The 72,089-nt window shown below is 31.2% G+C and overlaps 4 protein-coding genes across 8 annotated transcripts in view; 1 reads left to right on the top strand and 3 right to left on the bottom strand.

Annotated features, from left to right (window-relative positions):
• Positions 1-1,287, top strand: part of LOC123194144 (U-box domain-containing protein 52-like) — a 3,269-nt gene extending 1,982 nt beyond the window's left edge. Inside the window, exons 8-11 of the mRNA XM_044607310.1 lie at positions 1-87; positions 172-924; positions 1,012-1,101; positions 1,180-1,287. The exon at positions 1-87 is cut by the window's left edge and continues 324 nt beyond it. Of these exons, the coding sequence (XP_044463245.1) occupies positions 1-87; positions 172-924; positions 1,012-1,080 (909 nt within the window). The 3' untranslated portion in view covers positions 1,081-1,101; positions 1,180-1,287. The remainder of the gene's footprint in view (positions 88-171; positions 925-1,011; positions 1,102-1,179) is intronic.
• Positions 1,288-2,367: 1,080 nt separating this feature from the next.
• Positions 2,368-14,777, bottom strand: LOC123194700 (DExH-box ATP-dependent RNA helicase DExH10). 2 transcript variants are annotated; one of them, XM_044608061.1, is made up of 18 exons: positions 14,606-14,774; positions 13,256-14,306; positions 12,445-12,759; positions 12,227-12,331; positions 12,062-12,130; positions 11,309-11,476; positions 11,156-11,227; positions 10,969-11,085; positions 9,866-10,075; positions 9,617-9,775; positions 7,973-8,062; positions 7,719-7,811; positions 6,909-7,062; positions 5,462-5,610; positions 5,280-5,375; positions 4,049-4,141; positions 3,193-3,360; positions 2,368-2,725 (listed from the first exon to the last, which is right to left on the bottom strand). In XM_044608061.1, exons 2-17 carry the CDS (start codon positions 14,207-14,209, stop codon positions 3,250-3,252), a joined length of 2,955 nt encoding a protein of 984 aa, XP_044463996.1. In that variant the 5' UTR covers positions 14,210-14,306; positions 14,606-14,774; the 3' UTR covers positions 2,368-2,725; positions 3,193-3,249. The 2 variants fall into 2 exon arrangements, with proteins under 2 accessions (XP_044463996.1, XP_044463997.1); XM_044608062.1 differs by lacking the exon at positions 2,368-2,725 and adding an exon at positions 3,480-3,580 and having other exon boundaries at positions 2,965-3,360; positions 14,606-14,777.
• A 14,337-nt stretch (positions 14,778-29,114) lies between these two features.
• On the bottom strand, positions 29,115-37,243 carry LOC123195125 (methyl-CpG-binding domain-containing protein 2-like). Of its 4 annotated transcripts, none has more exons than XM_044608737.1 (6): positions 37,078-37,235; positions 35,892-36,002; positions 34,460-35,086; positions 31,349-31,402; positions 31,017-31,174; positions 29,115-29,616 (listed from the first exon to the last, which is right to left on the bottom strand). In XM_044608737.1, coding segments are annotated over exons 2-6 (1,074 nt in total). In that variant the 5' UTR covers positions 35,894-36,002; positions 37,078-37,235; the 3' UTR covers positions 29,115-29,383. The 4 variants fall into 4 exon arrangements, with proteins under 4 accessions (XP_044464672.1, XP_044464671.1, XP_044464673.1 ...); XM_044608736.1 differs by having other exon boundaries at positions 29,115-29,622; positions 37,078-37,228; XM_044608739.1 differs by lacking the exon at positions 29,115-29,616 and adding an exon at positions 29,648-29,864 and having other exon boundaries at positions 37,078-37,243.
• A 19,724-nt stretch (positions 37,244-56,967) lies between these two features.
• On the bottom strand, positions 56,968-57,864 carry LOC123193860 (root meristem growth factor 10-like). The gene is made up of 2 exons (XM_044606930.1): positions 57,613-57,864; positions 56,968-57,500 (listed from the first exon to the last, which is right to left on the bottom strand). The coding sequence occupies exons 1-2, from the start codon at positions 57,718-57,720 to the stop codon at positions 57,222-57,224; spliced, it is 387 nt and encodes a 128-aa protein (XP_044462865.1). The 5' UTR covers positions 57,721-57,864; the 3' UTR covers positions 56,968-57,221.
• Positions 57,865-72,089: the final 14,225 nt, after the last annotated feature.

Genomic DNA, 72,089 nt, shown 5'->3' with positions numbered 1-72,089 from the left:
TACAAATGTAATCTTGATCACACACCTGTGGCAATAAAAGTCCTTCGCCCAGATGCTGCACAAGGACGAGCACAATTTCAGCAAGAAGTAAGAAACCAAACTGAATAAGTATTGGTACAATGAACTGATTGATCATGTGATCGTTGAATTAATTTGAGATTTGATCTTCAGGTTGAAGTATTATGCAACATAAGACATCCAAACATGGTTCTTCTTTTAGGAGCTTGCTCGGAATATGGTTGCCTAGTGTATGAATACATGGCTAATGGGAGCTTAGAAGACAGACTATTCTGCAGAGGGGGAACTCCTGTACTTCCATGGCAAGTAAGATTCCGAATAGCTGCAGAAATCGGGACTGCGTTGCTATTTCTGCACCAAAGCAAGCCGGAACCCCTTGTGCACCGTGACTTAAAGCCTGGAAACATTCTAGTTGATCGTAATTACGTTAGCAAGATCAGTGATGTTGGTTTGGCAAGGCTGATTCCTCCATCAGTAACCGACTCTGTAACTCAATACCGAATGACTGCAACCGCTGGAACTTTCTGTTACATTGACCCCGAATATCAGCAGACAGGATTGCTGGGAGTGAAGTCTGATGTTTACTCATTCGGCGTTATGCTTCTGCAGATTATAACCGCGAAGCCACCGATGGGATTGGCACATCAGGTTGAAAGCGCAATTGCAATGGGGAATTTGCGCAAAGTTTTAGACCCTGCAGTTCAAGACTGGCCAATGGAAGACACATTATCATACGCCAAGATGGCGCTTCAATGTGTCGAGCTTAGAAGAAAAGACAGGCCGGATCTCGGCAAAGTGGTGGTGCCTGAGCTTAACAGGCTGAGAGCCCTTGCTGAAGAAACAATGCCAGTCATTAGTCCTATGAGGACACCAGATACTACACCAAATCACAGTCAAGTTTCCACGGTAAATTCATAACTACTACTGCTACTACCACAATCAGCTGTCTTTATAAATCTTCTATCATTTTGATTTCTCTTTTTGTACTGTCAGGATCGTTTAAGTTACCCTCCATCACTGCAATATGGATATGAAAGCTCGAGGAACACTTCCAAAGCATGATTTCTTGCAGGAAGAAGATGGGTAAATTTCTAGTTGCATTTATAAACAAACATTTTTATTAATTACAAGACTGACTTTGGAATTAAATCAATTTGTCAGGGCATGGAAGGCTAAACGGGGCTGAAATTTGGTTGGTTAACATGCAAGTAAAATCTGCATAGCCACCATTTTGGTGCAGATTTTAATATACTCTGTACTGTTGAGAATACACATTAATGTGTAAAAGAAAACAAAATTAAACTAAAAATGTAATTACACTGATGTATTTTCGTTGAAAGAAAATAAATTCGTGTTGTTGATGCATTCGTATCCTTATAATTTCTTTTGGATGGTTTATTTTATTTTTCTCCTTAATAAGATTCGGATAATATTAAAATTGTTGAAGATGAAAATGGCATCATAAGAGATATACACCAAATCATTGAGACTGAGGTGTAAGGATTCGAAGAGTTGACAAATGAGAATAGTTAGATAAATGACTTTTTTAAGTGGTTCAGCGAAACACTCTATTTGAGCTTACATCTATGATGTAGCTATTAATACATATGAAAGAATTATAAAAAAAAATTTCCTTCCTGTTTTCCCTCCAATTCCCTTGTTTATAAGGAGGAAAATACATTTGAATTTATCTAGTAATAATGAATAATGATAAGAAGTGCTTTTCAAAGTATAACGAAGAGTAAATGCACTTCGTCAATTTGTTGCTAAATTCCAAGAAAATAGGCCTGTAAACATAGAAAACTAATGTGTTACATTGAGTTATTATAGAAATCGTAGTCTTAATTATTTCACTCATGACTTTTTAGATCTTTTAATCCTCTAAATTATAAGTCACTTCTTATAGGTCATTCATTGCTAAATAACTATTCGTTGGAATAATTTTCTAAGAGTTGACCTCAAACAGGCAAGTGCCCACCAAATGTAGGAGTGGGAACGACTTCTTTGAAGAGTGGAATGGGATTTCTGAGCAGATTCACTACATATCCTTACATTTTCATTTTTGGTCATGACTTACACTCTCTAACATGTTTGACAAATTTCAACTCCTAGAAGAACAAATTAGGAAACTGAAATTCAAAGTTTTCTCTTTTTTTATTTTAAAAAAAAAATCCGGTTATCATCAATCAACTTAATAGAAGTTGTGCAGTTCCATTGCCATGCAGATAAATGAAAGAAATAAAAGAAGTCAGAAAGTTCTGCGAGTTTAGTTAATGAAATGAAACGGTGCAATTGGGAAAACGACTTCGTTTTAATAAAAACAATCTAGAGCTCTTCCTCCCACTTCGGTAAATCAAACAGCAGAAGGTTTTTTATTTTAATTCATTGTCGTAAATTCATTTAGCGTAACTAAATACAAGACCAAATCAAAGGGTTAGAAATGTGTGAAATGGTGTTTGTTTGAATACAAATAACATCTCAGATTAAATGCGAATAAGATGGCCAATGTGGACGTTTCCTCATGTAAAAGCAGATGAATTTTTCTGCATTTGGATATGGGCAACTGGAACGGGCTAATGCTGAGACGAACCCACAACTTTCCATCTCTGCACGACTCCGAACAAGAAGAATAAGGTAATGGATCATGGATGCCTTGTGAGTAAGAGAAGCGGCAAATTGTGCATGTTCCAGTCTGCTTTCCAAAACACTGCATACAAAGGACACTTCAGAAGCTCTTTGGTAACAGCAATTTCTAAATGGGTGAAAAGATAATATAAAGTCGAATTCTGCCAAGTCCATATTTAGGCCTCAAAGTATCTTCAGCTAAGAGGTATTTACATAGCAACTCTAATTTATTTACAGAAATTTAAACAACTATCCAAGTCATAAACAATGACGAAATAAATCTTCAATAATTGTGCAGTATTCAAATAGGCAATCCCAAAATTTAGAGACAGTTATTTTCTTTCTCAATTTTCACTAAATAATACAAATTAATTTAAAAACTCCACAGCAGTAAAAATTTTCATCCGCAAAAAAAGAGAAACATGATATTTCCTACTGTTAAAACAAGATTGAGAAAAGGTAGAAGAATACAGAAACCTATAACATCAGAAGATGACCCTTCTAACATGTACCAAATGGTCATCAGGACTTTGTAATGTGAAAGAATACCTTTTAAGCGTATGGTTGCTGCAACTCCATGTGTATAACAGCCTACAAAAAAATATTTTACAAATAAAGGGAATTTGCAAACATAATGCCTCTACGAAGGCTTTCACTAGCAGCTGCAAATTTTTTCTCCAAAGTGGCTTCTCCAACTGCCCGAGCAGCAGCAAGCAACTGGAAATTTATTGGAAAAAAAAGAAAAAGCTAATTAGAAACCACTAAAATGTAAAGATTTTGTTATGTGTTCATATTTATTTATATTCAATCTATATATAGTTCAATTCAATTTTAACCAAATCACTGGCTGCTAAGATATGGCCTGGCCTGCATCTGGCTTGTCTATTCAACAGAAACCTTGATACAGGAGAAACCTTCTCTTTATTTCTTTCTTCCCCTAAAAAAAAAAAATGCTATTGGGCATAAAGCCGTAAACGACATAAGGGTAAAAGGGTATGATATGAACCAAACAGTAAAGCTATACTAAGCACTTTAGTCAGGCCAGTACTTCTATAAGATAAATATTCAACATAGCCTTTATCTCATAACATTTCTATATTAACTATCAATCAAATCACATCCCAACAAAATCTACTAAAATTATAGTAAACAGAACCAGTGATAAAATGTTTTCAATGCTACATAGACATCACATAATTGTTTTCTAGTAATGTGAGTTATAATTGCTATAAAATTACTCCCAGTATGATTTTACAAACTAGCAAATTTTTTTTGGGTCCTAGGACTGCTAAGCACAAGGCTTTTGCCTTGGAAAAAAAAAGCTAATAAACTTATACATTTCCATGGCACTCCCTCTGTTAATATATGTGAAAGGGGTTAGCGATTTCAGAAGTTATTGTTTTACCTGGTTCAGAAACTCATCAAGCCTCCTAGCACTCCTAATGATACTGCCCTCAAATATATCAGTCATTTGTATAACCTCAGCAAAGCTAGCACCCTGAAAAAAGTATCACAAACAGAATGGTTCAGACCAGGGAAAGAAATGTATAGGAAACTTGACAACAAAAGGACAATGTGGGATCCTCCTAAATTAACAATGCATCAATCACTGAACCTAGGCAAACTGATCAAAAACATAGTTCAAAACACCTTTCAACCCACAAGTCCTCAATCAAAGATCCAACCAACCAATGGACCTTGTTTCAAACTTAAGAAGTTGGTCAACACTAAATAAATAACAAAATATAAAATCATCATGTCTCATGTTGCTTACAATGGCCAGAGAAACATTGCAGTGGTATGTATGAGAGTGAAGATTGCTGAACCAAAAAATGAATATATACTATTGAACGAGATACTTTGCATTATCAATTACACTGTCACTATTACATGCATAACAAGTAATGACTAAACATACACAATCAGAAAAGTGAGCAAAATCCTAGCAACCATTAAAAGCATAAGTAAACTACAGGATTAACAGTCTTCATAGATCCATTAAGAAACCAGATTGTGCCAGTGCAAACAAGAGCTTTTGGGTAAAGGGAGGGAGAGAGAGAGAAAATCAGTGAAAACAAGAGGGGTCATGAATCCACAATCTTAGTGTATTCACACTTGAGTACCAGGGGTCCTATTGTTTTAGTTCTCAGTGACTTAATTAACTGTCTCGTCAAGGTGGTAAGGAAACATGTCTGCAGTTTCATTACCAAAACTATTAAGGTAAGAAAACTAGGGTCTCAAAATATGAATAAAGAACTAAGTATCTCAATGTGTTATTTATCCCTAGAGATCAGAGAAACCACCAAAGTTGTACCAGTCACTTGGCTCACATTTCACTTTAATAAAATGAAAAACTAAAGGCTTTTCTATTCACATGCCTCCATTCAGTATAGCACATAATAGCAATCTTCTATTTACATGCCTCCTCAATATTACAAATGATAGCCGTTACAGAGCATCCATCATACATAATGCTCACAACATTCCAAACATTAGCCCAAGCTTGCCATGCAATAGTGCACAAGGGCTGTGGGAATGCTGTTGTTTGCACAAATTAGAGAGTCCCATTTTCTCGCTTTATATTATATGGAAGCAGCAATCCTCATTGACAACACCCAAACATATAGAGAACTAACCTTTGACCAACAGTAAATCACGTCCATCAAAAATGGCCTCACAGTTGACTCCACATACTCATCAACATTTACTTCCAATTTGCATTCGTGTTGTATCTGTTACCATGTAAAGAAAACATCAAGTTTTCTTGTAAATCAATGAATCAAATACTTGAGCATGATAACTAACAAAGACAACATACCTCTGCAATTTTTCTAGCACTCTCTTGAAGTTGCTGTAATGGTTTGGCAAGCTCCGTTCTTAAATTTATTTGCTCACTTGATTTGTCAACTGGAATGAAACAACTAGCCAGGGCTGCAACTTGGTGATGATCAAGATCATTGAATGTACCTGATTAATTTTTTTTCAAACTTCAGATAGCCAGAGGATAGAGCTCAAAATAGTAATATGCTACATGTACCAGCCATACTAATTGTGAAATTTTCAAACAATAAACCACACTCGTCTTTAAGGGAGCTTGGCAGAAAGGAAGGGATTTGTAGTTCAGATGAAAGATATAGATGATCAAAACTAGGGGAAATGGACAGTAATTGGACCCAAAAGGATAACTGTGAGAAAGATGGATTGCATCCACTACATTTGACAAGCACAGAGTAAATCTTGTGCAAGAATCACTGTATAGAAATAAGCGAGAGTGTCTGTACCCCTCAGAAGAACTAATAGGGACTTTTCCTTTAGATACAGAAGACAAAATTTAGGAGAGAAGCATCGGCCCCAGCAAGATGAGATGTGATTGCTAGGAAGGCTATTATGCTAGGAAAAAAGATCATAGTTACCATCCCTTCCGGTTTGAACCTGAAATAGAATACTTACACATACAGATACAATTTCTGAGATTTGCACTTCAAGGATTTTGAAGTCATTGAGGAGCTGCTATCTATAAATTTATATTTTGTTAAAGCTAAAAGAAAAGCTTAATGTACAAGAATTAGGATCAACAACCTCTTTATTTTTTTTTTTTAAAAAAAATATTGCACAACTTGTAGACCATATAACAAGTGTTTACCCCAGATCTCTGATAAGCATTAAGTTGGAATATCAGATTTTTACTGCAACTACAGAAAGTGACTAAACTTGATGATCTAAAACAGTCATAAGTCGTGAAAAACCAGAGGCTTTTAATCCATGATCCTGTATATCTATTTCAAACCAGAACAGTAGCATCGATCTTCCATCACGTTTTAAATTATATTATGTTGGCCCAGCCTCAGTGACATAGGAGAAAATAAATAGATTTTAGGATTAGTATTTTTACGGCTTAAATTTACTTATAATTTGTTCTAGTCTATTACTTCTTAGCTTTTTGTTTAATTAAGATTAGAATATCTTATATTTCATTGTTTATTATGATTTCATTTCATGAGCCCATATATAAAGGCTTCTTTCACCATTGGTTCTATGTCATCTAGATTTTCTCCCCTTTCTTGCTGTTCTCCCAGGTCCATTTTTCTCTTATTTTTTCTATTTCTTTAACTAATTTTCCTTCTACACCTCTATCACTCAGTCTAACCTTGTCAGAAAACAAACAAGCCTGAACAAAAATAAATTCTGTAATACTCTGAAGCCTGAACCAAAAAAGGTTCTGCAATAATCAAACAAAAGCGAGGAAAATGTAGTCAGTGATTAACCATTAAACATCAGTTCAGTGACAAGGAGTTCATCTCCTGTGTCAATCAAGCAAGCTGCTCGTCCCTTCAACTGTACAACTCCATCTGCATCAATATGGCCAAGCTTTTTCAAGACCCGTGAACGGTTTTTGAGTTCATCACGGAATTTTTGAATCTGCAAAAATATATATATATTTATTAAGTAAAAGTAGCATACATATGAATCAGCAGTATGCGATTTTAAATGGGTCTAATAGCGTCTAAAGCAAAAAAAAAAAAAAAAACACACAATTTCAGCTTCTGCGGTACTAGATTTAGCATTTTAAGAGAAACAAGGAATTATGGCATCTTTCAAGAGACAATTAATAGGAACAATACAACAAGGTAAGAGAAAACGACCATAATAAGCAAACTTAGATAATCCTTGCGCATGTACTGAAAGAAACACATTCAAATTTGTTTTAAAAAATTAAGATGAGCTGATTATAGCCTCTCAAACAAAACCTTAAGTGAAGTTGTATATTTTGGCATACAAGATCATCTTCTTTAGGTGGTTTCCCAGCACCAAATGTAAGTTCAAGCAGTAGTTTCACCCAAATCAAATAAATGGCCTGATTCTTGAACACTGGTGAAAAAGATATGCCTATGAAGAGAAGTGAATCATGCGGTAAACTTATCACCTTCTATTCTTACTTCCACATATGACATGCAAATCATGAAACATTGATGCAAAATGCAGAATGATACTGTCCTTTGCAAGAGTAAAGTTATCCAGCCTCCGTTATGCACTTGTATCAGATCTACTGAAGGAGCAACTGGCATGGCAAATACCTGGGAATCACGCATTTTTGACTTAAGTTGCTGAATCTCATGATTCACTTCTGCTTTCCTTTGGAAACATCTAATTTGATTCACATCCTCAGACTACAGTACAGCAAAACAGAGTCAGCAAATGACACAACAATTACAAACTTCTTCAAGCAACTGCTGGTGATTTATTTGCTGAGAGTGTTATAACATTGCAACATCATTAAATTCTTGATTACTTAAAAAGCATACAGCTGATTCAGAATAATATTCCAAACCTTGTTCATCGGATGAACAAACAACTTGTGTTCAAGTTCTTCAATTTGATTGACCAATTCAACAATTTCAGGATCTTCAATCTTCATGTCCTGAAAGTCCATTAGAAATTTTAATCAATTAAGAGCAGAATCTTAAGTAATCAATTCAAAACATTATTAATAGAAACATGATTGGAACCTCAAAGTTGCTTCAAGATAGGACTATCAATTGGGCTGGGAAGGCCGAGGCATAATTGTTCGGCAAGAAAAAACAGTTTTGGGCCAAACAGAATTCTGGCCTTTGATGGGCCTAGACAAAAAAAATTACCCATTAAGTTATCAGACTCAGACCCAAGGCCTGATAAGTGTAATGTTTGTTAATTAATGTTATATTTCGTTAGTGTTTGTTTATTTGTTTGATGTTTAAAACAAAATGAATTTGGAATAAGTTTAAAATGTTACATATATAAGTGTAACTTAAAACTAAAGTTTTTTATTTTCCAAATTAAACCATTTTTATATATATCCGATGGTATTACAAGACTTCCCTAATTATAATTTTTCTAAATTGTTTATATTCCCAGATTCAATTGTTTTACAAATTAATTTGACATTTGAAACTATTGTTTTTTATTTTTGTTTCCTGGTGGGCCTCAAAGAAGATAAGATATAATAGTATTTTATGGTTATTTGAGTTGGTTATTTTTAATTCAGTCACTTCAAGTGTGTTTTTATAGATTTTTAAAATTACAAGGGTACTTTTTCAGTTTTTTAAAGTTAAAACAGGCTCAAGAATCAGGCCTGAACCAAAATGTCAAGGCCCAAATGGGCAGGCCTAAAGCCCAAGCCTGAATTTTTTTTCTGGGTTTAGGCTTGAACAAGCTAGGCCCGATTGACACGCCAACTCGAGGCATAATGTTCATGATATATCAATTGGCAACTAAACAGAAAATGAGAAGCAAAAGAAACAGATAATTACTGAATATACAGTGAAAAGGTTTTATCAACATGGTTTATGGGACAAGAGGGTAGATCATGAGCAAAATTAACACAATTAGGTTTCGAGAGACACTGCACATTTTCTAAATAGCAATAGTTTGAATATAGATCAATGATAGCAATGGTGCATTTGAAAATCCAGGTATTATAAGGTAAACTCAAGCCCATACTCTAATTTCTAGTTGGGATTGCCGATTAAACCATTCTGAATTTCCTTTTTCAAAGTTAACAAAATGAGAAGCAAATTTCCTTTTTCAACTGGGAACTAAACAAAAAATGAGAAGCAAAAGAAACAGATAATGACTGAATATACAGTGAAAAAGTTTTATCAACATGGTTTATGGGACAAGAAGGTAGATCATGAGCAAAATTAACATAATTAGGTTTTGAGAGACACTGCACATTTTCTAAATAGCAATAGTTTGAATATAGATCAATGATAGCAATGGTGCATTTGAAAATCCAGGTATTATAAGGTAAACTCAAGCCCATACTCTAATTTCTAGTTAGGATTGCCAATTAAACCATTCCGAATTTCCTTTTTCAAAGTTAACAAAATCCCACATCATTACAGGTTTTCCCATGAAGACCCATCCTAAAAAAATAAAACCATAAATGAACAAGAATCCTAATAAACTCATGATATCTTATTTAAAGGATAGGTACCTTTACAGGATTAAGCTTTGGAAGCCCTTGAGGGAACCGAGACTCTAGTTCCTGAACAGCAAGAAGTATGCTTTGCCTTGCTTCCAATGGCCGTAGGTCAGGAGGAACAGATATTCTGATTTTGCTTAGAGCAGAAATTAAGGGCAACTGAACAGGGACCTGAAAACACATGAAAATGAATATCAGAATCTCCACAACATTTATTCAGATGCTCAAAGAAGGTTTGCTGCTTTATAAGCATCAACGCACCACATGCATTTCACCCTTTTCTCCAGGACGAGGTGGACATGGTTTTGGCCGTGAACCATTCTCACTTGAACCAGGTGAGCAATGAAGTAGAGTATCCACTATATAGCCACCACCACGAGAGGGCAATGTACCTATGCCTGCCGAGGGCTTTTTAACAACATTAACTACAACTCCCCAGCCCCAATCGGTTCCACCTTCTCTTACCTTGACCTGCAATAAGTAAGACTCTGAGAGCAAGAACAAGATACACATGTATGTAGGTATATATGTCTGTATATGTAAATGTACATCCAAGAGAAAGACCAATGCACACATTAAAAATTCATATCATATAACCATCAACATTAAGTAAATAGTATTGTTACTTAAAAGCACAACCAAACATTGAACGAAAAACTTAAAGCAAGAAATAAACAGAAGATAAACGTTTCCATGATATCTCTCAATTAATTCCTCAACCCAATGAGGGGAAATCAAAGATTAATAAGATAGTTGTCCACAGATAAAATCCCGCGGAGATAACAGTATCCAAGATAACAAACTCTTGAATTTCACTTACACAATTTGCTAAGAGGTTGTAAGGACTGTTTCTCAGTTTGAATTTAGGGCCATCATATGCTGTGATAATCCTAATTATGAACAAACCCTATTCTGAAAAGAACTAGGATTAAGAAGAGTCTCAAGTCTCAACATTCACATATTCCTTTTCTCAATACTCTTTTTTGCTCTGTGCTTCAATGACTTAAAGGAAATTTAAATTAACCCCATAAATTCATGCATTTTAGCAAACAATCTCTTTAACTAGCAGAGGACCAACAAATGGTGATCAGTAATTGTCAAAGAAAACACTAGTTTACCTGATTAGAGTTCATAGTTTGTAAAGAAGATATAGTATAGTTAGTAAAATGACCTATTCAAACTAAAAATATTAATTCATTAAATATTCAGTCGAAAATTTCTCAAATTGTTTTTAGAAAGAGAAAAAAAAAATCTATCCCCTTGGTCATTTCTACTTAATGATACCAAAAAAAAAAAAAAAAAAAACCAAAACAAAACAAAAGCAACCATTTAGCTAAACTAGAATGAACATCTTTAGCACATACCAGCCGACCAGAACCAAGATAATAAAGAACTCTTTCAGGCCTAGTTATCTCTGACATCAGCTTCTTCTCGTGTTGGGCTATCTCAAGTTTCAGCTTATGAAACTCAGCAACTTCAGCCTGTAAGGGGGGAAAAATGTTTCTACAGAATGTATATGAACATATTGAAGAACCAAGGTACAGCTATTACCTCTCCAGAAGCTTCAAGCAATGCAGCTTCTTCTTCCAGCTTTGAAACTTTATTGCCCATATCAGGCAAAGCCTGCAATGAAAAGAATTATACATAACTAATCAGCATACACTTAAAGGCTGAGGAAAATAAGAAAAAGAGATAAAAAAGAACCTTCTCATACTGGAATTGATGAAATGAATTTCTTATCACATGTTCAGCAGTGAACTGGCCTTCAGCACGGCTCATTAAATTTAAAATCGAATAGTAGCTCAATCTGAAAGTACTAACTAAAGGAGCTGGTTTACCCAAAACCATGTCCCTGAGCGTATTCATCTCCATCTGCAGAAGGCAATGACACAGACATTTCTTCAATGAGATATAACAAATACTATTTTCAGACTTATGGTAATTACATTTTTCTCCTAATCGATACGACAAGAACTAAGGTGATGTTTAATTCATTAGAATGGGTGAAGGGACCAAAAAAAACAAAAAAAAGGAATCCTTATCACCATGTTTGATTTACTGGTTTGATAAGGAATGAGCAGTTCTAGCTTTCCATATCCAAGGGCCATGAATCCATGTTAAATTCCTGCTTTGATTATAAAATATTCATTTTACCCTTGATATACTTAAGTTTTGATTGTCTTATTAAATGAAAAAAATAATTTATTATGCAATCATATAAAAAATTGAAAAACTATGAAAAATATTTATAAATTCATCAATTATTTATTAATTTAAAAAGAGAATTATTTAATGTATAATAATTATTAAAAAAAATTTATAACATCTGTTTAGATTTAATGTACTCTCACTATTATGTTAAAGTAGAATAACCTTCATACTGAAAATATGTCCTAGCTTTTGATGAAGAGAATGTATTGTAAATTTTGACTGCATACTGATAGAAGCAATCATTACCTGCTCATCAATCATTATAATACAAATACCACGCTCATCTTTGCCACGGCGCCCAGCCCTTCCACTCATCTGCATCATTCACATAATGTTAACTAAGCATCAAAAAGAGAAATTTGCAATATAATTCAAAATTTATATGGAGAGAATAATAATTTCTTCACTCACCTGTATATACTCACCTGAGCCAATGAAACGATGACTATCACCATCCCACTTCTTAACAGCTGTGAAGACAACAGTTTTGGCAGGCATGTTTAAACCCATGGCAAACTGTCAAATAGAGCAATTACTATAAGAAGGCTATTTTTATATATGAAATCAAGCTAAAGCATAATTATAAAGGTTATATTATGAAACAAAAAGGGGTGACAATCAAATCTTACTGTCTCAGTGGCAAAGAGGGCCTTTACAAGACCTTCCTGGAAGAGAAGCTCAACCAATTCTTTGATTACTGGAAGTAGGCCAGAATGATGAACAGCAATGCCTCGCTTAAGTAGAGGCAACATCAACTCGATAGCTGGTAAATTTCTGTCCTCCTCATTCAAGCAGAGCACTGCATTTTGAAAAACTTGTTCAACATCATCCTTCTCCTCTGGTGTATTAAAATCAAGTTTAGACATAGACATTGCATGTTGTTCACATTCTCTTCTACTGAAGCTGAAAACAATAACTGGCTGAAATTTCCGTTCCATAATCATCTGATAATAGAAAAGGATCTAAGTCAAGCACTAATATGTGATATACAGGATATACTGCAATGATAGATAAAAGTAGCAAATAAAAAGTAATAAATAAAACAAGTTCTGTGATCTAGAAACACACAAAAATCTTATTAAAAAGAAAGAATCATCACAGTGATTAAAATTTGGTGGCATAACTTTTTGCTTCAAAAGCAATAGCAATTTTTCAAAGAATCAAACTTGTAAACAACAGAACTAAAAATCACAAGTTGCATCTTAAGAATGAACATTCCAATGCCTATAAATTTTCAAGTCCTACAAATTTCTGATTGCATACATCTTAAAAAGTAAGGTTGGGATTTAATATGTGGCACTAAATACTGTTATCAGTTAGATTGCTAGCAAAAAGAAATTCATCTGAGAATGAAGTAAATGGAGAACAAGTCATGGCTAACATTATGGAAAAACAGAGTATCTAAAAACATGGTATTCCAATTAGAGACAAAAGCAGCACCTTCACAATTTTGTATATGTCAGAACCTCCAGAACCACTGCCACCTTTAGCCATTCTTCCACTTGCTTTTCCACTTTCACTCCTGCTTCCATCACCCACTTTCTGCTTTGAGAAAGTATCCTGAAGCTTGAAAAAATTATCCTCCCTAAATTGTTCGTTCTCATCCACCACAAGATACAACCCACTACCACCTATTGGAAAAACATAATGCTGTAAAGGAGTCGGTCGGAAATCTGTGTAAACCACATGACAAGGCTGTTTGTGCAGATGACAAATCCACTCTGCAAACTCTGTGGCATTGGACATTGTTGCTGAAAGGAAAACCATCTTGATAGCTGGTGGCAAAAATATTATACTCTCTTCCCAAACAACTCCTCTTTCCCTATCTTTCATGTAATGAATTTCATCAAAAATTACCCAAGCAACCTCTTTCAAAACCTCAGATCCCCTATAAAGCATTCCCCTAAGGATTTCTGTAGTCATGACTAAACAACTAGCATTAGGTGACAGGGTAACATCGCCTGTCATCAACCCAACATCTGTAAACTCCTGATGTAACTCCCTATACTTCTGGTTACTCAAAGCCTTCAAGGGTGAAGTATATATAACCCTCTGCTTATCTCTAAATGCCATTGCTATTGCATACTCAGCAACTGCAGTCTTACCAGCAGACGTATGTGCTGAGACAAGAACAGACTCATGTCTTTCCAAGCACGCAACAGACACTCGCTGAAAAGGATCAAGCTCGAACTTGTAAGTTTTTGCCATCTCACCAGTGAAAACTGGATTGGAGAGTGTCCCAAAAATCAACTCATCTTTACTTGAAGCATACCCACTAGGGACAGCCACCTCATGTACACATGAGCGTATCAAATTCCGCCGCTTAGGGGTTTCAGTGACACCTGAATCTTCTTTGGCTGTTTTCCTTTTCCCAAGAGTAGGCGATTCTTCCATTTTAAATGTCACTATCTACTAGATTAGATACCTAATACTTTTTTTTTAGTTCAGTTCAACAAATTTCCCGAAGTATTGCTATGTACAACCTTTGTTTCTGCTCAAGCACACAACACGAAAAATAAAAGTTAAGGAAATGTCGGCAACTTTGAATAGCTACACTCTAATTCAGCCGAAAAGAAAAAAGCTATTTAAACAATACGCACAACCTATAGAAACCTCAAATCCTCCCTTTTTACTCCTGTTTTCCTATCGAGCAAAAACAAGAAAATGAAGGCGAAATGGCAATCGGTGCCACATTGCAATTTCTCATGGCTATTAATTACGGGTATGTTAACTCATGTTTTTAAGGCAACCAAACAGAAATGGGAAATTAGGGTTCTAGCAATATCGTACCTTTGTTTGGCAGAAGAAAGTGGAGGTTTTCTCTGCAAAATGACTGGACTTTGAAAGAATTAAAAGTTTCGAAACCAAAAGCCCTATTTTAACTGGGCCTCCGTAACCTTGTACTCTTTTTGTAAGCCGGCGGTTTTAGTTTCCCCAATATCATAGTAGCCATTGCCCGAGACTCAAGAGGAGAGATCTTTAAAAGCAAAATAAAAACAAAAACATTTTAAAACTTTAAATATTTTCTTTAATTATTTATCTACAATAACCTAAATAGCATTATAATTAAATGGAATCCAAAATAAAAAAAATTTCAAATATTTGTTTTCAGAGTAATTTACTTCAATTAGGAATCCAAGGTATGTTAATTAGGTGTTAATTGCTTGAAATTAAACCAATTAAGTGAATATCTACAAACCCTAATTAAGGGATTCGGGGATTTTGATGTATTTGAAGGTTTTTGTTTAACTTGGGTGAAATTTGAGCGTTCTAGAAGGTTAAGGTGAGTTTTATAACTCCATAGAAACTTAATTTTAGTCATTCGAATACAATTTGATAAGACTCTTAGTTTTTGTTTGATTAGAGTTTTGATTTTGATTTGATGATTATGCAATTGCATGTAAAATTTGGACTAAAGTGAAGATTAATTAAAAATGAGAATGTTTATGATATATCATATATTAGGATTAATAAATTGAGGTACCATTCATTGCTCATAGACTAATTTGAGGAGGTTAGATCGATTAGTAAGTTTAGAGTATGTGTTGAATGATATTTCAAGTGCCCTCGAAGTTGAATTTTATAATTTTTTCTTGTAATTATAAGCCTGCGTTGCAATATAGTTTTCCGCTGCCACTATACAATACGTCTAGAAAAGTCCATGATATGATATAGAATTCTTTTACAATGACACGACACCAATAGAAGAATTGAAAATTCCAAAAGATTAATACTATGATATAAATTTTATGTTGTCGCAACACAACATGGACAAAAAAGTCCATATTGTGACACACAAAAAGATATGTCGTGGCACAAAGTAGTTTGTCCCATATGTGTTTCAAAGTTAGGTTCTAACAAATTATAAGACTTCTATTATAACACCTTCTTCAGATACTAATCCCTATTCGAAATATATATCTGAAGAGACATGTTTACTTAAACTTTCACAAACTAATAACAGATAATAAATGCATGGCACCATAATAAATTTCCACAAGCCCAAAAAATATATCAATTAAAACGACACTAAATAATCTCAATCCAAAATAGTGTGTTTAAAATCAATTACATAATGTTAAATACATACATAATCCCAACATATAAACATAACAAGAAAATCCATGACACAATGATGAAATTGCCCTTCACCTCATACAACATCACAAGTTGACCCGTTGGCTCTCTTGTCGTCTCAGTGATTCATAAATCTACCTATAAAACCACAAAAAGAACACAGAGACTAAAACACGCTCAGTAAGTATGTAACCTTTTGATACTTTGTACACAACATAAATAATACATATAAAAACATAATAGTGTTCTACATCCAATCTTGTTATGGTATTTCAGATGTTTCACTAACATCCTAGATGTGCATCCAAATATCTCAATACCCTATGCCTAATCTCCAATATCTATGTCATTCTGAATGACTAATGTCAAACGATTTATATCGATATTTGCTTGGAAAAAGTATGAGACATCTCATATGTCAATCATATAATGTACCTAGTACACTTGTCGATTGAGTTTTAGGCATTTTGGTCACATAGATTAGCCTTGATGTTTTCACGACCACACTATACATAGCTTAATGACAAAAAAAATACATCGTTTTGTGTTTTCAACTCATAATTGCTTTGGTTTGAGTCTGTGTCATCGTCCACACAAATGAACACCCCAAAATTCCCATTGCGTAGTCATACACATAGTCGAGCACTCTTACAACAATTCCTTTCTACATTGCCTTCGTTAGAGCTAATACATCCTTAATAGACTTCATTAGGGCCTTATTATCTATTTCCCTCATATTCATCCCTCATAAAGGTAAAATCATCATTACCATAACTATACCTAAGCATTATTAACTTCATACACATTCTTTTCCAAATTCCCTAATTACACACAAAGGTGTGTCTTTCATACATGGCGGTATACCTTATTCCTCATACATGACCATGCGTTTATCTAACACGAGCATGCAAACTAGGGTGGCAGACACAAACATGTATCCATCCATAAACAAATACACTTGTGGTTAAACCTGACATGAGAACTAATTTCGCCTAAAGGTATATGACCATGTTACTCACTATACACAAACGTGTATTGAGATTTCCAGAATTTTGTTCTTACCTTTTTCACCGATTTTTGGCCACAAAACTCAAGTATCTAAGCTTCCAACTATACACAAATCAAACTATGTATTAAATCTAACATACATCAACATATTTCCATAACATAATCATGTATTATCATGATTTATCAGTCATATAAATCCAAAAACTCAATTTAACATGCTTCATGCCCTCAATCTTCAAACCATAATATTCAATCACATTCTACTAATCAAAGCTCTATAACCACACATTACAATCCTTCAATCAAACTAATATTTATCAATAGGTCATTACAGTTGCATAATCTACCCATATGGATTCTCATTATTAAATCATTCAAGAGGATACAATATCATTCATATGTGCAAATATAAACATATATTTTTAACATAAAACTCATAAGCCATATAAAACATCATGATTATAGCAAATAAAAAATTGATCCAAGTTAAGAGTCATGCTACTTACCTCTCTTTTAACAGAGCACTTGATCTTCTCATGGCAAAGATTGACCTCTAACGATTCCCTTCACAGCCTAGGCTCCCAAAAATCATGAAATCCTTCACAACTCTCTCTGTTTGGCTTTGAAAAATATGATAAAAAGTTTTAGCCAAATGCGTATGAAACCTTTTATTTTTTTATCTGTAACGCACGATACGTGGCATGTGTCTTCCACACATGGGCGTGTACACTATTACCCAATAATGACAATTTTCAAAATTATTACAAAATTAATCTTTATCTAAAATTCAAACGCATTAACCACACACGGGTGTGTACTACAATATACACGAGTGTGTAGCCTTCCCACATGGTCGTGTAACCCAAAAATCACATACACATAACATAATCAACATAAATTAAGAAACAAAAAATAGAATTACCCTTGAACGTATTTATAGGTGTTACAAGATCAAAACTTGTTGTACATCATATCAAGATGGATATTAAGTAATTTATGTTTATTTTTTTCAATAAAATTCATCACGATATTCTTCAATATTGTCTAGTAGCCACCACATATAACCAAGACAACCTTATGTGGCATTATAATCAATTCTACAATAGTTAAAAAATAAAAATTTGTAAAAATAAATGAATTAGTATGATTTTGTTAAGGTTGGTGTATGATTTTGTACTTTTGTACACCAATGTAAGAATAATTTTCAAGTTGGTGCGAATGATCATGCCCATGGAAGAATTTAGAGCCCATTTTCAAATTTTTTTGTAATAAATTTTGCTTTTCATATCAATACATCTCCAAATATAATTTATTAACATTACATAACATAGATTACACTTTTATACATCGTTAAATATTGAAACAGTATGTATATTAATTATAATTTACAATTATTCCATTTTAATATCATAAAAATTATTAAATGCACAAATTTAAATTGACTTGTTTGATATGTCACGTTTTAAGTGCAGGATATTTTAATAAAAGTTCAAATTTTGTAGGGTTATAATATAATAGAATATAATTAAAATAATTGAAAGGAGATATTTCAATGCAACAGAACTTGAATATTTGAAGAGTGCAACAATGAAGAGTAAAACGAGCACTCAAATTCGTCTGATGTAATCTCAACACATACAACGGGTGCGATAAATATGAGGGATGAGAGAGTATTTATACACAGTTTCCACCTCACATGCTTTAAGATATTTCCCACCTTTGTCTTAATCTCATCAAGAGCATTAAATGCTCTCCAAACTTTCTCCTATTCTTAGCCAAACTTTCTCCCATTCTTAGCCAAAATTTAATACTATTTTATCTTATATTAAAGGTGTTCACATGATGAAAAGACACCTGTTACAAAACATTCTTCCTGGATTTTTAAAACTTATAAATAATTATATTAACTTTGCTTAAAAAAAACTTAGTGAGATAAAAAACCAAAGTAGATGAACATAACTATTTAATGTTCTATAAAACAGATTTAAATGTGTTTAAATTACCTCATCAAAAACCTTACTAGAAAAACCTAAGAAGACAAAACTTAGTGAGTGAACAAAGAGTACAGTGCACATTTTGTTTAATATATAATAAATTTAAAAAATTTACTCCCCCTGATGAATGCTCTTTCTCTTTGTGTTGTTTGCTAAGCCGTTGCATACCAATATTATATACTGACTTTTCAATTGTTAATGATAGTAATATCTTTGATTGATATCAATCTTTCGGCTCTACTAGAGCTTATGAGTGTAAAAAAACTTCGGTGATATATGTTTGGTTCTATCTCCTTTAATGTATCCACCTCTAATTTGGACAATACATGTTGTATTGTCTTCTTATAATATGGAAGCATCGTTTATTATAAAAGGAAGACTCTATATATTCCAGATATGATGGATGATAAACCGTAACCATTTGCATTCTCGGTTGGGTTCATGGAGATTTTAAATCTCTAATGTTTGAAGATGTTGTAGCCAAGTTTGTTTGGTGGAGCGTCATGATATTATCGTGTCATTGTAAGTAAAAACATATCTCATCTGCTAGCGGGTCTTATGATAGTTAGAAAGTTAATCAACATTTACATATCTAACCAAATTATGATTTTTAAAGGATTTGACATAATAAAATAATTTCAAATCTCTAGTTTCATATAAGTAACAAAATATATGTTTGATTCTGTTCTAGTGGTGATGAGTTAGTGTAGAGCTAAATCTACCTAATAAATTAATTGTGAAGTATATATATTTGGTCTAATGCATTAGGGTAAATATAATATAACTTTAATGACATTAAATTACAGTACTTCAAAACCAAGTATATTTTTATCTTTTTCTTTAGGATGAACTAAGTCTTTTTTCAGATCGAGAGATTGAACAACTATTGGGGTGCTCAAAGGATAAGTTTTATTCATATTAAAGCATTTTAACAATTTTTCAATATACAATGATTGATAGATAAGTATTCCATTTGAATTATATTCGATCTGCAAGTTGAAACAATATTTTGTTTTTCATAAATCATTCACTTCAAATTCTTTTTTCAAATATTTTGTAGTTTTTGAGAGTTTTTCTAGAGTCCTCATCAAATTCACGTCATCAATATAAATTGCTACAATAGTAAATCTCGATTATCACATTTTGATAAAGACACATGGATATAAAAGGTCATTCACATAACCCTCTTTTTTTAAATATTCACTAAGTGATTGTACCACATTCTTTTGAATTGTTTTAATCTATAAAATGATCTTTGTAATTTAATTGAGTACATGTCTCTTCGATTGACCCATTTTGTTTTAGACAATTTACATCCTTTAGGGATTTTTATATAAATTTGGGTATCCAAGTTTCTATACAAATATGTAGTAATTGTGTCTAGTCTTTCAAAGAGTGTTAAGTTGATCAAATATCTGAATGTGATTATACCCATCATAGATGCATATGTTTCGTTAAAGTCTATGTTTGACCTTTGGGAAAACCCTTGGGTTACAAGTCTTACTTTATATCTAGCAATCTCATTTTTTTTCTCACAAATATCTATTTATATCCAACGGGTTGTACGTCTTTAAGTGTTGAGACTACAAACCCAAACACTTGACATTTTGTATGTAAAGTGGCAATGTTGTCATCTATGCTCAAATTAAAACCCTAAATTCCTACAACAAAAATGTAGTAAAGAAAAGTAGAGGTCGTTCTCTCGAAGAATTTCAATTAGCAGGCTGTTACATATTTCACAAAACAATGAAATTATGGGGATTTTTGAATTAACTACGAATTGTAATTAAAAGTAGTAAATAAAATTCGACAAAATAATTTAGAATAAATAATCAATTAAACAAATCTTGGTCTACGGTCACATCCACCATTGAAACTATGATTGATCATCGACATCTAGGAGTATCAAATTAATTATTCGAATATTTGTTATGACTTTAATTACTAGTATTTATTTATGGTTAGTTAACTAAAAACATGTATTCCAGTTAACCTTTATTGATTAACAACTCGAATACGATCTCGAATTTAATCAAACAATAGCATTAAGATTTAGAAAGACCAACAAAACAAGACAACATAAGCGTATAACATTACATTTAATCTAGTTGAATATTTTTCTTAAGAATTACAGTTCTTGACGCAACAAACAATAAATCTCAATTGCCACTTCGATTAGATGGATTGAACAATTATGAATTCAACACCTAAACTAGCAGTAGATTATATTAATCGATAAACTAATCACGCGCCTTAGCAATCAACCAATACATTCATAATAAAAATAATTGATATTTGAATAATTAAGAAGATGCATTAAAGAACGAAAATCACACAATCCTTGTAGTTCAAAGGGTTTAGATCCCTTCAACCAAGATAAAAGAATTTAGCCACTGTAAGCTAGGGATGGCAACGAGGAGGGGCGGGGAGGGGATATCAATCCCCGTCCCCGTTACGGGGATAACAAAGAATCCCCGTCCCCTCCCTGCAAAGGAAAATCCCCTCCCCATCCCTGCCTAGTCCCCGTAGGGAAAAATCCCCTCCCCATACACGTAAATATAAATTTTAATTCCTTTATGTATTTCAATAAATAAAATAAATCATATTTTTCCAAAATATCACTTGCTATAAGAGCTATAAAATATTCATTGTTATTTTAGTTCAAATACAAAGTTTTCACAAAATCTAACAATATGCAATAATTAATCTATTCATTAGTAGCTCTTCATATATGTGATTTAGGGTAATTTTGTAATAACAGTAAATTTAACACTTTTTATTCACTTCAATCGATTTTATCAAGTTTATAATTTGTTTTTTTTTTGTAAAACCTGGTGGATTGATTGACTAAGTTTTGAAGTTGAAATAGAATTAATTTGGTGCATTTGTATTTTATGATAATGAGATTCTGAGGTTTTTTTAATATATTAGATTAATAGTTCAGAAATTAGTAAAAACTGATAATTGATAATTCAAAAATTAGTAAAATTAAAGTTATAGTTTTAATAAATCATAATGTAAAAGTTTCTAAAACTTAATAGTTCAGAAATTATTATATTAATATATTAAATTTAAGGGGAGGGGTGGGGTGGGGAGGGGCGGGGTGGGGAGGGGCAGGGACATATGTATCACCGTCTATGGCCTATCTCCGATTACGGAGATTTTTTTTGTCCCCATCTCTATCCCTTTTTCCCATTTTTATTGGAAAATCCCCTCCCCGTTAGGGTCGGGGAGAGTCGATGCCCTTAAAATCGAGTCCAAATTGCCATCTCTACTGTAAGCCATGCTCAAATCTCTAATCCTCCAGATAAGATAAAACCAAAAATTCCCCCTCCAAAAAGAAAATATCTATATATATTTCCCTTCATCTAGACAAGCTCAAAAATAAAAATAAGAATTAAAAAAATCCCTTCCTAAAGAGAAAAATGTATATACATACATATCTTTTCCAAATTCCCCTTTGTCTCTTCCTTGTATATTCCTTATCTTATCAAAAAGTGTTTCCCTGTTTTAACTTAAGCATCACAGGTTTTGTTGACTAGTAAGTTTGATCTGCTTTTAGTCTTTTTGGCCCAAATTTAGCTCCAGAAATGTTCAAAGTTTTCTAAGTGCAAAAGACACATAATTTCATTAGATTAAATTCAATTTTCACGCAATATAAGAGAATTAGAAATCAACATAACGACAATTAACAATGTTATCATAAAGCTAATTATGCTCAAATTATTTCTTCCCATTTAGCCAATCATATCTTTATCTACACTCATCCACAATACGTGATTCAAAACCATTATCATTCATAATTTCAGTAGCTACTACAAATGAGAATATATCATCATTGTTAACAATTTCATGGTTTCATATCTCTCATGTATAAACATAATTTAAAGATATTTCATTATTTTCATTTTTCTATTCTTCATAGATTCGTGCCTCTTTAGGGGTTTATGCCACTTCAGGGGCTTGAGTTAGAGGTGTGCATAATTTGGTTCAAACTGTAAAACAAAACCAACCTACTTAAAAATTATGGTTTAGTTTGTAAAATGGTTTGGTTTAAGTTGAAAATTTTCAAACTATTTTTTTAAGTTTGGGTTGCGGTTTGAATGATTTTCAAACCAAACCAAATCGTAAATTGTGTTTTTATAAAATTACATTTGACAGAATATTCTAATAAACAATTAAGTATACAACTTGTTTTTCATATTTCTTTTTTCATTTTCTGTACATGTATATTATATTTATATATTTTATATGTATATATATATATATATATATATATATATATATATATATATATATATATATATATATAATAATAATAATAATTTTAAAAGATTCAAACTATAGTAGTTTAATCGTAACTCAATTTATCATATCGTATTTTATATTGTATGATACACCTTCTAAAAATTACAATAATAAATTACTAATAAAATATTATAATTGAGACATCATCATTTTGAAAAATATCACAAACACCCTTAATATTTTAAAAATTTTCATATCACCCCTAATGCATGATCATTTTCTCTAAAAAAGGTATCATTTCATATAGGTAAAATGTATTGTATCATAGGATACATAGTGTATTGTATGATACGTTTATCGTATCATATTAATTCAATACACTTTATGATACGTATCGTTTTTTATCTATATCATATTATATCGTAAGATATGATACGTATCGTATATCGTAGGATACTGATAACTATGACTCAAACTATAATCTAAATTGTATTTTTTCAGTTTAGTTTGGTTTGATTTGAAAAATTTTAAAACCGTTTTTTCAATTTGGTTTGAAAAATCTCTCAAATCGCACTAAATCGGACTGTGTACACCTTAGCTCAAGTCTCTTTAGGGATCATAGACTCTTCTAGAGGAATATTAGAGAGTGGATCTTTCAATCATTTTAGGATTATCATGATTGATATCTATCTTGATTTTTTGCCTTTCTTTTTCGAGGAATAGTGTCATTCGATCTAACAAGTCTATCACGTTTAAACTTGCAATAGATTGATCAGTCACAATCGAATAGACTGTTCAACAGTTACATTAATTCTTGTTGGTGTGTTGGCAGCTAGTATGTGTGATCCTGTCATTTTTGTCATATCTACAAATGCATCAAACATTTGATTGACAATAATGGTAAATGCATTATCTTCTATACTTTAGTTTCACTTTGCAATGTGTGAAGATCTAGATAAAACATGATAGGTACATACTAAGTAAGTTCATGTCTAACTTCAAGAGACATTTTATTTTTCCCTAAAGGTGGGAATGTTATCTCATCAAAGTGAAAATTTGTAAATCGAATGTTATCTTATCAAAGTGACAATCTGTAAATCGTACAATAAAAAAGATCACTTGTTAATGGTTTTAAATACCTGATAATGGATGGTAAATTATGTCCAATATAAATTTTCAAACGATGTTAGGGTCTCATTTTTATGTATTAAAGAGATACTATAGAGACATATACAATACAACCAAATATCCTCAAATGAGATATGTCAGGTTGGTGATAAAAATCAATTGTAGAGGAGAATATTATTGATAAAGAAAAGGTCACAAACAAATTAATGCCACAACATGTAATATAATATGTCCCTAATTAGAAGTTGGTAATTGAGTTCTTAATAGTAAAATATGTGCAATTACCTAGAGTCATTTAATAAGAAACTCAACTAATTTATTCTAAGTGTAGACATGCGGGACTGAATGTTCAACATCAATTTTCATAGACATGCAATAATTATCAAATGTCTTGGATGTAAATTCATCAGTATTATCTAGTCATATTAACTTGATCAGATAATTTGATAAATGTGCCTTTAATTTAATAATTTGAGTTAATAGTTTATGAAAGATAACATTTTTAGTTAACGCTAAACTAACATAGGACTATCGTGCATATGCATCAATTATAACTATAAAATAATGAAATAGCCCACTTGGTGGATGAATAAATCAATATATACCTCCTCGAATCCTTTGTAAGAATGATGAAGATTTAACTCCAACTTCGGAAGGAAATTGTTTGATTACTAATTTGTCTTGTGAATAGGTGATGTATAATTTTTCACTGGACAATAAAATCTTCTAATTCTTTAGTGCATGTCCATGTGAATTTTTAACAATTTTACGCATCATTGTAGACCTTAGATGACCTAGACGGTTATGCCAAAACATAAATACTTTTGAATTAAAGAACTTTTAGTTCGATACTACTTATGTTTCAGTTGTCTTTATAATTGTGTAATATAAATTTGATGGTAAAACGGATAATTTTTAAAGTACAAACCTTTGTCAAGAGATATTACCAATTATACAAAGGATCTACTTGAATATAATGCATTATTGATGTTTAATTTAGTCCTATTTTTGACGTCTAGATAACACACACACTTGTCCAAAGGATCAAATAATGTCACATCATAGATAGACTAGTGCCAGGTCATTAAAGACCATTCTTAAATCAATGTTTATAGTTGATTGCATCTATCAATCAAAGGAAATTATTTTCGACATGACAAATAGGTACAAAATTAACATTTCATACACACAAGTGTGGCATTGCTGCATCTTGTATTACATCTTCCCGGCTTGTTATTAAAGAGTTATTGTATCTTACCTTGCATCATCCTAACCTGTTGGTCAAGGTGTTGCTACATCTGACAGCTAATAATGGAGACATGCTACAAAAAGAGCTGTTAGAGAGAGTCTTCTGAGACATTGCTATAAGCAATACCATGAAATGATTGCCTTGTAGGGGAGGGCCTCTGAGACTCCTAAAGGTTTGATGTGTGCAGGTAGACTTGTGTGGAAAGGACATCCATATATATGGGGAGGCGCTAGGGATAATTGGTTGAAATCCTTATGATGTAGACCTCCATACATAGAAATAGATGTTAGAGAGTTGAGGTTGGCTACCCATGCAGAAGATACCTAAGCTAAATGGATGGCATATAGAGATGTGAGCTCTGAACCCCAATGGTAAAAGACCAAGAAGACCCTCTTGAAGGTGCTTGGAAAACAGGATGTTGTGTTGATTGAGCATGCTCATTATCATCAGATTCTATCGACTCATCATTTGATGACATAGCTAGTGTCTCTTCTCCCATGAACTTCAAAGCCCTAATGTACCACTCAATCTCCTAGTCAAACTGTATTAGACGTAAGACCAGTGTAATGAGTTCTTTCAACAAAATAGAACTTTAGTAAAAGTAAACAAATGTAATATAAAATAATACACTAGAAAAATATAATGATCTACTTATTAAAAGAGTGTCCATAATTGCTCCAACATCATCCCATGTTGGCAGGAAAACGATCCTCCACTCAAGCATGTGAGGGACACAATCAATTGTTTGGAGTCTTACAAAAAGCGCTAGGTTTCCCATTATCTCATATATCTAATACTACAAAAAGAACAACATTAATGGTTAGTATTTATGATAGCATGTCTATAAATTTTAATTTGATTGATTAAATGATGTTTACTTAGAATGCAATAGGGAATCCTATAACCAAATAGTTAACCACAAAAGGGTGGCCTCTTATAAGGCAAGTGAGTTTTGTAAATAATACTCATATCTTCCTTGTATGCCTCATCACATAGGCTCTATTGTTTTATTTAGGGGCATTCAAAACCAATTAACTAAACCAATTTGCTAATTTTTTTAATCAAACTGAATTTTCAGTTTGAAAAAAAATTATGATCCAAAACCAAATTGATTTAAAGATTAACCAATTTTAAATCAAATCAAAAATACCAATTAATTGAACTGAATTCTCGATTAACTGATTTTTTAATCAAATTTTAAAGAATTATCATATTTTATTATTTTTCTAATTTTTTTTGAAAATATGTTTAATATTTTATCAATATTTTATTAATTCTTAATTTAACTTTTTAAAAATCAATTTGATTCTGTTAACTTGTTTTAAAAATTAGACAAACTAATAACTAAACTAAAAAACTGGTTTTTCTATATTTTTTAATTGGTATCCGAAACGATTTTTCAAATAATCTATTTTTCAATTCGGTTTTTGGTTTAAAAATCCATTTGGTTCGGTTGTCGAATAATTTTAAACATCCCTAATCCTATTCTATGACAACAAACCCCAAGGTTAACGATTGAATATATTAAGATCGTTGGCTAGATGTAAGAAGTGATCATTGATTACATTCCTATTGTTCGCCCCTAACAGTAAGACATGCGATAAATACAATACTACAAATTTGACAACATCATTATCATTGTCTCCCCATATCTGTTCTTCTATCGTCTTCTAGATGTCAATCTATTGTAATAATCTGTTAACACTTGGAAAGTATTCTTCCTTCAATCTAGGCCTTCTTGAACAATGACGTAATGTGACACTTTTGAATAATGCTTGAATACAAGACAAGTAATAAGAAATCGGATCTCCTTAAATCCCAAGAATTAGCCCAAACAGGTAGTCCAAAACATTTCTCGTTACATCATCATCAGTTTCTCGTTTATGACACTCACTACATCCATCTTCATGTGGAGCATCATTTGCACATGAAATGTGAAAGCTTTATGAAACTTGTACACCTCATCTTGGTTATTGATTACATGTTCCTAACAAATTGGCAAAACCAGTATTTACTTTTTTTTAAACAAATCCTGTAAACAGTCAAGAAGAACAAGTAGGTGACATCGCCTAAGGTTGGCAAGGTCCAAATCACCTATGTGTTCTTCTTGCAAAACCCATACCACAAATTGAATTCCAAGAATCCAACCACATCACAACCACCAAATCAACCATAAAAGCTCCCGCATCACAATTGATTCATCAACCATATTAATCCTTTATTTAAAAAAAAAATTCATAATTTTGTTATACCCAAACTCTAAATCTTTGAATCTAACAAATAAATACACTCTAATAATCAATAATCATTCCAAAATGGATATTACTCACTTGGCCTACCATTAGAACATCGTCAAAGTCGTCGACTCTGTTAAAGATTGTGTTAGCTATGTGAGAGATTGTTGATCGTCCTTGATGTCATGGTTGTCGACTGGTTTGTCATCTTTGATGACGCTGTCCACGGTGGTTGTGTTCGATCACATTGTTGTTGGCTACAAGAGTTCCAATTCAGATAAGTTGGTCCACTTTTAAATTTTGTTGGTGGGTATCACCTACTTTTATTGCATCTCGCTTGCCAATTTTGCAGATTCATGTGTGAACAATATTGCTTAGAAAGTTCACGCATGAATAGTTGGTATGTATGAATTTTGATTCTTGGTCAAATGAGTGGTGTTTTAGGGATTCTACTCAACTTATGGTAAAATTATTTAAGGGTTTTTATGAGTGATAAATTTGTATAGACAAGTCCAAAAGGTGATAAATTTTTCAATATCCTATAAAAACATATTGTCCTATCAAACTCTATATCACAAATAGAATTTGATCGTTAAATTGAAAAGCGATTCCATACTTTGCTACTATTATGCACATCACAATTCACCAAAAGAGTATCTCATTTGATTTAAAAATTTGCTATATTACCATCTCCTTGTCTCATTTAAAGATATAAAAAAACATCCATATCTTTACCAAAACACTCTTGAAATTAATTTTTTGTCTGCATCGACAATTATATTAATTGATGTGATCCTTGACTTTGCCAACGATAAATATTGTTGATAATAGTTTATTTTCATATTTATTTAAGGTAAAATAAAAATGACAAGAAAGAAATAGAAACATTTGTGTAAAAAGTACAATAATTTTACATAATTAAAAATGTAAGTGATTAAATTTTATCTTAATATTTTAATAAAATAACATAAGTAATCTATAAATAATCTATATAACTATTGGCTGGCCATATGAATCCTTAGATGGAAAAAGCGATTTAGCCGCCAAAGTAAAAAGCAATGCCTTACTCTGCTGCCGCTATGCACATCACAACTCACCAAACGAATATTTTATTTGATTTTAAAAAATTCTACATTCCTAACTACTTGTCTCCTTTAAAGGTATAAAAACACCTATATCTTAACATATTCAACATCCCTTTATAAAATTATACTAATTCAAGCTCACAATCATACTCAATTGAATTCAAGTTTACATCTCTGAATTTCTGCCATTCATCAACCCTTACAAACATGAACCCCCAACATATGAACATTAAATTTTAGCAAAACAGAATCCAGTAATATATTCTTCCAAGAATATGAATGAATTCCGTAGGACCAGAAACTGGATAAATCAGAACATACAGTCGTATTTTCACAACAGATTTTCTAAATGTGACAAGAGTATTGGATCTGGTATAAACTATTGTTTTATAAACAGAATGAAGCTTATACCAATCCATCCTCTCAACTCTCCCTTCTCTCAAAACGATAACTGGTACTACAGAGTTAGATATGTAGAATACAAGTATTCTTCGTCACTTCACCCAAAAAAAAAAAAAAAACCAAAAGGAAGAACATTACACCACTTACAGATCACTACTACTGTTTCTAGATTGACCAGGCTCTTCTACTGTCACCTGCTGCTGATTACACATCAGATTATTACTGTACAACTGCTTTGATGGGGTTGTCTTCACTTTCTTTGCTGGCCGAGGAACAGGATCTAATACAGGCGTCTCAAATGGTAGAGGTGGAAGTGCTGGCCTTCCAAGCTGCAAGTTTGTATCGCTATCTGGCCCTGCCCAACCTAGAGGATTCACTGCAGCTATTGATAGACACTTCAATTAGTTAGACATATAGGCTACTATAAGCAGAAAAACAAACCATCACTAGAATATAAGTGGCCTAAAATCAAAGGCCTTCATACCATTGAGGCCGTGCAAGAATGAATTATGTCATGTAAGAATGCTGGGCAACTCCACTATTCATACAGTTGAGGTCAACCAAAAAAGAAAAAATTGTTGCGAACTGCCACGGATAATGAAAGCACCAAATAGTTCTGGATGTCTAACAAGGAATTGAACATATAGAAGTAGGTAAGCTTTAAATAAAGGAGTTTGTCTTAAAACACCAACTCCAATTTTTACAATATTTGAAATGTACAAAAGCTGTCTACCCTGAACCAATGGAAATCTCTAGTACAAGATTTTCAAGCATAAGGCATCAAGAAGAAAGTAGAAGTGATGATGATAGTGCAAAAGCATGTTACAAAAACTGATACTAGAAAACATTTATATGATGCAGAAGAGCCAACAAAGCCTACTGAGAGAATGACTCAAACAAGTGGTCTGACATAAAGAAACATTAAAAGGATAAACTTGAACAAAATGAGTAAAAGGAATTAGAGTCTCGTTGCAAGATCCTTGTAAAGAGCTCCAAGATAACTACCTAGTTTCACATTCCAACAAATAAGAAAAATAACGCAAATTTCCTGAAACCTCTAGAGACAGTTTACCATTCATAAAGCCAAATGCTCTCTAAAACAATATTTTCAAAACCATACCAAACATCGACGTGGTGGAAAGAATGGTCTGATCCAACCAGCAATCGAACCGGTAAACTATTTAAAAATAATATTTAAAGCAATTTTGTATAATTTATTATCAAATATAGAATCTGAACGATTTTCAAATAAAAATAAACTTAGTTTGATAATATATATGCTCATAATTGATAGATTCAATCTTTAGATTCAAGTCCCAATAACGATTTTTTCTAAATTGATTTTTCATGTTAATAGGTCAAACACAGTTTTTTACCAAGTCCAACCATTCGAACTATCTGGTCTAACTCCAAAAACAATTTTCAATTGAATCAAAACTGGTTTAGCTAGTGGTTGACAGTTCAACTGATCAGACCAACCAATCAGATTTGATTTTTAAAACCATGCTCTAGAAGTTGAATTTCAAACAGGAAAAACACCTCTTATAAAAAAATAATGATCTCAAAAGAAATAAAAAGAATTTCAAATTTTATCATGCATTGAAAAGAGAAAAAACCCATCTCTCAGAAAGACTGTCAACAACAGGAAGAAATGGACCAGTTTATAAGTCAAATGATAGATTCCAATTCTATAAATACAGCATCAGGTCAAGAATAGAAGACATGTAAATGCCATGTTTAGTTTGTGTCAAAAAGTAAGTAGCATCCTCACAGTACCTTCATTAGGATCAAGAGATTTAATAGTATCTTGAGCAACAGTCACTTTAGCAGGACGCCTTCTCACATAGTTTTCCTGCAAGGGCTTGGGGATTTGAAATGAAAATTGTGAGAGAGTTATGCCATCTCTGGTATACTCTGGATGTTCTATCAAGTACCTACAAAAGCAAATCAATACAGATCAAATAAATATTTAACACCTACAAGCCCATGCTACAAGCTATCTTACTTAAACAAATATGAAATAATAACACATGACAGATATTATATATATATATATACACATATAAAATCTCATAATAGAAAACAAGTTAATTAAAGGAAAAATATACTTTTGAATCTCGACCATCGAACGAAGTTTCTTTCCAGATGGTGCTTCATAATACCTGAAAACATTTTAGAAAAATTAAAACAAAGTTGAAAGCTGGAAGGAAAACCTTTACAAGAAATTCCAAGCTAAGAAAATAAAAGTGCATAATCAGGTGTAATATGAAAGCTACAATGATATAAACTACACTAAATTATACTGAAACCTGTCAGTTTCATAAAATAACTTAAAAGCTGCTTATATTCTCAAACAAAATAGCTCCTCAAGTTATGTTGCTTACAAATCTTGGTTTTTTGGATTATTCAGCTAATAAGGTTATATCATAATTGGTGGAAAAGTATTTAATCTAAGTTTACAGAAGGAAATACCTTTCACTGTTTATTGTTAGTGGGGACTTTTGTCATCCCTGCATGCTAGTGGAGGGTTCATTGTAATCTACGCTAGCAGGATTGATCCTGCTATAACAGAATTAGATAGAATACTTGCTTACAATGATCATCATGTTACTCAGACTCTTGATAACTACCAGGAGGAAATGTTAACCGATTCTTGTGGAGTCCATAGATGTATAAAAAAACAAAGATCTACCATTCCAATTTCATATATGAACATTTGAAAAAAGTTCTGAAGTGCACAATGTTGCCTAATATTCTAATAGTAACCTGCTAATATGCCCATTACTCAATTTCAAAGTTAGGCAGATATACTAAAAATTACAAAATTACCATCCCAGAAAGTTTGTATTTCTCAAAAGATGGCATGTTCCTTCGACAAATTAAAGTAACTTAGTACATCCAGAGCAGTTACATAGAAAGAGACGGCATCTAAATTAATACTTTTATATGCATTCATGGCAATGAGAACATGTTAATAGAAGATGGAATTACCCTTGAAGATGGTAGTTTTACCTCATTTCTGTAGAAGAAAAAGAAACTAAATTGTATAGCAATCCTAATTACAATAAACCAGGGAAAAGATAAATTATAACTTCAGGCATCTACTTAGGTATGGTAAGTCAAGCTAGACGTTAAGTCAATTCTCCATAATAACATGAAAGAAACCTCCATTAACCATTAGCTTTATCTCATAATCTATTTTGGAGAAGTTCATGCAGGCATCTTCCAAAAAAACTCTCAACAATCACCACAATCTCCTGACATCATTGCAGCAGACCCCAAGAGAACAATTTTCATTAGGAATATCAAAAAAAAGGGCAAAAAATACAAGTTGTCTGAAGAAAATGGAGCATCTTCCAAAACAACAAGATTTAAAAAAGAATTAGTTTTACTAATAAAAAAGGTTGTAAGAAAGTGAGCAAAGAATCAACTAAAACAAGCTTGAGAAAACAAGATAAGCTCTACATAAAGCATACCAGAAAGCCCAAAAATGAAAACCAGCTAAAAAAGAAAAAAAAAACACTAGTCAAATTTGAAACTAAATGTAGCCCAAAACTCAAAACTCAAAACTCAAAACTCCATTCCAATTAAATGATGAAGAACAAAATAAGAATCTCAATACTCTACTAACTGATGCCCAAAGGTAGCTAAAAGTCAGACTCTATCACACAAAGAATTTATGTCTTCCTAGGTATTAATGCCAAAAATCCTTCTATCCCTTTTGATCTAATATAACAAAACAAACTGCCAAAAACAACATATTTCCTAAAAGTCCGATAATTTTGAAAAGGATTTGCAGAAGGCTTGAACGATCCATGAAAATTTTGGGTATTTCAATCAATATGAACCACAAGCCAATAGCTATTGGGCAATGGAGGAATCACTGACCTAAACTTTTCTCATTTCTTTTACACATTGTTACCAAAAAGGGAGTTAAGCACATAGGAAAAAAATTTCTTTAATAACTTTGCTGTATAGATACTATTTTGAGCTCAGCTAAAGCAAAAATATGAACCTTAAAAAGAATTTTGGACTTCCACATCACTCTAGCTAGCAGAAAAAATGAATAAGAGGCGTCACCAATTAACCATGATAGAAAGGATTTACTTGTGATAAAACCTGACTAACCCAACTTCCAATCTATTCTCTTTAAGCTCATTAATGAAAACATTATCCATCATAACTAAAAAGTGTGGAGAGGCCATGGATCTCTATTTCCTTCAATTTTCTAAAATGGTCATTCCAACTCTAGTTGTGGAGGGAAACCCATAAATGAAATCACTCTAGTTTGATAGAGACAATGAAATCTCAGCAATCTAAAAAAATGAGAATGTCTAATAACGGATAATTTTGAAGCCAAGGGATCTTCCCAACGAAAATATGTATTTCACCAACCATACCTCCAGCTTGACATAAGAAAGAAATTCAGGATAGCCTTTGGAGATAGATTTTCAAGGGCTTTTTTTAGAAGATCCACCAGTGATCCTCATGGAATCTTAGAATCCCTACCTTCATTGTGAAAGCCATATTTGCTCTCCATTAACACAAACCTCCAAGCCATTTATCAAGAAAAGCTTGATTTCTTTTTCCACATTACTGATATCGAACCTCCTTATTAGAAGATCTAATAACCACCCCCGTTTCAGAAGATGAAAGCTTCCTTTTTCACAGAAAACTTACCATCATAAAAACAAAGGTTGAAACTATAATCTCCAAGTTTGCCATAATTACAATACTGGGCCACTTAAACCTATGTCAATATACTCTTTGGCATCAGACGAGCAAATAAGATCTTAATAGGATAGACAAACTTAACAGCACAAATTTTTATCATAATAGGTTGTTAGTTATCAATGATCTAGGAAACTCATAGAAGAACACATGAAACTACCATTAGCTCCTTAATCAACACTATAATTGACTTAATTCTAAGATTAAAGCATTGTTAAGAAAAAATAGAAATAAATGAAAGAATCATAACAAATGCTTTGATCCAAGAGGATGCTAACCATTTATTTCTCAATGTAGAATGGAACAACTGAGGATGCTAATCATTTATTTCTTTACAAGAAACAAAAGTTATCATACCAAATGATAAGTAAACAAGAGCCAAAAGGAATATATATTAGGCAGCAAGAAGGAAGTCATGTAATCAACACATACTATTAAAAATGAAAGAATATAAATTTATAAATAAACAAATAAGAAATGACACATACACATCAGCAAATCTTGTACTCCCTTCACCTCTGATCCTTAATAGTCGTTGCCACCCACGAGGGGGTTGAGCAATATTGGGCTTATCAATAGCCCAAAGTCGGCTTCCATCTTGAGAGATGTCGGTTGGATCATCACATGATATATCAGGCCGCCATTCACGAGCTTTTTCACATATAAATGGATTTTCTAGAACATGTTCACGTATTTCTTCATATTTCTCCTTTGTTGGGGTGAGTCTCCATTTAAAACAGTTGGCACACTGAACCGTGAAGGCCCCAACAGATGGCAAAACCCTAGATTGCATATTTGGGCCCAAGCATCTCCCAAATGGTAGATGCTGAGACTGAACAGGTTCAGGAGCAGGTACAATTTCACCTGTCCCATTAGCTTTTGGATCATAAAGCACCAATTGTTTGGAAGCATTCCCATTAGTCAGATACTGTGTCTCAATAGACTCATCATCAGAAGATGATGATGAAGAGGTTGAAGAAGACAAATCTATAGGTTCTCGATGAGAATTATCCTGGTTACTTGCCAAATTCAAACCAATCAAGTTATTTTCATCCTTTTCCACCAGAGCAGAAGCTTTTCCAGGATCTGACTGCATTTGAACAGATCTTAGCCACCTGTCATAAAAAATGCAATTGAACAAAGTACTAAATAGCACTCAACATAAAACTTCTCTATATGTCAAAGATGAAGTTTAAATTAGAACCACATTAAATAATCGAATCAACATCCAAATTTTCTAAAGACCTTGCTTTTACATATACAAGAACATGCACGCTTGCCTGCACACACACATAAAATATTTATGATGTCCATCTATTTAAAACTGAATCCACAGTCTCATAGGTAAAAGACTGCAGATAACATGGCTATAAAATTGTAAGCAAATCACATACATCTTAAATAGAAGAATTCAAGAAGTGAAATAGAGATGATCCAATATTTCTTGACAACGTTTAATAAGTGCCTGAAAACATTATAAATAAATCCAAATTCCTTTACACAAAATATGGGTAAATCTACTTGAGCAACGATGAGGAAAAAATGTAGAGGGAAAGAACGGAAAAGGAAGACTTAATCAAACAAAATTCACAAAATATAGTTTACTATGCTTACTTCATTGCTTCTAGACTTGAAAGTTCTAAAAAATCCCAGTAGAGAAAGTAGTTGTAGCTTGCAAGAACATTTGTATTATGAAATGTATTTAGGACTGACATTTGACGAGAACTGTGGGTTTCATTCCTTTAGTTAGAAAAAGTATTCAATTTTAATCCAGCTGACACCAGGGTTTCAAGGAGGATTATACAAATTAACAAAAGTGGTAAAAAAACCACCTTCATTTATGAAGCAACAAGCATCTGGAGGAAGGATGACTAATGGTTCTTAAGTAAAAGTAGTAGCAGATTAAATTGCAAACTTTACATTTTTCAATTGTTGGTAAGAGACGGAGAGACAATGTCAACTCTGCCAAGAGCTATGTTGTGACCCAGACTGAATTGTTAAGTCCACAAATGTTGACTGCATAATCAGTGACTACAGCAGCAAATAAGCGGGTGAGGATACATTATCACCTCGCAAATGGCAGGTATAATAAAGACACAGCCCTTCGACCACACAAGATGGAGAATCAAGACCAGCAAATATGTGCGTTTTTTCCTCTGCTCCATACACAGCATTCCCCTCTCTTATGCACTATAGCATTCATATAAGAGAATACTTTCTAGTGCTCTCCTCTCTCAAACAGGTACACAAGAATATCAAATAACACAGTAATAACAATAAAAATCACAATCCTGATTCCAATCAAAATAATAGTAAGCTACATCCAGAAGGATAGATGAGCCTAATGCAATCACACCGTGGACTATGCAATACACAAAAGAAAAAAAAAAAAGGTGAAGTCTACTTTTTGTTGAGTTGGAGACATTAAAACGTTATAATTTCCTAAGAGAGACTCCATTAAAGAATTAATGAATGATAAAACTAAATTGTTAGATAAGGCATATTCTAACCAACCAGAAACAACTTTCTTTTGCTGAAAATATTTTAGCCTCTAAATAATTTCATATATTAACAGTCATTCCAATAATGTGCCTCTACCCACAGAAGTTCATGGACTTGCCCTCCCGAAAAAATCATGCCTAGATATTAAGCCTGAAATTGGTGGCAAATTAAAGCAGCTCATATTTATGTCAAATTGACAGAATTTTCTGGAATTTTTGTAATAGAATTTTGAACAGCTATCTAAGAACCATTAACCAATGGCAATAAACAAAAAAGCAGAAAATTTTGTCACTTCAGATTTTGAGCATGTAAATACACAATAAATCTACTAAAAAAATCCGTTCAAGCATTAGCTGAAAATTTGACAATATAGTAATCAGAATTGCTAATACATACACGTCTATCAAGATTTAACATTTACACAAAAATTACAGCGTGAAAAAAAGGACAATCAAATTTTAAAAAAAGAAGCATAAAATAAACGCAGAAATTAAAAAAAAAAAACACATTTAGAACGAGGATCCAATCCGGGAAAGAAAAAGAAACCAAGACGGACGAGAGAAAAGTAAAAGGATAATAAGTGAGAGAGATTAGTTGTGCTTACAAATATTGGATGATTTCTTTACAGGTTTCTACAGCTTCTTCTACGGGTTCGTCGTAGGTGAGAGTGAGAGAAAAATGAGACACAGACGGAGAGGGAGACGGAGACAGGGAGGAAGATAACACAAGCTAACGTGATAATAATATTTTATCATTTTTAAAGTTTTTTAGTAAAATATATTTCTGAAAAGGTCGATTCAACAACAACTCCTCCCGTCAGTTTATAATTAAATTACAAAATGTTTTTAAACTTGTATTAATTAGGGGTGCGCACGGTCTGATTAAGTAAAGTTTAAAACTTTCCAAATCAAACTAAAGTAAAAAATACTATTTTGATTAGTTTAAATTATAGTTTGAATTATAGTTATTAGTATTTTATAATATATGAGATTCTATGATATAATATGATATAGATAAAAAATTATATATATTATAAAGTGTATTAAATCAATATGATATAATAAACATATTATATGTACGATACGATAGATATTATCGTTACAACTTGATATACTTTTTTTGGGTGTATATGAAAAATTTTAAAATGTTAAGAATATTTATGATATTTTTTAAAATGATAATATATCAATTATAATATTTTATTATTTTAATTTTTAAAAGGTGTGTCATACAACATAATATATAATATGATAAATTAGGTTTTTGATATATTATTCAGTACACGATTCAATTACTATCGTTTAAATTTTTTAAAATAATTCATTTTTAAATATATATATATATAATTTAATAAAATTAATTAAATTATAGTTTTTTAAAACATAATATGCACATATAAAATATATGTACAATATATATATAAGAAAAATAATAAAATAAATATGAAAAAATAAGTTATGTATTTAATTATTTATTGAAAAATTTTGTTAAACATAGTATTATATATATATATATTTTTTAAAAAAATTGCTCAAACCATAATCGATTTGAAAAAGTAGTTTGAAAAATTTTAATTTAAACTAAATAATTTGATTTAATTTTATGATTTAAATTAAATTATATAAAACTGTAATATTAATAATAAAAATTCAATAAATTAAAAAAAAAAAACATAGGTCTATAAAATTAAATTAATATATTATTCTCGACTATTTCGCTTATAAAATGTAACACTTCATTTCCAAAATTAATGTCATAGCACTGTAGTAACTTAATGAATAATGCGGAATTTAAAGATAGTAGAAAAAAGGACTACAATGTCTTTCTTATTAATATCCAACGAAATCTTCAAAAGTTGTTAAATACCGACAAAATGGTGTGTAGTAAATTCACGCATAAAGTAGTTTGTCACCGAGTAGACATATCAAATAGAACTCATGGTTGTCATCCTCATTTATTACTTGTAAACTATAGAAGAAAGTGGATAAGTAAGAAAACTTAATTTCATGTATTTATATCTTATCTTTTTTTATATTTATACTCTTATTCTACTCGGATTTAGTCATTTAGAGTACAGCTTCAAACTCTTATCTATAATTACATGTAATTTTTATTAAGCGTTGTCATCTAGAGATCACCTTTGGTCTTAAAACTTTGATGACATAATTTCGATAATTTAAGATACACCTCTAGATCCATATTATGATGACACTCCATATACAATGCATGTAATACTGGAAGTGAAAGTTTTTTTTTTTTTAAAAACATTTTTATGAAAACATTTTCTTTATATTAATCCATCTGGGTTGAGATAATGTTTAGGCACCTTGCCCATGTGAGTTATATAGTCGTGTAGTCCAATTACCTTACACATATTTATTAGACTACAATGCCAACGCTATGTCCTACTACAAGTGTGTGCAAAAGAAATCTCATAGGCATCACCTTGTAACAACCCTCATAAAAACATATCCAAAAAAAAAATTGTCATATGATATATGTTTTTCATGTGTTATGAAAAATAAAACTATGGAACATGTCCCACACATGTGCTGCAAGTATCTTAGGTCCTCATATCACTACAACAAATATTAAATTTACAGACAAAATATTTAGAGACGATTTTAATTTTGTTTAAGAATGTTACTTTTAGAGATGAAATTTTAATTTCGTCCAAAATGACTATTTTAGGGGACGAAATTTTAATTTCGTCCCTAATAAGTTAGATTTATTTTTAATGACATTTTTAATGTCGTCTCAAAATTATAATTTTAGAGACAAATTAATATTGTCTCAGAATGATAATTTTAGGGGACGAAATCTTAATTTCATCCTTAAAAACGTAGGATTTATTTTTAGAGACGATTTTAATTTCATCCTATAATGTCATTTTTAGGAACAATTTTATTTTTGTCCCAGAATGATAACTTTAAGAGACGAAATTAAAATTTTGTCTCAAAAAACGTAAGATTTATTTTTAGGGACGGTTTTAATTTCGTCCTAGAAAGTTACTTTTAGGGACAAAATCTTAATTCCGTTTCTAAAAACATAGGATTTATATTTAGGGACAATTTTAATTTTGTTTTATAATATCTTTTTTAAAGACGGTTTTATTTTTGTCTTACAATAATAATTTTAGGGGATGAAATTAAAATTTTGTCCCAAAAAACGTAGGATTTATTTTTAGGGACAATTTTAATTTCATCTTAAAATATTATTTTTAAGTACAAAGTCTTAATTTCATTCCAAAAAACATAGGATTTATTTTTATGGATAATTTTAATTTCGTCATAGAATGTCATTTTTAGGGACGATTTTACTTTTGTCCCAAAATGATAATTTTATGGGACGAAATTATAATTTCATCCCAAAAAACGTATGATTTATTTTTAGAGATAATTTTAATCTCATCCTAGAATATTATTTTAAGGAAAAATTTAATTTTTGTCCCAAAATGATAGTTTTAGGGAACGAAATATTAATTTTGTCCCAAAAAAACATAGGATTTATTTTTAAGAGTAGTTTAAATTTCATCTTAAAAAGTTACTTTTAAGGACAAAATCTTAATTTCGTCCTGAAAAACGTAGAATTTATTTTTTGGGACGATTTTAATTTTTATCTTTAAATTGAATATTTGTTGTAATGTTATGAGATCAAGTCTCACACATGTATTATGGATTCCTAGTTCCCATATGTCATACAATATTAGTTCCAAAACATAGCTACACCCTTAAAACTAGGAAAACATGCATAAGAATCTAATCTCATGAAAAGTTGTGTTGTTATATGCTTTCATGTATCTATGTGCATGCACTCGAGCCATTAAAGCATGTGATTTAGGCTTGTGTCTAGCTTTTGATGTATTTTGGTAACAAAATAAAATAATTTAAAGCATGTTCACATCATATGCAATAATGGTAATATAAAATTTACATATTGTTTCAAGAAATAAAATATAGAAATATGACAAATACCTTGCACCTTGTAATTTAATTTGAAGTTATGAAGCTTGAATCACTAAAATAAGTGATCTCTTGACTTACACCTTTCAAGAAAAAACCATGGTGTTCTCGGCTAAAAGAAGAAGAAAAGGGAAAAACCTTTTTTTTTCTGTTGTTTTCTCCCATTTTTATACATAAACTTGATATTTATCAAGTGAAAACATGTATTATTTTTCTATTGGTTTGTAATTAAGAGTAAATAATAATGTTAACACATGTTGAATAATTTGTGCCCAAAATTATGCTTTCAACTTTCTAAACATTTAAAATTTGTAAAATGACAACTTTGCCTCTTTTCTGAATCTTATTCAAAAAGCACTATTTTTACCCTCTGAAAGTGCTCGCCAAGCTTAGATAAATATTTTCATCTTCATAACACCATTTTCTTCCTTGAAATATGGGTGTGACCATCAAGGTTTATAGTGACATAGTCGTAGGCCTTATATCAGATAATACGTTTCGTTATATCACTGTATAATCCAAAACTATCGTTAACCAAATATACTTCATTTTCCGCTCCAAAACGAAGCTCCCACTGATCATGTATTGACATCTAGCAATGTCCCATTATCTCTACATCACAATAAAGTATAAGCTTCACATAATGTCAAATGAACCGTTCTTGCTCATACTTATCATGTAGTCTAATCCCTTCGTTGTTACATCTCGATTAAACTTGAATTTATGGAATGTCAAAATCTAATATTTAATCTCTTTGAATATCAAGTAATACATCAGAACATGTCACATCGAAACTCTTTTCATATGGATTTTTATATGCACTAGCTAGCATATTAAATTTCCATACTTCTCGATATTCACATGGGAACTCAAGAGCAATCGAGCTAACAAATCCTTATATGATAATCATTTGTCCTCTCGCTCAAGTAACATATGATTAAATCAGCTTCTGAATGAGACATAATTAGCCCCGTGGTATACATCATATGAATCATACGTCTCAAAACGAAATATAATTATGATATCTAGGGTTAAAGGATTTATACACTAGTATGATTTAGGATGCATCATTGACTGCATATTAATACCCATGTGATCATCATTTAACGGTCATAGTTAATAAATAATATAATATAGTAACCTTTGATCAGTTCTCCAACCATCAAACGATTATATTGTTTACCTATGTGTACATTCATCATACCTAATATCGTTTAATGATATACTATAGTGATATAACACACGCTCACTATGCAATACTATTGCCCAAATAGATTGTCTATATAGAGAACGATTTGATGATGTTTATTAAAACTCATTGGAACCTCTCACATGTCATATGTATATAGCTAAGATAGATGTAATATACAACTATAATATATATATATATATATATATATATATATATATATATATATATATATATATATATATATATATATATATATATATATATATATATATATATATATATATATATATATATATATATATATATATATATATATATATATATATATATATATATATAAAAGTGACGTAGCAAACATGTGAAGTATGACAGAACTCTTCTTTTATTAACAAATGTACATGCAAGATATATAGTCCTAAAACAGACAAAGTGATTGGTTTCCAGGGCATACTCTAACAAGAACTCTTACTTGCACTAAAGCCAATCATTATAGTACCTAATGCCCATCCTTTCTAGATACTAGTCTAATAGTCTTTGTATCAGTGTTTTAGTTAGTGGGTCTACAAGATTGTCCACAGATGTAATCTTCTAAATGACAATGTCTCTAGCTCCAACAAATTTTCTCAAAATATGATATTTTCGTTAAACATGTTTTGACCTTTGATTCGTTCTTGGTTCTTTTGCCTATGCAATGACACTAGTATTATCACAAAATATAAGTATTGGTTGACTCATTTGAGCAACCATGCCTAACTCTATTATGAATTTACGTATCTAAAAGGCCCCTTTCATAACTTTTGAAGTAGCAATATATTTAGCTTCTGTAGTAGAGTTGTAATAGTCAATTGTTTGAAATTTTTCCAATTAACTGTATCTCTATTATAGAATATGGCAAACACAGACATAGACTTTTTATCATCTGCATCTAACTGAAAAATTAGAATATGAGTATCTTTTGAGCGTTAACTCTGAACCCCCAAAATCTAGTATCAACTCTTTGGTCCTCCATAGATACTTAAGTATAGTTTTTACTATTATCCAATGTCTTTCTCCAAGATTTGACTAATATATGCTTACTGAACTGACTGCAAAAACAATGTCTAGTCATGTACATAACATGACATACATAAGACTACCCACTACCGAAACATATGATACCTCATGCATTCGTTATGACTCCTCATCAGTCTTTGGACATATACTTTCGATAGATGTGCTCTATGAGGAAATGATATAAGACCTCTCTTAAAGTCTTGCATGTGAAAGCGTTTTAACACTTTCTCTATGTATAACTTTTGAGATAAACCTATTAATCATTTTGCTTTATTGCTATAGATGCGAATACCTATAATATAGGTTGCTTCTACTAGATCCTTCATGGAAAAAGATTTCGATAACCATAGCTTAACCTCAGTCATAATACTAATGTCGCTTCCAAGTAATAATATGTCATCTACATATAATACTAGGAAAACGACAATTTTATCCCTATCTAATTTATAGACACACGACTCATATGGATTTTTAATGAAATTGAATACTCGGATCATTTAATCAAACCAGATGTTCCAGTTTCTTGAAACTTGTTTTAATCCATATATAGATCGATACAATTTACACACTTTATGCCTTTCAATAGCGGATAGAAAAACCGATTGGCTGTTTCTTATGTATCCATTAAGAAAAGCAATTTTAACATTTATCTGTCATATCTTATAATCATAGTGTGCTACGATGGCTAGCAGGATTTTGATGGATTTAAGCATCACGACTAGTGAAAAGGTTTCCTTATAATCCAACCCTTGTTTTTTAGTATAACCTTTAGCTACTAGTCAAGCTTTATAGGTTTCAACCTTTCCATCCTTGTCAATTTTCCTCTTGAAGATTTATTTACATCCGGTCAGAACTATTCCATCAGGTGGATCAACGAAAGCCATACTTGATTGGCATACATAGATTCAATTTCCAAATTCATTGCCTCTAGCCATCTGCTAGAGTTAATATCCAATATTGCCTTTTGGTAAGTTTTTGGATCCTCTAGATGCTTAGTTTCTCTTATTAGAAGTGATTCAAAATCCTCCTCTAACAGAAATCCATATCTCTTGGGAGGTCAAGACACTTTAGTAAACATTCTTACTTGAGCCATTATAGTTGATACAGATGATTGTATACTAGGAGGATTTACCAGAATAGGCTCAGTTACTGGCTCTTTAGACTCTTCCTTGAACACAATTTTCCTTCCTGTACCACCTTCCTCCAAGAACTCTTTCTCAAGAAAATGTGCATTTTTACTCACCATAATTCTTTGATCAAAGTGAAAGTAGAAATAATATCTTGAACGTTCTTTTGGATATCTAATAAAACGACCCTTTTCTGCTTGGGACTCTAATTTATCTGTTTTAACCACTTCGACAAATGTTGGACATTTTTACATTTTCAAATAGTTTACACTTGGAAGTCTGTCATACCACAATTTGTATAACATTTTTTGGATAGACTTTGATGATGCTTTATTTAGCATATGTAGTGTTGTCTGAAGGGTATATCCCTATAAGTAAACTAGCAAGTCTGTAAAATGCATCATGAATTATACCATGTCTAACAAAGTACGATTTTTTTGTTCAGATATACTATTATGTTGTGGTGTGAATGACGGAATTAACTGAGATAGTATTCCTTTGTCTCTTAAGAACTCTTAGAATTCTATACTCAAGTATTCACCTCTATGATTTAAACGAAAAACTTTAATACTCCTTCCAGTCTAGTTTTCTACTTCATTCTGGAACTCTCTAAACTTTTCAAAAGCTTTATCGATAAAGGTAATGAAGTACAAAAAACCTTCTCTAGCTATTTCATTAAAAGGACTGCACACATCAACATGTATCAATTCCAATATATCTTTGGCTTGCTTCGCTTTATTCTTAAATGGAAGCTTGATCATTTTTCTTTAAAGACAAGATTCACAAGTATGATATGGTTCTGAACCCAATAAACCTAAAAATCTACTTTCTCCTAATTGTTGAATCAGATCCTCTCCAATATGACCAAATATATGATATAATAGAACTATTAGATTTATGTGTTCTCTAGTTCTTTTAGACGATATGAAATACATGGCATTATGTAAATCAAGTTCTACCACATACAAACCATTTGTATTAATAGTATTTCCTATTAATCTATTTCCAAAATAAATTAGATATTCATTTATTTTAAATATAAACTGATAACCATTTTTACACAAAACTGGAATAGAGATAATATTCCTGGTGGCATTAGCAAAATACAAAGTTTTATATAAAGTTATTACTTGCCTAGTAGGTAACTATACACTACATTCACCTACAGTCTCTGTAGAAACTTGTGTCCCATTGACCATTCTCAGTATGATCTCATCACATCTCAATGTAGAACTATTCTATAGATTCTATAAACAAGCACAAATATGTGAAGTTGTAGTAAAATCCAATATCTAGGAATCAATATTTGAATTAACATTTAATTCAAATTCAATTACATAACATTGATTTGTACCTGTTTTGCCTTTTCTTAGATCATCAAGGTATAGAGGGCAATTCCTCTTCCAATGCCCCTGTTGGTTACAATAAAAGCAATTGTTCATCTCTTACTTATTTTCTTTCTTTGGAACAAAAGGTTGTAGAGGCTAAGAACGTGGTATCCTGATGCTAGAACCCTTCAACCTAGAAGGTCTGGTAGTGGATTTCTTAAAACCTTTCCTTTGTACTTTTGGTCCACCTTATTTGATTTATGAACCTTTCCTCCAAGGCTTTTGAGCTTGCTTCTTTGTGCCTTTCGTGGTAGAGGTAGCTAGCACCTCAGTTGATGTTTTCCCTTTCTTGTTCTTATTATAAAATTCTTTAATATTATTGAGAAGCTTAGGAAGAGTGTACTCAATCCTATTGAGATTATAATTTATAATGAACAACTTAAAATTTGGAGGGAGTGAATAGAGAATCAAATTCACCCAAACATTATGTGGTAAATTTGTGCCCATAATTTATAACTCCTCAATCTTGTTAATTATTTTAATAACATGATCATCTAGGGCAACACCCTCCTTGAGCTGCATAGTTCCTTCACTTGAACATTTTCACTATATAACTCTCTTAAAGTAGTGATAATTTCATATGCACTCTATACGTTGTCAAACTGAGTTTGGAGCTCAGAGTTCATTGATACTAGCATATATCTATGAACTTGTAAGTTGACATCTGCCCATTCAGCAAAAACCCTTTGCTCTTCGTTAGGGGTGTCAAGGTCCACTACTACTAGTAAAGAAGCCTCCAATACATATGCTGACTTTTCAAGATTAAGAACAATCGTCAAATTTCTCAGTCAGTCTTTAAAATTGGGACCAACAAGCATATACAAGTCTATCAATTTTAAGAGTATATTGTTTGTCGTTGACATTTTGAAATTTTGTATCACAAGAGAGAATGTTGCAAGAAATAACAAATTCAACATTAATTACCAAGAAACTTAATCTTATTAGCTCCCACTATTTTATTCAAATCTCATACTTCCTTAACTAAAGATTCAGAAAGTTCATTGGATCACTTTCTAGTGAGGAATCAAGTTTTTATCAAACTTGACAAACTGTACATAATATATCTAAGTCCATCAAGCTCAATAAATAGGAAACTATTTCTTTTTGCATTCCAAATTGCAAGCTATGATTCATGTGAGCCTTTAGCTTTGAGCACCGCACATAATAGATCTAAGCACTCTAGATGTAACACTCAGATTTAGGTATGTCAGTAAACTCCACTTCCAAAATTACCCCTAGAGTTGATTTTATAACTTATTGTTTAAAGAAATTGCAAAAGAATTATAGAAAACTACTAAATGAGCAATAATTTTCAAAAGGGGTAAAATGGTCATTTTAGAAGGATTTAAGAGACAAAGTGGAAATGAAAATTGAATGGCACACTTGAAAGTATATGGTGGTGCTAAGGGTTTTTGGTGATTGGCTAAGGATAAAATAGTCATTTTTGGAAAAGGTTAAGGGTAAATTAGTCTAAAAAGCTTATAAAGTCAACCAACTATTCATTTTCTTCTTTCTTAGTCGAGAATCTCCATAATTTTTAGCTAAAGTTTTGCTTTAAACAAAATTCAATAAAAAACCTAGATAAACCACCTAATTTCCAGAGCCTTCAGTTATAAAAAGTGTAAATTTATCAATTTTGGTAAGTTTTAAGGTAAAAAGTTTAATTCTTAAGAGATGTTAAGTTTAGGATTTTGATGGATGATTATATTTTTGGTTGATTAAGGTTGCTAGGAAGAAGAAAAGAATGAGGATAAGCTTAAATCACCTAATTAGCAAAGAAAATATAAAAATTTCATACTTTACATACTTGAAGTAAATTGAGTTAGGTTATTTAAATAACCTTTACTTGTATAAGTGTGTAAGGTATTAGAATTAAGGTGATTTATGCTTAAAAGGATAAAGAAATTCCTTAGGATTAATGATGTAATTTTTTTGCCATAAGGGTATTTTAGACATTTTATATTCTTAGTGTTAGTTTAGTGGATTTTGTGTGTTGAATATATGAGAAATGATGAATTGATGAAAAAATTTGCACTAAAGGTAAGCATGTAATTTTGACCATAAGGATAAAAGTGTCATTTTATGGGATATAGCTTAATTTTGCTTAATTATGTGCATGATATGTGTAAAAACCATTATAATAAATATGTATATTCATATGAAATGTATGAGAAAATAATCTGATGCTCGATGAGGCTTGAAAAGAATAAAGAAAAACAATGAATAGGCATATTTCATGTTATGGTTATACATGTATACATGAGGAATCATAATATATGCATAATTTCAAAAAAAATAAAGAAAGAGGAAAAACATTTTCTAAGTTATGCATATTTTCAGAAAATAGAAAACAAGTGTTTTTGGTTTTATAATAACTCATATGATACAGGAAAACATAAAACATACTTAAAATCTTTACACGCGAGCTGTATTATATGGGCAACAAAGAAAGATATTAGTTATACTATATGGACATCAAATAAAGATATTAGCTATATTGTGTGGACAACAGAAAAAAATGTCAGTTGTACTATGTGGACAACAAGAAAAAAATAGAGAAATATGCGTGTAAGAAAGGATTGTATCTTGTATGGTGACTGCGAGTGCTATCTTATGTAGTCTAGATCGATCAATGAAAATATTTGAAAAAAAAAAAGAGAAAGAATTAGCAAATATTTTACGAAAATCATTTGCATTAGAATTATGCATGCAAGCCTATATGGCTGATAAAGAGTTGAGAAAGATGTATGATTAGAAAATAGAAAAGTCATGACACTCATACATGCATAAATCATAACGAATGAATCATATTTATATAGTAAGGAAATGAATAAATGGGTGAAAAAAGAGAATTATGATATATGTTTAATGCGTGTTCCGTGTCAATTATTTTGTTTGTAAATAGCCCAGACACGCTAAGTATGGAAGAGATTAGTATTGGTATGAAATGCTTTGAGTATTGAGTATGATTTTCTTACTGAGCCATGATCGCTCACTCCGTTTAATTTAATATTTTACATGTAAAAAGTTACAGCAAAGGTTCCCAGGGAGCACTAGTGAGACATAAGGCTAAAGGAGAAAGACACCATAATTTTGTTGATTTATATGTCTTGATGTATATGTGAATATATACATATATATATATATATATATATATACATATATACATATACATATACATATACATATACATATACATATATACATATACATATATATATGTATATACATATATAGATATACATATACATATATACATATACATATCTATATACATATACATATATACATATACATATACATATATATATATATACATATACATATACATATATACATATACATATACATATATATACATATATATATATATATATATATATATATATATATATATATATATATATATATATATATATATATATATATATATATATATATATATATACATACATACTTGATATAAATATTGGTGGATATATAAATATTTTGTTTCCTATAGGTATATATATGATTGTATATATATATACCTATATATGTACATATATATAGCTAGTCATTGAAATTGGTTATAAAATTTCTGTGGGTGGTAATTTTTATAATGGTTACTATTAAATATTTATTTTGTTAATTGTGATTAAGTTGATGAAAATCCAGTCAGTTGGTAGGACTAGTTTGTGTGAATTGCTAATTAGGAGTGTTACAGGACATAGTTAAAAAAAAAAATTCCCCGAGCCTTTTGAAATAGGGGAACTTTTGCCTTTTTTTTATAACACACCTATTAGCTAGGAGAGGTTATACTAGACTAGTCAAATTCAACCCATCGTGCTTTCTAGACATTATACTCCATCACTCCCGTACATAATAGAATCTAGGGAATAACATAAATATTACTCTAGACACCAATCGACTAATTTTACATTGTATTGCATGGTGTAACCTTAATCTAGAAATCTAATAACCGTCACATAATAGAAATATAGGATTTCTAGCCGTATGATGTAACCCTAATCAACCCACAACGGAAGGCTCGAGTTTGATATTTAAGATTGAGAGAAGGTTTTATTATTATTAATTAGATTCAGTTCATATCTCGAGTAGTCTAATGCATATCTTAGGATACGTATTTGTCACTTAAGATATATTACTAAGTCATATTCTTGCAACTTATATTATTTAAAACTTATCTAATAACCTAAATGGTATTGTAAGAATATTTCATGCCTAAAAGTTTTAGTTCCTTAAAGCACAAAACGATACATTATATGTCATAAATAAATTACATGGTAATAGAAAACAAAAAACAACTTAGACATATTATTGAACACATATCAATTATATTATTCAATAATCAAAAGAATTCATATTTTTGTATAACTTAATATATCACATATCTAAAATGTGCATATAGTGTACATTAGGTTGATCTTAAACATAAAACATTCAATATCTTATAACTTAAATCTATAATAGCAAACTTGATTTCTTATTTATGCATCTAAGACAATAAACATATCCAATATGTTATGTCTATTTCAATACTCATATCATCATGCATAATGTTAAACATTTAGATGCATGATGTTTAGCATGTCATAATGTCTCATATATAACATACACATGTCACACATTAATGTTATCACATTTACATTATAATAACATGACATTGTGGACACCATATTAAATATTTGTAACACTTAGATGATTTGAAGGCAATGCTCTTTTTCTTCTTTTCCACTTCTTCAATTTGTCGTTGGTTCATAATAAGCTCATGAGTGAGAAGTGAACCTAAAACCTCATCAAGAGGTAAAGTCTTGACATCTTTTGCTTCTTCAATTACCTTTACTTTGTGATCCCAAGAAAAAGGCAAACACCTAAGAAGTTTCTTGACATTTTCTTTGTTAGTATAAACTTTACCAAGATTTTTCAATTTATTCACAATAGTAATAAATCTATCAAACATGTCACTAATAGTTTAATCTTTATTCATTTTAAATAACTCATATGAGTGTGTGAGCATGCTAATTTTAGTCTCTTTGACTTATGAAGTTCCCTCATTTGACAACATCAATAATTCCCAAATTTCTTTAGCTGAGGTACAAGCTTGTACCTTGTTAAAGTTATATTCATTTAATGCACAATATAATACATTCATAGCTCTAGTATTAATGGCAATATTTTTCTTATCTTGAAGGGTCATTTCTTCCCTAGTTTTGGGCACTTGTTTTCCAACTACTTCTTTCATAGGAACAAAAGGTCCATCTTGCATTACATCCCATAATTCATAATCACTTTGAAGGAAAAACAATATTCGATTTTTTCAATGGGCATATTCGGTGCCATCTAACAATGGTGGTCTATTAGGGGTAAACCTTTCACTAATAGTATAGGATTTTCTTAGGTTCATGGCTATTGCTCTAAACGGTTAAGTTTCAAAAATGAGCAACCTTGCCCTAATACAAATTGAAGGATTGAATGACCTAAGAAGGGTTGAATTAGACAATCTAAAACAATTTTTATCAAATTAGAGAATTAAACTAATTTATTCAAATAAATGAATGTTGCCTATTTTTAATGCAATTTATAAGAATAACAAGAATATTTCAAATAATTAATACAATCAAAAGAACATAACATAAAGTATAAGTTTAAGGGAAGAGAAAATCAAACATGCGATATATAATGGTTCGACATAACCCGGCCTACGTCCACTCCTCCAAGCTATCTCCCTGGGAGTATTCCACTAATTCTTGGTTGACAAAACTCAACTAAGCTTTTCTTCACAACAAAATAACTTCCAAGGTGCTATTAACCTTTACAAATGCTAGAACTCAATTTCTTTCACTCAAAAATTTTCTAATCTCTCTAAGAGTGAACCTCACTCTTTTACAGTGTGAATTTTAATATGGATTTGAAATATGATCTCTCTTAAAGAGTGTATATAAAAGTTTAAGCTTAGTACAACCTAATGTAAAGGAAATTATAAAGTATATGAGCAAGGGTTTTAAATAAATAAGAGAATTTGCAAGTGAATAGCCCAAAATTAATTTGCTCTCAAATGTATGAAAGTTCTTTGTGGCAAAAGTCCTTTACAAATGAATTTAATTGGATTTATATAGGGGAAAATGAGAAAAGTTATCATTGTGCAAAAAAACTAGCCATTTTAATTTTCCAAAAAGCACAAAATTTGGTCAACCAGATGTAATTCAGTCAACTAAATGTGACGTGACACTCCTATGGTGCCTACGTGACATTAGCTATTAGAAAATTCAAAGCAAAATTTGGTCGATCGGATTTAATTCGGTCAACCCAATTTTTGAAAGCTAAAAAACATAGCTTCTGGATGATTCGAAAGTTGCCATCGAAAAATTCAACTGGTCAAATTTGGTTAACTAAATTTTATTAGTTTTACCCCTTAAATTTTTAAAAATTGTAATTTAACCCCTAAACCTTTGAAAAGTGATAATTTAACCCATTTTTGAAAATTTTTTCAAAACCAACTTTGAGATATGAAAATGTACTTCACAAAACTTCATCATTTTAAATGAGTTAATAAACTTTGGTAAAAATTTGGTTTAACCCAATAAGTTTGAAAAACAACATTTTAACTTAAAATGTGGAAGATACGAGAATGGGTTTTTAAGTGAGCTATCACATGCAAATAAATATTCTAATCAAAACAAATGCTTCAAGATTTTACATATATCTACCTAAACTTGAGTTTTTCTTCAAATCTTCAAGAATTCTTCACTTGTGTCATGTCTTTCATCTTCATCTTGTAACTCCTTCAAGTGCATAAGTTAAATTTTTGCAATCTAAACTCACACTCAAGTAAAGTTATTAGTCAATATACTTAAGGACATATTAGTTTGTTATCATCAAAATAAGAGCATAATGACTCTTTGAGTTAACAACATAAACTACTGTTCCAATATAATGAAAATTCATGACTGTGCAAGCCATTAATGCATAAAGTTCTCTATTTAAAGAGACATAATTTCAGAATTCAAAAGCATTTGACGCAAACCTTAGCTATCACGCATGATTCTCAATACACACATACATTATCCATAGAGCTATAACTACCTCTATTATATAGTAAAGCCTTTCCAAGTTCATTCTTCATGTGAATATCAAGACATTGCCTCGTTTGTGTGCTTGATAGGGATCTTAAGCGCCATGTAAAGATTTGGAGGAGTCATCAAACACAAATATCAATCTTAAAATACCTTATGGACGTTTTATTGGCATGTTCATGTAAATTACTCCCTGTAATGTAATCATGGTTAAGGCTTTCAAGTTTCTCTGATTGTTTTATATTCCACTGCTCTATTGGTATTTGACAACCCAAAACTCAATAGTGGTATTTAAGCTATCATTTAAGGGATAATATCATGAAATTAATAACTATTTGGCTTGATTAATTATATTTTAATATGTTGATACATGTCATGATATTAAAATCAATCATGGCTTTTAGAAATTGTAAAGACAATTTGTAATTGTGTTGTTACACAATCATTGAGTCTCTTGTGACAACGTAAAGATGTAAGAAATTATTGAGTTTTGATTTTTATTTTTTGCTTAAGTTTTGTTAAAATTATGTTAGTTGAAATTTTTGGTTGAATGTTGCATAAGTTTCATGTTGTTGCATGAAATCACCCTTGATATACATTGTTATGAGCCTTGAGGGTTGCTATTGGTGTAAGGATGGCATTCATGCCATATTACCTTATACCAGTGAAAGTGAGCCAAATTTGGGGAAATTTTCTCATGATCGCATCACTCTATGATTTGGAAAACATACCTTGAATAATCGTGCATACGATAGCACATGATTGTTTGTCAACATTTTCAACTGCACGAATATGCACAAACATTCCTTGTAACTGAAGTTATGATGGCGATACTAAATGTGCATCTTACATGCATGATTGTTTCTTATTGAAATTTCAATTGTGCAGCCAATGATTTATTACTCATTCGTCTATTCGTTCACAATTTTGGAATTTTCACAAATTCCATATGCAAGTCAATGAATGGATGTGCACATGCCCCACATGCTTGTTCTTAGCTAAATTTGTAGTTTTAACCTTGTTGTGACGAATGAGGACTAAATTGTAATATTTTGAGGCTTTGGAATTGAATTACAATTTGGTAAAACTTTAGGAATCAATTGTAATTTGACACTTGGCAAAGTTATTCAAATTAATTAATTTTAATTTTGATTTTGTATGTATTATTTGTTCAAGCATGGTGCTTGGTATACAACCTAAAGACTTATGTGAATGTTTAATTTTAGGAATGTATTTTATTTTAGAAAATAAAGCTTGTATGCTTTGCCTTCTCTCTATTTTTCTTAATGTACTTCTCTTCTCATTTAAATCTCCTCAAATGTAACTTGAGATTTCTGATTTTCTATATAAAATCAGACTAGGTTATTAATTTTCTTTTCTTATAGAATATGTAACTAGGAAACAAAATGATGAACTCTTGAAGAATGAAGACAAAGGAGTAATCATGAAGAACCCGAAAAGCGAGACCTAGGTTGACCAGTAAAACCCTTTATGACTTAAGAGGCTTGATATTAGAATAAAGTTGTATACCAACACATTTTATATTTTATGTTGTAGAATGCAAGCTAGGTTTTATTTTATAATACCTCATATGCAAACTAAAATTGGTGAGACTAATAATTTAAAACCCTCAACTGAGATATTAAGTCTAAGATTTTATTGGTGTTTTTTAATATGACACTCTATTAAGCCTCTATTCATCAGAATCTTATTCGTTAAAGCAAATAGTATACTTCTAATAGGCAAAAAATTACGTGTTACTAATATTGGATCCAACTAAACTAATGTACTTTGCTTGTTCACCAAAGTCTAGGTAAAGTATGTTAGAGGTATGAGTAAGGAATGCATTTGTTAATATAAGAAGATACGTAATATCTACTCTAATGATATCAAGAGTTATAATTAAGGTCACATCATTTGTTAGGATAACATATAAATCAAGATCGTGGGCTATTGTGATTAATTTGAACATTGACCTAATCAAATGATTTGAACTTGTTCGCTAAGTGAAGGGAAGAATTACGCGATGGGATCTTAGTCCACTAAAAAGTCCACTAGAACTTCTCATGTCCAATAGTGGGGGTTGTAGACTTAAGGAAAATAATGAGAGTATGTAATTTAAAATCTTTAATTAAATGTATTAATAAATTAAATAAATTACTAATGCTCTTTAAATTTGTAATTGTAAAAAGACAAATCACCATGACATCACCAACTTATTGATCAATTATAAAAAAAAAAAATAGGTTCATTAGAAGTAACTTTATTGACTAGTATGAAATCTTCGGATTACACTATATTAGAAGAATAGGTTGAATATTCTCAAAGGGTCATCACCCTGTGAGGTTGGTCCCAATGCCACCCAGAAGTAGAAGGATATCTTTAACAAGTATCTAGATAATTTCGTAGAGGTTTAGTGTCTTATGTTATCCTTCATGTCATTGAGTTGTAAAAGCAACATGAGGAGAAGAGAAATGCTTAATTTATTCAAAGTTTTACTTGGTTTTCTCATTGTTTATTGTTTATTATAATAAACAATAAAAGCAACATGAAGGATGTGCTAGTCAAAAAGGAATTTATGCGAATGATTTATTGAAGCCTGCACATGGATGGGTTGGTAGGTCTAACCCAGCCCACTATAGTACAAATGGGCCTGGGTAAATCTCTATTGTTAGGGCTAGATTTGATACTGATTAAATCCAAATAAGGTCTAGTTTGAAATCAGTTCAAATATGAAAGAATCAGTTTGAGATCGAGAAATTGGGGTCTGAACTCGGTTAAAAAACAATGTAACTTTAAATTTGATCTAAACTGACTTGGACTTGATTTGTTTGATCCAAACTTAAATTCAAAATTAAATTATTTTTTCAGTAGAGTTCGAGCCTCAATTTATTGATATCAAATTAATTCTTTTAGATTAAATCCCTCCCGTGTTTGAGTTTTGTTTGAGCTCTACTTTGAAATCCAACTCTAATTTGGAATGGCTTTCTGGTGGCAACTAGTTTGTACGACAATCAAAACAAACTCATAGATTGAGTTTAATGTATATTATTTCTTTAAATTTGCTACTATGATGTTTTATAGATTGAGAATACTCTGATAAACTCATAGGTAAAATGTGCAGTTGCGTGAACCATAAAGACAGGTAGGGAGCCTCTTTAGTCCTTTGTAATTAATTTAAAAGCAGTACCAAATTAATATTTGACCAATTCAGAAACAAAATTCATTGAATGTGCAGTACCTTAACATTTAAATCTTGGAGTAAAATGTCAATGTCCATGGAGAAATTTTTACCATTTCATGTCTTCAAACTTTTGGTCCTTATCAAGCAATAAGTCTTTGCCTACCCACTACTATTACTGTGTTAGTAGGTAGAAACAGTGCTAGATTCAATCTTATGCTTCAGTTTGATAACTTGGATCAAATTCAAAATTAAACTGTCTTTTAACCAAGTTCAAACCTTGGTTCATTGAGTTCGAATTAATTTTAAATTAACTCTTATTTTAGCTTGGCATGAATCAAATCAAACCCTAATCTACAGATTGCCTGGAAGAATTTTTATATATGAAGAAAACCATGGTTATAAGAACATTAATCTAGGCTATAATTAAGTTAATACAGTCAAAAGTACTTTTTTTCCGCAAGCCAATTAAGTTATAGAGAGCCTGAAAAATTAGGTTCTAAAGAGATAAATAAATCACCAAGATATCGAGGCAGCCTCATTAAAGTTTCTTTATGAGGGGGAAGAGGTGAAGTCCCTGCAGACAAAAAGACCAAATACCATGTGACAGAAGATTCAATCAAGGATCAACTGAAAGTGGGGAAAAAACTGACTTATAACTGCCGCCCTCATTTAAGAAAAAACCAAACACCATATCTCACGTGTATGTCCGCCCATCCATAGATATCATACCTTTCATTTACAACCACAACAAGACTTATATTTTTCAAATGCACTATGACTGCAACTTTTCCCACAGATAGAATAAATATCCATATCAATGGTATGGCAAGAACAATATATCTATACATGCATAATAAATAAATAATATATATATATATATATATATATATATATATATATATATATATATATATATATCTGTTTTTGTGTGTGTGTGTGTGATGTAAATGCATGATTAAGGCACGTGCATGCACCATGCATGCACACGTAGCATGAAATTCTTACGTGGATACTTTCTGTGTCCTAATTGGGGCATGCATGTATGGTGAAGAAGAAGAAGAAGAAGAAGAAGATAACATATGCATAAACCTTTGTACATGAATATTTTGATAAGTAGTGAATTGGAATTTTATGATCAATTCCGCCAACTGCTGCATCAAAAAGCAAGATAAAAGTTGCCAGTTATGGTGTGAATATTTTAAGTTGCCTTTATTTTTATGGTAGTGGCTTAGGCAGAGGGACGATATCATCCATATCATTTCTGGTAATCCATCTGGAAGAACCATTAATGATGAATCACTTTGGTACTTGTCTACGAGTCCTAAACATTTAGCCTTCTGATATAGAAATGAACCATGTATATATGTAGCTAGTTTCCTGCATTTCACACCAAGGGTAATTATCGAGATATTAATAACATAATTAATGAAATAATCTTGAAGCTGATAATGACCAGAATGTAAGGAAGAAAAGGAGGAAATTAAGATCAGATAGAAAAATTAATGCCATAAGTAGTCAACAAGCTAAGAAAAGAGTCCATTGAGCTGAGAAACAATTTATATGATATACATAGAATAGGAAATAAAAAGCCTTCGTAGCTATATCATAAGCCTATGTAATATAGTACGTGTTATGTCCTAGGATATTGATGCTCGCATTACTAGCTTGCTACTGGGATTTCTACACCGGTTTACACGATGAAAGACAAAATAGATACCTCAAGTCTTAGATAAAAAACAACACAACATAGAGTTCTAAATATCTAGTTAATTATGAGAAGGAGGATGTGTCTTTGGAGGTGAGTAGTCCGAGTTAAAACCAGGGTTTGTTTCGGGACGTTGACCGTGAGGCACACGCCAAGAAACTGAACTTAGAGACTCATCAGTTTGAGCAGCACCTGTTGTTTTTCCCATTTCATAATTTGATATCTTCATCTTGGCATCTTTTGTGTCGGACTCAGCTTTCATTGCCACAAGCTCATCGGACAACGATGAATTTACCTTTGGTGCAACTGGTACAGTGTCTAGACCCTTCTTCTCATCATTCTGCAACAAAGCCAGAAAGGTTACAACAGTAATGTAGTGGCCGTGGGATGATGTTACAGGCAGTAAAGAATAATAACAGTGGTAAATTTATAACATGCAAACTCAAACCGACCTTATTAGAAGTGTGAAATTTCTTTTCAAGAGCGTCACCAAGAGGCCGAGCATTGCATGCGTGCAAACAAAGGCATAAAAGGAAAACAAGAAGATACGAGATCGACATATTAAAAGACAGGAGGCAAACGATTTTAAGATTGCAAGGGGTGGTTTAGGAGAGTGTTGGAGTTATAGTAGTGATAGTGGCAATATTTGTAGTGCAAACATTAAATGCAGGTTCTCAAAGAGATTTAAGAGGTTCTACTGTAGAACATGCATATGTACGGTGAGGAGAAGTAAGAAAGGAAGATGAAGATATGGCTGCCCTCCCTTTTTGTCTCTTCTCTTTCACAATTTAAATCAATTGGGTCCCAAGAAACAGACCCGCCCACCAGGGAAAGAGAACCAACATAAAGCCTTCTTGTAGATATATGGAGAGTGGAAGAGAGAGAGAGAGATATAACATAGTCGAGAGATTTTCCTAAGAGATAATATTATAATAAACAATAAACAATGAAAAAGTTTTATAGAAAACCAAGTAAAAAGTTTCCTAAGAGAAATGCAAAAGCAACACTAAGGATGTGCTAGTCATGTTATCCTTCATGTGAAAGTCGAATGCTATGAAGTGTCAAGTGCATTGTATGATTACAAACTCTCTTAGGAAAGCTAAGTTGGCCTTCATGTGGTTAAGATGATTAGCTATATTGAGTGATTGATGAGCTTAACTTTCATCATAGACAATGAGCTTACTATAGACCTAGTGTTAAAATCTTTTTCCAAATCTTAAGCTAATTTCATTATAAAACGTGGTTCTCGTATTTTTCGCCAGACGAGAGGTTGATATACATGTAAGAAATAAAGCAAAGATTGTTGCATTAATCGTAAAAACTTATTATCTTAGATTGCCCATTAGGCTAATCTTAGAATTGAAAAATTACTATTATTTTCTGTCTATTTTTAAAAATTTAATTTTTGTGTTTATTTTAGACAAAAAAGAATTTTTTTCTATTGTTGGTAATATTATAATCATTAACTTAAATAATATTCTCTCTGGAATAACTGAACTATGCAATGGTTTATATATTTTAAGACTTGATAAAAAGATTCTTAAAATACAAAGAAAACATTTAAAAACAAATAATTTGAATACCATATATTTGTGGCATTTCATGCTACACCACATAGGATCAAAACGCATAAAAAAATTCCCTAAAAAGGAGTTTTGCAATTATTTTACTTGTAGTCATATAATAAATGTAAATCATGTTTATTAGATAAGATGACCAAAACACCGTTTATTGGACACAGTGAAAGGGTAACCAAATTGTTAGGAATCATACATAATAATGCGTGTAGGCTTATAACAGTGCATAATAGATATGGAAAACCCTATTGTCACATTTATTGATGACTTCAATAGATATGATTATGTTTTTTTTTAATGAAACATAAAGTCTGAATACTTTTAAAAATTCAAAGAATTCAAGAACAAAGTAGAAAAGCAACTTGGGAAACATGTTATAGTCCTCCAAAGTGATCAATGAGGTGAATACCTAAATGCCAAATTAAGAGATTATCTAAAGGAGAATGGGATGGTATCTCAAATCACTCCTTCTGGCATATTTGAACAAAGGAACATGACTTCAATGAAAATGGTAAAGTCCATGATGAGTTTAATAGATATACCCTTGTCATTTTGGGGCCATGTCTTAGAAATAGTTGCTTACACACTATACCGTATCCCATCTAAATTTGTGGACAAAACTCCCTGTAACGTGATCTTGGTTAGAGCTTTTAGGTTTCTTTGATGTTTTCTAATTAAATTTTTGTTTTATATTCTACTACCATGCTAGTATCCCAAAAACCCAACATATACGAGTTTAGTTAATAGTAGCATAAGTTGCATTAGTTAGTAGAATAACAGTAGTATTAGTTTTAGTCATTTTAGCTTATAATTTCAGCATAATTTGGATTCCTTAGCTAATCTAGGTCATGAAACAAATTGGTACTTGGTTTTCCAATCCCTGTGAGTTTGATATCTTTTGTACTACTTGTCAACTCATACACTTGTAAGCAAGACGCAACACTGCTTTTCTCTTAACCTCTGAGATACAAACCTCAAATGTTCTTCTTGCTCAAGATTTATGGAATTGACTAGATGTCATCTATGGAACAACTATGAACTTGTCTAAGTAGTCTCAGAAAACTTGATTCATCAAGTCCATGAATATTGCAAAAGCATTTGTTAGTCCAAAATGGATCATCTTACACTCAAAATGTATGTATCTTGTCTCAATGGTCATAGTCGATATGTCTATCTCTACTACTTTGACTTGATAGTAGCACAAACTTATATCAATACTTGGAAACACTAATGCTCCTCTCAACTAATCAAATAAGTCATCAATTTATGGCAGAGGATACTTATTCTTGATAATGACCTTATTCAACTCTCTATAATTCATGAACAATCTGAGAGACCATCCTTCTTGATTATTAGTATTAGGGCTCCCCAAGGAGAGTGACTTAGTTTGATGAACCTATTTTCTAATTTTTCCTTGAGTTGCTTCTTGAGTTATGTAATTTAGTTAGGGCCATCATGTAGGATGCCTTGGATATAGGTGCTTTGTCTGGTATCGATTCAATGTTAAACTTCTCTTTCTGGTGTTATCTGGGGTAGTTCATCCGGAAAAACATCTTGGGATTCCTAGACCACTAGTGTATCCTTAACTCTCATGTTTGATCCTTCCCCTTATGTACGACATGTGTCAAATAGCATACACACCCCTTATTCAATATTTTGTGAGCTTTCAAGCAACTTAGCAACATGCTCCTTATTCACCCCTCATCAAACGTAAACACATCACCATCATCTTGAGTGAACTAATCATTCTTGCATCATCAGTCAATTCCAGCTTTACACCTTCTTAGGAAATCCATCACCAAGATCATATCATAATCTAATATGTCGAATATGATAAAATCTACTAGTATCTATATTCCTTTTACAGTGATTGTCAACCCCAAAATCATTTAATCACTAATCACTGAATCTCCATATGACAACTCTATCCTCATCCTTTGACACATAGGTAGTGATTTTACCCCTAATCTTTCTACTATGCCACAAAAAAATGCCCATAGAAGTTGCCCAAATTTTCATTAGGATTATTTTTCATTAATTTTTTGTTTCATAAGCCAAAAGAAGAATAGAGGAATAACACTTAAGCTATATTTTTAAATTTTTTTGGTTTTATTTTTAATTTATTTTTGTGTGAGAAGAAGAATTGCGGGAAAATGCTACTAATTATAAACTTGATTAGATGAGAAGATTTTTAATTTCTACCATACCATAAGAAACAAAAGAGGGATATGAAAAATGAAATATTTATTATTTTAAAAATAAAAATTAATATGATATATTATTAAAAATTTTATCATCAAATTAAGTATTATGAGAATTTAATTAAAGAAATTTTAATATATAAGTTAGTTGATGCCATAAAAACGCCAAATAGGCTTTTACATGGGATTAGAATAGTATGATTAATAGTAAAAATCGCAATTTCTGTGCTCCGATATTAATAATAATAATAATATAAGAACAAAATTTTATTATTATCTTTCAAAAAAATCACACATACCCTAAAATTCTAAAATTTTTCAATACATCTCTCCCACGTGATTTTAAAAAAAAAAATAAAAAGTACCAATCTGTACAGTATATAATATATCATATAATAAACCTATCATATCATATTAATTTTAAATAATTCTTAAGTTATTTATTTCCACTTATATTATATCATATTATACAATATGTATCATTACAAGGCTAACAAATATCATATCATATTAATTTTAAACAATGACCATGTAAAGGAGGCACACATCTATTCATGGCATTACACGTTGGTAGTTTATATAAGATACATTAGATACATTTTAAACTAATTTCTAGTGTTCCTTATGGCAGTTTGATGAGGATTTCTAAAAAGCAAGGTAGCGGCAAAAGTAAAAAGAGTAAGAGGAGATAATAAACTTTAGAACATCTAGCTTTTGGATCCCAAGTAAGTAGGGTTCTCTCCCTTCACTTATGATTGAAGTTCCAATGGACTGAGAATTCTTTCTTCTACCAAATCATTGGATTGTATGAAATTATGCCATAGAAGTGATCATATGGCTTTCATATTGATTTGAGTGATGTTTAATTGTGGAATGATTATATATGTGCATATACCCTATTGTTTAGAATTATTTTTCATTTATGATTATTAGACTTAAGTTTTGATGCTTAATGAACTATACGTTGAAGGGAAGTGATGAGATTGGATATGAATTGTTGATGAGATATTATATAGAAAGATTGTTTTTAATGTCAAATTTGCCATTTAATTATGATTATATGAATTCTATGGAGATAGATTATAGGTTAATGTTGATTATTTTGTTTGAAAAATTCATTAGAGACTTAATGAAAACGTTGTTTGATGATGGGAACTTCATAGGAACTAATTAGGGCACAAATTAAGTTACTTTCACATTTCCCAGAGGTCATGCACAACCACCCCTATTGTAGGGACAATCATGTCACATCTGGACGCATTTTGATTTAAGATTATACACAATCATATGATATACGACATACACCTATGTATACAAAAATTAGTTTTTTAATATAAGCTTTTCCGATGATCTGATGACTATTGGATGACATTGACTGATAGATAGTCAACTATGATAGGAAGTTTACCTGTCTATGTTCTAAGCATAACTATGTGTGAGGTGAAATGACAAGAATACTCTTAAGAAATAAGCAAGTTGAAATAAAGCTAAATGTAAGGAGTTTAAGTACTTATCAGGGCACAAACCTATTTATGTTTTATAGATGGCACAAGAAGAGTAGATGGTGATAGAAGGTCGTTCATAGTAAAAGGAAAAGGGATACCCAGTCAAAGAGAGGCACACATTTGTCCCTATAATAATGAGGAGGCACGCCATTTAGGGGATAGTCGTGTTTTATGCACAAGGAAATTAATACATATGTATCCCAATGAGAGATGTCCATTTATATGGGCAAGTTAAAGGAAGTAAAAAGGGGAACCAAACTAGAGATTTATAAGGTTGTCCTAAGAGATAATATAGTTGTTTCAAGTATACAACAGTACCTTATTTGTCCAAAAGATAAGATAATGTTAGAACATGAGTTATGACTAGGGTGAAAGCTAAGATGAGCCCAAGGTAATTTAAGGCTTGAGATGCATGCATGTTAAACAAATCATGGGATCGTTATAAGGGGGCACCGTGAGTATATACTCTTTACATCACCCACAGTAGGGTATGTCTACATTTGGACACTTTACTTATAGTATAGTACTTGCTTGTAGTAAAGTCTAGTTATGATTATGTTTTGACAATCTAATAACGGGGCAAGTGAATAGCCTACACAATGAATGCTCACATGGTCAAGGTGTCAAATCCTTGTATTCAACCTAGTTAGATCTGTCTAATATACAACTATGGATTACAACTTATAGAATGTTAATACTTTCATTATGAGATGATTTGGTCACAATAATTTGGGATTTTGAGTGATTCTTTAGTGACTGAGCGAGACATAATTGTCCTAAGAGATATGTTATCTAGCCTAGAGGTTCCCGAGCTCAATATGAGTTACATATATGAGACATAAAACCTATAATCATTCTAATGAGAATTTGGGAATAAGCTCCAGCTGACAAAGCTATAATTGGTCAAGCCAAGGGTATTTTGGGGATTAGTATAAGTTAGTAATAGAGTCTCCTACTTATTGAGTTACTTTTCACTCACTTCCTTATTTTCATATGTGTATGTGCATGTGATTATGATGGTAGTAAGGTGAGTAGCGATTAACAAGTATAGTTTGTGTTGGGATGAGGGTAATCAAGTCATTTCTTTTATATTGATTATGTTTATTTATGTAATAGAGATTTGACACATTATGTTTATGTTATGTTTTGCTACAAACTTTATATTTAATGGATTGTATGACATCTTTTGATAAATTTTTGCATGTTTATTATATAAGGGCATTTTTGTAATTTATCATGGTTGGATGTATGGAATATGTTTTTAATTTGTACATGTTCAATTAGCAAGAGTAGTAACATTTTCCCTTAGAGGATAATACTTTTGGAGAAAAGGCGTTATAATCACAGTGTTGAATGACCTTATTGAAAAGTCATGATAGATCTCACGTGTCAAGATTATAAGTGTCAAATTGGTGCATATTGGGAGCATGTCCATTGGACTGATTTGCCAAGAGGATTTCACATAAATAGTAACCCAATGTCTATAGAACAAATCCTTCTTATGGATAGTGGTGTATGCGATCCTAGGCTTGAGATCACTGAAACGTCTTGTGCATCAGTTAGCCTAATTTGACATTAGCCTAATGCAACCTTTTTCAAAGGACTATTAGAATGGTAATGTTTACCTTTTTCAAAGGATTAATAGAGGATTCATCACTCTTAAGTACAATGGCAAATATCTTAAATCTATGCCCATAGTAGGAAAGGGTTGGTGTTTGATCCAATGATTACATGATAATTGCTTGACTAACCAAACATTTATGTTAAGGACGAACTGAGGTAGACAGTACTTTTGTGTCTCACTTTTAATGAGATATCGGTTGATAAAAGGATTTGAATGTATGGTAACCTAACCATTGAAACGGTTAAACATCAATCTTTTGCTAATTCTTTGTCAGTTGAGTAACCATGATGTCTTACTAGAATTCGCTAACGGTTGGTGAATAAATAGATGATTAATTGTGAATTAATAATGAATTTTATTCACTACCAACACAATAGGAAATCTATACACATGATAGTGGGTAAATAGTCATGATTGACAGGTTAATGATTCATTATGCATAGAGTAAATCAAATCTAAATATTGTGATTTGAACGTTATTAATGAGTAAATATAGATGTGATCATACAATGATGGATGTCTTACTCATTATTGGACCTAAGTGTACAATATTAACATATTAGAGGTCAAACAATAATAATCCAATTGTTTAAGGGCTAAAAAAATTGTGGAAGTTGGATTTGGGTTTAATTGCACATAGAATAAATCCCTTTGGGATATATGTGATATATCAAGTATGGTGAATTTATTTTTTTGAAAATGTGTTTTAATATATTAAGGACATATAAAGGTCCAATTAATATTTATTAAAAGATTAGGTCAAAGGTACGATTAGGATAACCCATTGGTTGAACTATATAAAAAGTTCGATTAGGATTGTGATTTGTCTCATATTAATAGAAATATTTATCATAATCCAAGAGAATGTTTTTGAAATTCTCTCAAAACTTCTAGTCATTAATCATCAATTCTTGGTAATCTAGTAATCACCTATGCCTTAAACAAGCCTTTGTATTGTCGTATATTTGTGGCTATCTCTGTGTGGATGAGTAGAGGGCCTACTACGTTATAGGAAGCAGTGGGAGTATTCGAAACAAATTTAGTGCTGATTTTGGTTTGATAGAATTGTCGAACACAAGTTTGCAATCTAAAATTCTCTTTTTATATGTATATCGTCCTTTAGATCTTCAGGATAGGGTTTTTCACCTTATTTTGTTGCCAATATTAATAACAATTTTGATCTTGAAAACCCAATAGTTACACATGAGTAAATCATTTTAGGTTTACCTGGATAAGGTGAATTTTAATTTTTATTAATGTTACTTGTCACTTAAAGATAAACACAAGACAATTTGTTAGACCTAAGTAAGAGAAATCAAAGCTTAAAGGGTGATTTATGATGAACCAAAAGTTAGGGGTATGGATTGATATTTGGTTTTGTCTCATATAAATTGAGACTTATTCTCTCATAACCCTAAGCTATTCACATCGTGATAGTCGAATCATGTATTAAAAACTTAAATTTTTGTATTATGTATCGTATCATATGATACTTCTTTTTAAATAAAATAATAATAAATTTTAAAAAATAAATTAAAGTTTTTTTTATATTTTCTATTTTTATTCCACTTTAATTTAATGTAATCATTCTTACTTCAAATTTTAACATTCCTTAAATTTTACATCCATTAATGAAATCAAAATAACCAATACATTTTATATTCAACTTTTTACGGTTGAATGAACTCAATTTTAGCTCTCAATCATTCAAGCTTCCATTCTTTTATTAAATTTAAGCTTCCATCCTTTTATTAAAAGCATGAAGAATGAGACAATGACAAGTATTTCTTTTCTCTTGCGTTGGGTTGAGTTGTCGGCAACTCAGCATATATAATATAATTTTTTTGTCCTACTGTAAGCAAATAATATATACATGAAGCAAAAGATGAATAATTTACCTTTACTGCACTGTTTAATTACTTGCAGAATCTTTAATGCTTCTGTAGTTTTGGGTTTTACTGGTGCTTGCTATGACAGAGTTTATGAATTAGGGATTTAGAAAGTTTAGGAAAAATGACTGTAGAGTGTTTTTGACGGTTTGACATATTTATGAATTTATATGAAGATAAATTTAAAAAGTTAAAACATTTAAATTAAATAAAATAATTTTTAAAATTGGTTTTATTTGGATCCGCATTCGATAACATCTTTTTGAATTTGACCTATCCAATTTAGTCTAAAAAGGTATATTGGTTAATATTGTTAATTTTACTGATACATACTGATACGTATCATATCATAAGATACGCATATTGTATCGGATCAATTTTTGATATATCTTAATATACGTATCATTCTAACTACCATGATTCATATATCCTAAATTGTGTTAAGAAAATTTGACTCTTAATTTTTTGTATACACAATACACAAATCAGTTAGCAATGATTCATACGCTAGCACTTGTTTGACACCCTTGACAACTCCTTCATCGTGGTGTTTTGGCATCTTCATAGGGATATGTGGGAGCTTTAATACTTTGCAAGGAAAGCGTAAACAAATTTAGGGTGAAACTCTTCTTGACGAAGCCTCTAAACACAAGTATATGCTCTAAATTAAATCTAATTATATGATTAATGCCTATTCATGATCCTAAGGTTAATTTGGATCTTGAATTTTATTTTTTATACCCATATTTTTTGCTACAATTTTTTTTATTACAGGCGATCGAGATCCTTTCACTAGATTTTCAAGGGATATTTCTCTCATAAATATGTTTGTCCCACATCACTTGTTTACTGAATTTGTATGGGATTTTACCTATAAATATGTTGCTTAGTCTTTTAGTTGGGATATCCAAAAAGAGTAAGAAACATCCATAGAATAGTTTGTTGCTATTAAAGATGTGAAACTAAGCCTAATGGTTTGAATGTTAGTAACGATTCATGTAATTTTTCATTCTGAAACACACATAGATATAGATACACACACACACACACACACAGAGATATATATATATATATATATATATATATATATATATATATATATATATATATATATTGGTTGATTGGGTTTGGAGTAAATTATTTTAGGTCGAATTGAACCAAATATTTACATGTTTTTTTTTTTGGCAAAAAGACTTATTTTTACGTAAGGTTTAGTCTATTATCAAACTTACACCTGCTAAGTTTAAAAAATTCAAATATCCACCTATCAGTAATTAAATTTAACAAAACCTGTTAGTATTAAAGGTATAATTATCATTTAACTACTAATATTAAAAAAATAAAATTTTATGTCATTTCCTCTATTAGTTTTAAAAATGAACAATTTTTCTTAATTAAGTTTTGAAAAGTTACATTTTCTCCTTGTTAGGGTTTATTCAAAAGAGAACCATAGTTTCCAATTATTTTTTCCAATTATTTCTTTCTTTGTTTTGGTTGCCTTCATGAGAGACGAAGGGCAAAATTGACAAAGAAATATAGGTCGAAGACAAAAGGTGGAATCGGTAGAGAAAATGAATCGATGTAGACAAAGAGGCCATCTTCTTTCATTTTTTGTTGATTCGTTTGTAAACAAAAGAAGATCGAATGTCTTCTTTCAAGTTGATGAATCAACAAAAGATGTTTCTCCTGTCTTTGTCAATTCATTTTCGGACATTTTGCCCTTTATAATTGATGAAAAATGAAAACAATTTTGCCCTTTGTCTTCGATGAATCAACGTTTCACTATCAATTCTACCTTTCATCTTTGGCCTACATTTCTCTACCAATTCTGCCCTTTGTCTTTGACAAAGGTGGCTAGAGTAGGGAAAGAAGTCACCATAAATTGTGGTTCTCTATTGAGTAAACCCTAGCTAGGGAAGAATGCAAGTTTTCAAAAATTATGCTAGAGAAAAATTATTAGTTTTTAAAAATAAGAGAAAGAGTTAAATGATCAGTATATTTTTAATACTAACTAATTTTGTTAATTTTAATAATTTATGGATAGGTATTTAGATTTTCAAAACTTAACAGTTAAAAGCTGACAAGGGACTAAACCTTAGGTGGGGACAAGTCTTTTTACCATTCTTTTTTTGGACTTTAATATTTGTGGGCTTTGGGGATGGCCCATTTGGGTACTATGTATGATGGAGTTGTATGAGGGTGGGATGAGAGGTAGTTTTTTGACGGTGAGGTGTGAAGTTGGGTTTATTGTGTTGAAGGGGTTTTCAACTTTGAGGCTTCATGGGGTGGATCGAATTTGATAAGTTTAAGGAACCAATGAGTATTCCAATGGTTGGTTGTGCAAGAGTTGATGTTTTAGTGTTTGTTTTTTTTTTTAGGAGCTTTGGTTGTTGCTATAGTGCAACTGAGAACTAAGCTTGGTCAATAGATTGGATATAATTTTTTAACCAGCTTTTGTTTTTGTTATCTTTTTCGCTTTTCTTGTTTTAAACTTACGAAAATATTTATTTACTAATTAGTTAAATCCCAAGTTAACAAATATAGGAACCAAAAAAAAAAAAAAAAAAACAAAAGGTATTGACATTATACAAGTATGATATAACGAATAGTGAAAAGTATATATATAAAAATTATTGCATTCAGGTTTACTCATGATGAGTCAATCTGACCTGATTTAATTTAACTGTCAATGACAATTGTAAGAGGAAGTTGGAGGGCAGTTGGACATATATAAATTGTCCAAATTGCCTCCCCATGAGATGATGCTATTTTTATCAAAAGAAAAGAATATTACTTCTTCTTCAATAAAAACCCTAGCACAGTGCTCTGGTCTCCCAAAAAAATGCAGTACATAGTGCAAATTGGGTCATGGAAATCGACTAATATCAATACCTCGCACCATATTCGAAGGGGCCTCATTGAAAATCGAATTCAAATACATAAATTTAATATTTACAGTAATTCACAGAACTTATTTTTGGCATGATTGTTTCCAACAAAAATAGTCATAAAACTCAAATATGAGAAAAATATGAAATGTGTATATACAAATTTAATATGACATATTTCCAATAATAAATTTTAAAAAATGATAATATCAATAATAATTTTAACATTTTTCATATAACATCTCTATAAAATTAGTGTAACATTTTAAATTAAGTATTTAATCGACTATTACACTTATTATAACACAGTACATAATTAATATTCAAATTTTAACTCAATATTTTCAAACACAATACATAACAAAAATTTAGTTATAGTCTCTCAAACACAATTAATAAATCATAATAGTTGATAATTCTATTTTAGGCAAAGAGATTTAACAATAATAATTTTTTTATGCCACACTTTTACCCTCTGTGGCCGAGTAAAATTCAAATTACGGAGATTTCATCCCCATGAATAAGGAAGTCACTTTAGAAGTAAGTATTTAAAAAATTAAAAAACAAATCCTAAACTCTAAATAAAAATAATCCTTAAAAAAATTGCATTATATCTTTAAAATCTCTATCTAGTTCTACGTCATCTGCACTAACTGGAAAGAACTTCAAAATCCATTAATTGTGGTACAGTCTACAGAACATGATTGACTAAAAAGACTTGAATTTTTTTGTGAATAGATTAAGTTTTGGGGAAATTAAATAATTACCCTTTTTTGGGGGTAATAAAAAATTTACCCCTAGTTTTGAGATTTAAATGAAACTACCCATACTTTAAAAGATTTTAACAAAAATACCCTAAATATCCTATAAAATACCAAAACTATCCTTCCTTTATTCCCTATTTTAGAAAATTAATTAAATTACCTTTTTTTAAGGGTAATAAAAAAATTTACCCCTAATTTTAGGGTTTAAACAAAATACCTTTATTTCGAAGGATTTAAACAAAAATGCTCTAAAAAATACCAAAACTACCCTTCCTTATTTCTATATAACTTATATCTCTCTATTATTTTTAAGATATCTGAGAGAGATTTCTAGAAAGAGAAAAGAACGTGTTCGAGATTTCGAGTGAAAAAAAAATATTCATGATGTCGAAGTATTTATACCTGCTATAACTTCAATTATTATTATTTTATTAATAATGCAATTATATGTGATGTTTTATATAATAAATTATAATTTTGTGTAAAAAGTAAATTAATTAAAATTATATGGGCTATTTTGTAAATATTATAGTTGTATGAGGTGAAATGATATTTTACAATAAAAGGCGTTAGAGATATGTTAGATAATATTTGGGGTAAAATGATATTTTATAATATAGGGGTAAAGTGATATTTTTTTCAAAATAGTACCACGTTAATCAAAGTATATTAATGGTTACAATATATAAGTGAATTATGAAATAGGTATAATTGTGCAATAGAAATCTGTAAATAGTATTTTCAGTCATATTATTTATGATGATTATATTTTTTATTGTAGGATTAATCTAAATGACTGGATATACTTCAATTAGATACAAGGGGAAATGAATAGAAAATGATGAAAATGTAATAAAATATGTTGGAGGTAACGAAAAATTGATTAAAATTCTAGAACACACGACATTCAAGGAATTAATTCAAATGGTGAGCGACAAATGTAATATAGATTGAAGGATATATAACATTCAGGTAAGCATGAAATTTTGAATGATAAAGATGTTGAGGTTCTTAATGGTCTGTCTAACCTCTTCAAAGAATGTGTTCTAGTTTTTGTAACAATTACAGTTAATGATGATAGTTATGAGGCTCAATAAGCAAATGAGGGTTTACAAGATGGTGAGCCAAGTAGTTATCTAGAAAATCAAACTATTAGTTTAAAAGAGATTCAAAATATCGAGATCAATCTGAAACACAAATTTTCAAGGGAAGATTTTGCATATATAAATATGTTGATGTTAATGCATTGTATCATGTAGAAGAATTTCTTCATGGCAATGAAGAGAAATTCCAGAGTGGAGTGAATTTGATGAAAATGTTATGCACGATATTCTAATCAAAGAATCCAATGTCGAAGAGAAGACACATGTTAATGAAGATATCAGAGGTACAAGTAGTTTTCTAAAAACAAATCCTAATGGTGGGAATGTTCGTATTGTGTATTTCATTAGTTACCATCTTTCCTGACCAACCATCTACATCTAGAAGCCCAAGAGTGCCAAATGATAGTGATTCTCCAAAAATTGGTATATTGTTTTCAAGTAAACAACTTGTTATTGATGCAATAAGTCGAGATGCTCTTAAAAAAGGATACCAGTTTACAATGGACAAATTAGACACGGGTAGATGGGTGGTTAAATGTCATAATGAAGAATGTAAGTGGCATGCAAGGGTAATTAGGGTGAGAGAAAATGATAGTTTTGAATTACATCGTTTGGATAACCATCACATATGTTCTAGAGACCAGATATTACCTCATCATAGGCAAACAGGTGCTCGAGCTTTAGGACAAATTTTGAAGGCCAAATTTATATTAGTTGATAGTATTTATCGACCAAGGGAGATCATTACACATAACGCTAACTGATATAAAATTGATATATCATAGCACTAGCATAGCGAGTGAGAAATTGAACATTTCAATCATTGAGAGGCACATCAGAAGAGTTATTTATGTTGCTGCCATAGTATTTCTACAATTTAGTACATTGTAATCCAAGAATTGTGACACATATACTAATGGATTTGCAGGAACGATTTAAATACTTTTACAAGGCATTAGGTTACAGCATCCATGCATTCCAACAACATATTTGACCAATCATTTTTATTGATGCTGCCTTCTTAAAGGATAGATATCTCGATCAATTATTCATCACTGTTGTATTGGATGGTAATAATCAAATATACCTATTGGCTTTTGCATCAGTTTCAGGGAAGACCATGACCCAAGATGTTAGTTTTTAACAAAGCTAAAGGATTGTTTTGGTGAGGTACCTCATTTAGCCTTGGTTTCAGATTGACATGTCAGTATATTTTTTGTAATGGCTAAAGTATTCTCTAGTGTGCACCATAGTTATTGTTGTCATCATCTCTATTGTAACATGCGATTCAAGTACAAAAAAAATACAAAAGTCATATAGATGTATTAGAAAATAGCTAAGGCGTACACAAAGTATGAATTCCGAGAGATAATGAAGT

Source organism: Mangifera indica, chromosome 13 (genome assembly GCF_011075055.1).
Source record: "Mangifera indica cultivar Alphonso chromosome 13, CATAS_Mindica_2.1, whole genome shotgun sequence".
Lineage (NCBI taxonomy): Eukaryota > Viridiplantae > Streptophyta > Magnoliopsida > Sapindales > Anacardiaceae > Mangifera > Mangifera indica.
This window is presented reverse-complemented; position numbering and strand designations above follow the sequence as displayed.

What these genes read in the sequence shown, in the direction of transcription:
- LOC123194700 (XM_044608061.1), bottom strand. Translation starts at nt 14,209, where the DNA reads ATGGAAGAATCGCCTACTCTTGGGAAAAGGAAAACAGCCAAAGAAGAT. An exon ending in TGATTTACTGTTGGTCAAAG is followed by an intron (nt 4,142 to 5,279) that starts GTTAGTTCTCTA and finishes TACTTTTTTCAG; the next exon opens with GGTGCTAGCTTTGCTGAGGT. An exon ending in TTGATGAGTTTCTGAACCAG is followed by an intron (nt 3,361 to 4,048) that starts GTAAAACAATAA and finishes ATAAATTTCCAG; the next exon opens with TTGCTTGCTGCTGCTCGGGC.
- LOC123195125 (XM_044608736.1), bottom strand. An exon ending in AGTACAAGATTTGCTGATGT is followed by an intron (nt 31,403 to 34,459) that starts GTATGTGTCATT and finishes AAATGTTTTCAG; the next exon opens with GTATTATGAAGCACCATCTG. An exon ending in ATCTCTTGATCCTAATGAAG is followed by an intron (nt 29,623 to 31,016) that starts GTACTGTGAGGA and finishes GTCTATCAATAG; the next exon opens with CTGCAGTGAATCCTCTAGGT.
- LOC123193860 (XM_044606930.1), bottom strand. Translation starts at nt 57,720, where the DNA reads ATGTCGATCTCGTATCTTCTTGTTTTCCTTTTATGCCTTTGTTTGCAC. An exon ending in AATTTCACACTTCTAATAAG is followed by an intron (nt 57,501 to 57,612) that starts GTCGGTTTGAGT and finishes GCTTTGTTGCAG; the next exon opens with AATGATGAGAAGAAGGGTCT.